Raw genomic sequence first — 57950 nt, 5'->3', positions numbered from 1 at the left:
GTTTCAGAAAGAATATTGTCACCACAATTTTCGAGATACTTACCTCTAGCGTGGTCACCCGAAAGGTTTTAATTCAAAGAGTTCATCCCCGACAGGTAAACCGATGCAAAAGCTCTCAAGATCTATATTATGTTATCTGAGTTTAGTGAAGACGATAACTCCACAAAAAAATATAAGCGCTCCCCCCCCCCCCCCCCCCCCCGCCGTTTTACACCGAGGAACCGCCCCCCCCCCCCCCCCTAAAATGGAGGCCTGGATCCGCCACTGGGAGGAGGTCCAACCGTCGTGTGCCTAGAGGCTAAGTTCAGAACTTTACGTTTGGGGACAAGAACACCATGAATTATTTTAAGAAGCGAAAGTATGGAGGCGAGCTGGTTAGAAAACATAATAATCTAGCGCGACGCGTGCAAGACAAACATTAAAATGGGACACACTCGAGCACCGTCGAGCAAAGCTTCGTTTAAAGCTTTTCCATAGCATATATCATTCACAATCTGGTATTCCATGCGATACCTATATTTCTTCACCACATTATGTATCTGCTCGTGTGGATCATGCCCACAAAGTGCGTGAGCTTAGATGCAAAACTGTAGCATACAGTAGCTCTTTTTTCCCTAAAACGATTTCCCAATGGAATCGGTTGCCTTCACCCATAGCGTCTGTTATAGACAATGATGCTTTTTATGCTGCCCTAGAAACAGTCACGTCATTCGATTAAAAGGGTTCATAGCATGATTCTAATAATGTTTTTGTAAAACTTGTTGCAATCTTCTCCGTGTGTCGCGATAGTTGTGACTGTTGTTTCATATTCGCGAAATCCTTTTTGTTCGAATGGTTGTCTTTTTATGAATATTTCCAATGTAGTACCTGTTACGTCATACTTTATTTTTTTGTGTATAACCCCCCCACTGTAATGCCGAAAGGCGCTGTGGGTATCAAATAAATAAATAAATAAATAACCCTGAGACACTGAGAAATGAAATGACGAAGACGACACAAAATCTCAAACACAGCATAGATTTTTTCGCGAGGAAACAGCGATACATAGCCGTCCACACGAACCAGAAAAAACGACAAAAAAAAAAACAAAAAAAAAAACGTCGTGCTGCAAAGTTTTAGAGAAACTCAGCCAGGCAGACTGATCTCCAACTTCAACACTGCACCAATATGCACCAAAAGCAGACTGCCCAGTGGGCTAGCGCACACCAGCTCGGAGCACGTGAAGCGAAAGCTCGCGCTATAGACCACAGGATCCTGGGTGCAATGGATCTTTTGTAGAAACATCGGTTAGAAAGTAAATGGCTCTAGCATTTGGTTCTAGTACCCTCCTCTCTCTTCCTTCTGGCGGAGCAGAGAGGTTTCTTTGTGTCGATTTCGGGGCAGAAGATAACCCACGATGGGGACAAAGGCGAGCTTCCTTGAATACCAGCTGAACGTAGAGGAAAAGCGAAGGAAAAGAGAAAACAAAGACTCACACTGCTGCACTATCAAACTTTCATTGAAAAGCTTTCTGTCCCTCGACACTATCCGTAGAGGTAACTTCTTCTGTCGGATAGTCCAGCAGTGTGAGATTTTGTTTTGTCCCTTCCTTCGCTTTTCCTCTACGTTCAGTTGGTATTCATGTAAGCTTGTCACACCAACCAGCTCAGCTCCAAGCCGTCACAACAAAGTCGAGTTTGGGGGAGCCGTATCTAGGTCACAGCGGCTCAATGGGCGAACAGGATGTTGTTGACGTTTTGGGTGTCTAATGCCCGTGTCCCACTAGAGCGACAGACATGAACAAAAGACAGCGTCAAGCCTCAAGCCCATCATGCAGCATGCTCGCGATGGTACCTTTGGCAGGCGTTTAGTCGTTCGTTCCTCGTGAAGTAAGCACGAGCGATTGCAAGCCTGCCAAAGATACCCTCGCGCGCATGATGCTCGTGTTTGAGCATAAGAGGCTTTATTCTACAAAGCCTCTCAAATCGCAAAAGACTCTGGTTTGTTTGTTTTTGTCTGTCGCTCTAGTGGGACACGGGCAAAACGGGTGGGAGAGGCCTTGCGCGCACGTTGTTTTCTGTCCTCTTAGTTTCAAACACAGCCGCGTGTCTAGTGGCAGCACATATTCGCCAAAAGTTGAATTCAATCCTCACCCCTGCCTGTTTTTATCTGGATGAGAATCGTACCGGCGTGCGGTTGTGTATCACTACTGCGTGATGCACGTTAAAGACCTCAGGCTAGCGGTTGTACTGTACCGGCTAAATTCCTCATCTACAGCTGGGAGTTTCGTCGCCCATTGAGGCAGACCAAGTTCTAGTCTGTACAAACATACACACAACCCTTTTTTTTTTTCTTCATCGCACACCAGCTTGTCACTGGATTTTAGGAGCACGTGGAGTGAAAGCTCGCGCTGCAGAACCCAGGAACCCTGGGTTCAATTCTCAAACCTTGCCCGCCCTTTTTGATCTGGATGGGCGTCGTACCGGCGTTGGGTCGTGCTTCACTACTGCGTGATGCACGTTAAATACCCAGGCTAGTGGTTGTACTGCACTGGTTAAATTTCTTGTCGACGGCTGAGACACATACGCCCATTGAGTCTAAGTTCCAGATGTATACGCATACACACAGCATTCTAATTATTTTGTGGTTGCGGCCGGTTCTCGAATCTCGCGGTATATCTAAACAGTATTGTTTCTATTAGATATATGTCTAATTAATCTTCTCGAATATAGTGAATTGTATCGCGCCGCATAAACCCTAACTTTTATGAGGGCGAATTTTCGCGCGGACTATTTTTCATGGCGGATGACATTTCTCATTTATCTTGTCAGAACTAGTACGTTTCACCGCGCTATAAAAATCATTACTTCGGCTAACTTTTTCTAGGACAACTTTTTGAGCGGATGCCTTTTCTATTTTATCTTGGCGGAAACTATAAATTTCACTGCGCTGCATAAATTATTGTCCTTATTACAAAAAAGAAAAAAAAGACTTTCAATTACTTTTTTTTTTTCAGAGCGGATGACATTTTTATTTTATTTTGTCGGAAATAGTAAGATTCACTGCGCTGGATAAACTCGTACAATTATGGCAACGAACTCGGACAGGGACTATTTTGCAGAGCGGACGAACCTGTGAGACGGCATGTGACAAATAAGCCCGCAGAGGGGTCATTGAAAGCTTGAAGAAAGCAGAGCGTCGCTCATCACGTTCACGCGCTTCTTGCTCCATGATTGGTTCTTCGGCTTTCTTAAATGGCCCATGCTCCATTCTCACTGGCTGCGGAGCCAAAATGAGATGCTTAAAATACTCGCCACGCCCTGCGTCACTTAAACTGACAGTGACTACAGAAGCGCAGATAAATGATTATGCAGACTGCCATCGTCCGTTTTAAACGACAGATCGTCGAATCGCCACGTTGTACCGTTTGTACCAATGTAGAGTGCATGGTGCGCTCACTGTGCATCTGTACTTGGGGGAGCGTTCGTGTGACGATCATCTTTTCGGTGCACCCTCAGCTGCACTAAACTGCACCAAGTGGAGCCAGGGACACGTGTACATCATGTTTCACCGTAAGTGCGCTCGGGCAGAAGGATATATATATGGCTGGGGCATAGCATCCTGATAATGCCCGCCCCGTCGCCGGTTGCCACATATACCCAATGATAACAATAATAATAATAATAAATATTATTAAGGACGATAATGATAATAATAAGCGTCCTTTTGAGTAAGAACGAGCAGTCAATTGAGACTAAAAAATCAAAAACAAAAAATAAAGCACTAATTCGTTGCGGCTACATGTCCTAACACTGCTCATTGAACATCCCTAACTTCTTTTCACTGAGGTTCCTTCGTGGTTGTCACTCCGAAGCAAAGAGATTAAGAACCATTTTTTTATATTACTGCGAATGATATTTAAACTTCAGCCCTGATGGTCCTAAAATAAGACATGTGATTTTTTTTCCTCGAGCTTTGGGGGTTCTTTTTTTATTTTTGTTATTGCTTGTGCCACTCTTGGTTATCACTAGGCGCCTAAAGCATTTCTCAGAGCCCGTGCTATGCCCCTGACATTGATAGTGCTCGGCGATCTTTGACACCTCGAACGGGAGTGTTCGCCGACAGACAACTCACGACCGAGCATAAGCCGAGCGTTTCCGGTCATTCCGTTAGCCGCAATCGACCGTTAAGGCCCGACCACACTAGCGTCGCGGAGGCTTGCCGCGCGCCGCTGGCCGCCGCAGGCTGCCGGCCAAAACCAGCTTTCTCCATCAACGGCTCGCCGCTCGGCGCCGTCCAGGCAACCACCCCACGCGCGGTTGAGGGCTCGCAGTTTCTTGGTGCAGAAGAAAGAAGCCAGTGAAAAGTGGCGTAGATAGTGACGTTGCGATGCCATAGCAACACGCAAGCCGCTTCTCCGCGCGTCTTTCACGTTGCGAAGGAGCGTAGCGTAATTTCGTTTCGTCTGCAATCCCTATTTCCCCCGATGCTTTTCCGAACAGAGAAGTTCCTCCAAACTGTGCGACTTTTCTCCTTTTTGTATGAAAAGACGATGCCAGACTACCTATAGAGAGGGACGCTAAGAACAACCGCTATGCAGTTATCGGAGGTGAATTCGAGATCACAGGTGAGTTTCTCCGCTACACTTGTCGCATGTCGCCTTCGCTGCGACGGATGTCGTGTTGATTTGGTGACATTCTCGAAAGTAATCTTCATCTCTGGCGCGCAGCCGGGGCAGCAAAGCACTGACCTGTCCCTCGGTGTTTCGGTAGCACCAAATCGGCCGGAACAATAACCTGCGACTCCTTCTCTTCAGAGCGCGGCGACGTCGCAAGACCAACGAGCAGGCTAGGATGATCACATTCACGCTAATCACCAGGTCATCATCGACACTTACGACGTAGGTAGCGGGTGCGGTTTCGATCCGATATATGCAAAAAATGAGAGCCGAAACGCAAGAATCTAACGAAAAGCAGACGACGAAAGCACAGGAAATCTGGCGGAATTGCGAGTGCGATTGCGAGAACGCGAAAGCCAGTGCTGTCATGTGACTATAACGCCCACAAAACGGAGCCCAATGTGGCCTGCTCGCCGCCGGACGGTAGTGCCACCCAGCGGCGCCGACCGGCGGCGCCGTTGCCGCTAGTGTGTTCAGGCCTTTACGTCCACTGGGTCCAACGTTACTAGAACAACTCAATTGGGAAACTGCCATAGAGCCTCCTCTAAAAATGTGGCACCGAGCCGTACTCGAGAACCTAGCTAATGGCGATCCGCCTTTCCTCCCGCAGCGGCCATTCGGGGAACTACACGGCTGCTTCAATAGGCCATTTTGGCGCCGAAACTTTACAGCGTACGGGTTTCAGGGATGCCAACCCCCGTTTCCCCAGCGGACGCGCCGCGAATTACTATCAAAGTTGGCACGCGCCCAGGTTGGGACGCGCTACCTGAAATCAGAGGTGAGACATGGTTGTATAAAAACAATACTAATTGTGCCGGAAAACCTTCTAGACTAAAGATTTTAGAAAACATCACGCGCCTGTTGTTTTGTACTAATCTCCAATGAACGTACTTACAAAAATAATTTTTACGTTTGTTTTTACGCAAAAACATGCTTTCTAAAAGCTCAAGGTGACTACAGTAAAGAAAAAAAGATTGAGCCGCCATCTTGGCACATCGACGCGGAAGTTTGGGTACTCTAAGAATATTTACTGACTCTAGCATTGGCATATAAGGCAAATTTTATGTTTCAACTTGTCGCTAATGGGTGGCGCTCTTATCGTATTTAGCTCGGTCTAGGTGAACGACAGTCGCCCGGGTTTCGAAGGTGAGTTTCCCAACTTAGTGTTTTAGTAACGTTGACGTAAGGTGAAACGAAGTATTCGTTCTTCCTCGCGTGACTTTAAAAGTGGTGGCGCCAGTGGGCAAATGGCCCCGACCACTTCCGCTTCTAATCTAGACGGGGGGTTTTGCAGTATTTGCCAAATAAATATGCACCTATCTTCTGGAAATTGCCACTTATAGCACTGTCAGACTTCATTCACTCTTACAATAAAAAAACGTTGAGTAAAAATTTAGAAAAATTACGTGAATCCGAAGCGTGCCGGTTGCTACTCAATAGATTGCGCCACTGAGTTTATTGCCCAGAAAAAAAGGGCAAATACAAGTTTCCACCATGCTTTTAGCGCCACACTCAACACCGGAGTTGTCGCTGGAAATCGATAATCTTAGTCGTGACGTCACAGATCGGTACTATAAGAAAGATTTACCGAAACATGTCGTGCGCTACTAGGCACCTCCTGGAGCGAAGCGCAGCAAGGCAACACGAGCGCTTGCTAGCGTCTTCTATAACATATTTCAGTGACCTCTAATAGTTCCACAAGTGACAGGATGTATGCACGCCGTCGTCCACCTGTCCGCCCTGTCGCCTAAGCAACGGCCTCTTGTTGGAACGGTGCAGTACATGTAGCCGCCCGCAATCGCAACATTTCCGGCTCAGTGTCAACTGAGTGCGCAACGAGAACTGTATCGCGTAAATCCGAGCGGAAGTTTACGCCATCGGTGAACTCGGTGAGTGTATTTCGTCCCGCGTTCTCTCGGATTACTGCGGATACGTAACGGGTTGTGCCACGATATTAGCAAGTTTTAAAATAGGGGGCCCCACAGCTTTGGGTGCCTCAAACAGCTTGGGGCGTCCCACTGAGCATGCGCAGAACTTCTGCGCATGCCCATTGCGATGCCCCGGGCTGTTTGGGGCACCCAAAGCCTTGTGGCCCCCTATTCTAAAACTTGCTATTAGTTAGTTTTAGTATTACGAATACGTGCAAACGCAAGCACTTGGCCTTTGCGTTAGCGTTGCGTGTTCCGCACTGAGCGTGCGCGGAACTTCAAACTGCGTCTTGGATCGGCGAACAGCGACGACGCGCATGCGCAGGCTAGAGCACGCAACGGTAACGCAAACGCATAGCGCTCTATTGAGTACGAATGTTTCTCACATTAGACAAGCTTACTGGCATTAGTAAGATCCAAGTGTACCCGCACGCAACGCCACTGACCAAGAAGTTTCTTCGTCGCCGCGTAATTTCAAGGATAGTAGCTGACGCTTTCTTTCAGTCTCTCCTTCGCACAACATGAAGACGAAGTTGTGGGTATCGAATTTTTGGCGTTGTCAACACTGCGATCCCGATGGTGTTTGTCATTAAGCTTTGCGATCTCCCGCGGTGGGGATATTTTAAATTCGGCTCGGTCAGTGGACACGAGCCGTGCGTAAGCATTCGATTTGGGCTCGTGACAATTCATGCCTCGACATGCATTCGGCTGGTGTCTCGCGTCTAATCGTTGAAATGACAGGAATAGCTGAAACTTGACAGCGTGTGCGGGGATCGGTGGCCGAGAGGAGGAAGAAGAAGCCGTTCGGAACGGCAGCAAGAAACATGATGTCTGGTGGAAACACCGTATCGGCCACTGGCCGAGTTAATCCCGTATCGTCCGACAACAGTACAAGCGACTACAAGGTAATCCTTCCCCGTTTTCCGACCGGCAACCTGATTTTAAACTCCGTATTCCTGCATGCAGACATAAGCGCTAGGCCTTACTCAGCGCCAGACTTTCGCGACGCCCTGAAAGACGTAATAGATCTCCAAGATGTAAAGGCAACCGGACAATACCAAATGAGTCACATTTGGATGGTCACCTGCACAAACGCGCTCGCGAAAGCGAAACTGTGTCAACAAAGAGAGGTTCTCGTGAAAGGACGAAAATGTCTGGTTATAGACCCAGACACTCGTGACATCAAGATAAAAATCATTTGGCTACCAGACCATCTTGAAGACCGACGCGTCGCTGAGGCCTTGCAGGCCTATGGAACCGTGCGGAGCATAAGCCGGGAAAAATGGAGATGCCCCGGCATGGAACATATGGACACTTTAAACAGAGAAGTGAACATCACACTTCACGACGACATCACGATTGAGAAGGTGCCACATCTCTTGAAGATTTTTGGATGTCAGTGCCTCCTACTCGTGCCAGGACGTCCACCTCTATGCCTAAGGTGTAACAGAGTGGGGCATGTACGACGACAGTGCAAGACCCCCCGCTGCTTCAAATGTGGGAGATACGGACACACGACTGATACTTGCGTCACGACGTATGCAAGTAAGCTCCTTGGACCGAGAACCCAAGAGGCCGAAGAACAAAGTGAGCTGCTGATGGATGTCACGGAGGTCCTCGACGCCTCGGGGCACACACCACCGGCATCAACGATCGAAAAGTTCGTGGAACAGGAACACCAAAGAGCAGCACCTGCCATCAACGAATGCAAGGATGACCCTGGGGGCCTCCCGGAGCCACCACCGCCGGACGAGGACGACACGTCATCCTCATCATCAGAGTCAACGATTGTCGGCGAAGTCGTTACAGAGTGCGACAAAGACCATGACGAGGTGGACGCGGAACCCACATTCATCGCACGGGCCTCTGAGACGTCGAGACCATCTGATGAACCAGAAGGAACCTCAACGCCCCTCCCGACCAAAAGTTCCTCTGCTGACGAGCTCCCTTCCAAGAGGTCCAAGAAAGACCGCCAGCCGGCTGGGATACGGCACAAGCCGTACTCCAAGCTGCTGGGGAACCTCCAGGGTACCGAGAACAACCACTAAAATGTCCTGATGTATCCCGCCCTTCCATTACATATTCTAACGCTAAATGTTAGAGGTTTAGGGTCTAGAAGGAAGCAGTTTCAGCTGTTGCGTCTTTTTGAAAAGGAGAAAGTTGACGTTGCGGCAGTACAGGAGACAAAATTATCTACAGATGAAGGCATTGCTGAAGCGTTAGAACCTTTTCTTAAGGATTACGAAATCTGCATTAGCCAAGCCAAAGGAGTCTCTGCCGGATGTTTTCTTTTTTTCCGTAAACAGCTTGAGCTATCATCAGCTTCCATTCTTAATGACCTGGAAGGGCGTCTTATTTCTTGCGACATTTGTTTTAGGCAGATAGATTGGCGTTTTATTTGCCTGTATGCTCCAAATACGCCTAGAGAAAGAACATCATTCTTTGAACTTGTTTCGCCGCTTTTCAACACAAACAGAACGATAGTTGCAATGGGAGATTTTAACTGCGTTTGTAGTGCAGACGACCGATCGGTGTCACAAACAAGGTATGACGGAAGTGCCGCCGCTCTACGGGGCACGCTTCAAGACCATAACCTTGTTGATGTAGCTTACAAAAAAGGTGAATCGATACGCTACACCCATTTCCAAGGAACGTCTCACGCACGTTTAGACAGAATATACGTCTCAGGTGATATAATCGACTCAATGAGTAATTATCAAGTCAAACCAGTTTTCTTTTCTGATCATTGCCTGGTATCAGTCTGCTTTGGGCCCCGCAGACTCCGAGGTGTTCATCGGCAGTGGGAACACTGGAAGCTCAACCTGAGGCTTCTAAGCGATGAGCAATTTTCAACCAACATCTCCTTACTTTTGTCGAATACACTGCAAAACATTGGCATGCACATCTTTGCAAAATGGGATAGTTTCAAGCAAGAAGTAAAAAACATCGCAATCGAACGCTCTACAATTGCATCATATATGAACAAACAACAGCAGCGAGACCTTTTTAAAGATTTAGTAACCCTGCACGAGCTTGAATGCTTAAATCCAGGCGCGTACAGCGACGATATTAACATAGTACGAGCCCAGCTTCAAAAATATGAAACCGAAAGGTACCGCGGAGCATTAATTCGCTCGCGGAAGAAACGCTTTCTCCTCGGCGAACAACCTACAAAAAGATCTCTGGACGACGAAAGGCGCAACGCACTGTCAAAGGAAATAGTAGAAATCAACAAAGATGGATTGATACTCACCGATGCCACTGATATAGTGAAATCTTTTCACCACTTCTACACAAATATTTTTGGAACAGTAATAGTCACGAAAGAGAAGACTGAGATAGAACAGCTACTAGCACAAATGCCAAAACTTGACGAGGAAGATCGCAATCTAATTGAAGGCCCTATAACATTAAACGAAATTAAGGCCGCAATTAAATCTCTCCCAAATGGGAAAACACCAGGACCGGATGGACTAAGCGGTGAATTTTACAAAAAGTTCCAAGACATTATATCTCCTGCTTTACTGGCTGTATTTCAAGAATCCTACATACAGAAAACTCTTCCCCCTTCATTTTACTGTGGACACACGGTATTGCTGCCAAAAACAAAAGACCCGGAAATGCTTAAAAAGATGGAAAACTACTGACCAATATCACTTTGCAACGTAGATTATAAAATTTACGCTAAAGTGCTCAATGAAAGACTTCAGTGCGTAATAGAAAAACTGGTAGGGGAGCACCAAACTTGTGGGATACGCGGCAGATCTATCCAAACGAACGTACATGTTGCCCGCTCCGTCCTAGAGTCTGCGTCAGACAATAATGACCAGGTTGCACTTGTACAAATAGACCTCACAAAAGCCTTTGACCGTGTGAGTCATTCATTTTTATTTGCCCTTCTTGAGCACGTAAACTTGGGAGAGACACTTCTGGAAGGAATCCGACTTTGCTACATGCATAGTTCGACACGACTGAAAATCAATAACACACTTTCTGATGAAATTAAGATCAAATCTTCCGTAAGGCAGGGTTGCCCTCTCTCTCCTCTCCTTTTTGCATTGTATTTAGAGCCCTTATGCCTTAGCATCCTGAAAACAGAATGTATTCGTGGGTACTCCGTGGCAAATGTTGAGGTAAAAGTCCTCGCGTACGCAGACGATGTTGGATTTTTTTTGCGTTGACAAGACGAGTGTCGAGAAAGCGCTTGATCAAACAGCGCGTTACTGCGCAATCACAGGGGCTTCGGTGAATCCATCAAAATGTAATGGCTTCTGGTACGGTTCCTGGGCCACAAAACCACGGTTTTTTGCGGGGATAGCGTGGAATCAGGGTCCGATCACATACCTCGGAGTACCGCTCTCACAAATTCGTGGTAGCTCGACGTACTGGACCTCCCTTGCGACCACACTGAAAAGGAAGGCTGATGCGTGGAAAGGTAGAGACATTTCCATTTTTACTAGAGCAAGTGTCTGCAATATATTCCTTGCTTCGAAGCTTATGTACGTTCTTCAAGTGCTCCATTGCGCTCGAACAGACATCCAAAAATTTCATCGAATATTTGCCACTTTGATATGGTGCTCAACGTGGGAACGTGTAAAAAGGGACAACCTTTTCCTCCCTCTCGAATCTGGTGGTTTAGGCCTAGGTCATATTTTTGTCCGCCAGTTGGTATCAAGATTCTTTTTCTTTAAAAATGCCAATCACAATTTCCTTAGGGTCATACTTCAATCACGCCTTGCCGAGAGTTTAGGTTATCTCGTTGTTTCAACGGGCGAAACGTCGAAAAATAGGCCCTGGGGATTTTTAAAGGAAGTCGTCGATACCTTCAATTTTCTGAAAACACGGTTTTCATTGGAATATTTGTTTAGTCTGTCGAGGAAGACACTGTCGAGGAACATTACGGAAAGTTTGTTTCCTCTACCACTTTATCGTACCCGTTTCACGTTAGAACCCATCAATGATGTTTTCAAACGAGTAAAAAAAATGGGCGTGCCTCCCTCAACCAAGACATTCTTCTTCAAATTGCATACATCAACCTTACCAGTAAAAACTTACCTCCAGGAAAAAGGAATATTTGTACCGTGGACTGTTAATTGCAGACTCTGTAACAAGCCAGAAACCATAGAGCACTGTTTTATTTACTGCACCGATGCCTTTTTATTCTGGGATGTTCTGCAACGCACGCTAAAAAAAGATCTAATACTTAATGACTACAGTCTCCGCTTCCTCCCGTTCGCTGAAAACGAAACCGTCCCGTACGACATGTTCGCCCTGTTGGGACTTCATAGTCTCTGGAAATGTCGCATGATCGACAGACATGCAGAGAAACCCCGTACAACGAAATCGCTTTTTCTGGAACAGGTAGCGCAAGTGAGGAGCGTATACGCTTCACCTGTCAGTCAACCAGAGTGGTTTGCCTTCTTCGATGCATGTCTTGGTCTCCCAGATTTCTGAAAAGCTCTATTGATGATATATATTTTCGTAACCATTGTATTACACTTGTTGATGATATTTCTGTGTCTAAATTTATAACACCTACTGGCCACATGTTCAAGATGCCAAATATAAGGTGTGTGTGCGACATTGGTATGTAAATATGGTGTGAAAGTGAATGTCTCGTAACTGTATATATCCATAAGTATCAACATGTTATGCCACTTGTAAAAATTCCCATGCAATAAAAAAAAAAAAAAAAAAAAGGGATCGGTGGCCGAGTGGTCTAGCGCACACCAGCTCGGAGCACGTGGAGCGAAAGCTCGCGCTGCAGAACCCAGGGATCCTGGGTTCGAGCCCCACCCCTGCCCGTTTCGATCTGGATGAGCATCGTACCGGCGTGCGGTCGTGTATCACTACTGCGTGATGCACGTTAAAGACCCCAGGCTAGCGGCTGTACCGCACTGGCTAAATTTCTCATCTACAGCTGGGAGACTCGTCGCCCCTGTGAGGCAGACCAAGTTCTAGGCTGTATAAACACAGACACAACCCAATTTTTTGACAGCGTGTGGAACTAGCGCGTGCCCCGTGCTTTGCCAACCTCGAGCACGTGTTAAAAATGAACATCGACGGCGTGTAATTCGCCCCGAAACTGAGTGAGAGGAGAAGAAGCGAGCAAGCTGGGACGTCAGAACGCCGAGCTCCGATTGGAGCGATTAGTGGGTACCGCTAAGGCCTTTGCATCCCCTGCACTCTTCGAACGGGTTAGAACGCGGAACGCCGGCGTCCTTAGTTTGGTTTTCGCATTCGAACGTGTTCGACGAGCGCAGTGTAGACAAAGGCAGCTAGCTTTAGGTCTACCCACTAATCCTTCCAATGAGAGCTCGGCGTTCTGAGGTCCTCTCTCTCTCCTCTCCCTCACTTTCTCGGCGCGTCGTCTTCAGATCACGCGGTAGCTCGTTCTGGCTGCGAGTTGAAGGAATGAAGCCTGCTTGTTCTTCTCGATTTTGTTCCCTGCGACTGTCATTGTGTGGAGCAAAAAAAAAAGTGAAAGCCGTTTACAAATCCCTGTAACGCCGAATTGGAGCGCAGCTCTTGAGGAGGAGGAGTGAAGGGTACTGAGGGGAGGGTAGACCCCTCCTCCTCCCCTCATTCTTTAATATGCTCCGGGGGGGCGGTCACGTGACCTCGGGGGGGGGGGGGTGTCACGTGACTTCGGGGAGGGGGGTCACGTGACCTCAGAGGGGTCACGTGACCTGGGGGTCACGTGGGGGTCACCTTGGGGTCACGTGACCTTGAGATGACCTTAGGAGGGGTCACGTGACCTTGGGGGTCACGTGACCTTGGGGAGGAGACCACGTGACCTCGGGGGTCACGTGACCTCAGAGGGGTCACGTGACGGGGGTCACGTGACCTTCAAAGGGTCACGTGGGGTCGGGGTCACGTGACCTTGAGATGACCTTGGGAGGGGTCACGTGACCTCGAGGGGTCACGTGACCTTGGGAGTCACGTGGGGTCACGTGACCTTGAGATGACCTTGGGAGGGGTCACGTGACCTGGAGGGGTCACGTGACCTTGGGATGACCTTGGTTACGCCGACGGCGACGGCGACGCCGACGGCGACGGCGACGGCGACGCCGTCGCCGTCGCCGTCGCCGTCGCCGTCGGCGTAACCGCAACCCTCGTAACCCTCGTGAGGGTTACGAGGGTTACGAGGGTTAATCTCATGAGGGTTACCCTCGCGAGGATCACGAGGGCCACGAGGGTAACTAACCCTCGTAACCCTCGTAACCCTCACGAGGGTTACGAGGGTTACGAGGGTTACAAGGGTTAGTTACCCTTGTAACCCTCGTGAGGGTTACAAGGGTAACTAACCCTCGCGAGGGTTACTAACCCTCGTAACCCTAATCTCATGAGGGTTACCCTCACGAGGATCACGAGGGCCACGAGGGTAACTAACCCTCGTAACCCTCGTAACCCTCACGAGGGTTACGAGGGTTACGAGGGTTACAAGGGTTAGTTACCCTTGTAACCCTCGTGAGGGTTACAAGGGTAACTAACCCTCGCGAGGGTTACTTACCCTTGTAACCCTCACGAGGGTTACGAGGGTTAGTAACCCTCGTGAGGGTAACCCTCGTGAAGGTAACCCTTTTGAGGCTTTCGAGGGTTAGTAACCCTCGTGAGGGTAACCTTCACGAGGGTTACCCTCACGAGGGTCACGAGGGTTATGAGAGTTACCCTCACGAGGGTTACTCACCCTCGTAACCCTCACGAGGGTTACGAGGGTTAGTTACCCTCACGAGGGTCACGAGGGTTATGAGAGTTACCCTTACGAGGGTCACGAGAGTTACCCTCACGAGGGTCACGAGAGTTGCCCTCACAAGGGTTACTAGGGTTACCCTCACGAGGGTCACGATGGTTACCCAGGTCGTGACCCCCCCCTGGGGTCACGTGACCTGGGGATACCCCCCGAGGTCACGTGACCCCCCGTTGACGTCATAGGCACTGATGACGTCGTCAGTGACGTCACTGATGACGTCACCGGCATCCGCATCGTCATCGTCATCATCACTGATGACGTCATTAGTGACGTCACTGATGACGTCACCGGCATCCGCATCGTCATCATCATCACTGATGGCGTCATCAGTGACGCTACTGATGACGTCATCGGTATCGTCACGTGGCCCCAGGTCACGTGACCCCCGACGTCACGTGACGCCCCAAGGTCACGTGACTCCCACAAGGTCACGTGACCCACAAGGTCACGTGACCCCCAAGGTCACGTGACCCCCCGCCCCCCGAGGTCACTTGACCCACCCCCCAGTACCCTTCCCTCCTCCTCCTCAAGAGCTGCGCTCTAATTCGGCGTTACAGGGAGTTGTAAACGGCTTTCATTTTTTTTTCCTTGGATGACAGTATCTGTCACACTGGTCGTACACAAACAGTCTGCAGACATGTGCGAAGCATACAAATGTATAAAGCGAACGTGCTTCAAGCGTGCTTGAGGCTGCAGATAACTCTTTCATCGTGCATACAGCAAACACGGTGTCTTTTCTTCGATGTACTACCTGTGCGACTGTATAGCTTAAAAAAGTGCGGAAACGAAATGACGTGAGTGCGAGCTCCCTACTCCTCGCTTCAAAGTCGGCCAGTGGGAAGCGAAATGCTCGTCGCGCTCGTGACTCGAATGGCCCATGCCCGGCTAAGGGTACTGTATCTGCGAGCCTTGCCATTTGGTGGCGTCAACGCGTTAAAAATCTTGCCTAGTAGTAATCTCCATCGACTGTACGCCCTATGGAATCTTGACCTCAAGATCGACGTAGAGATGGCGCTGCTGTCGCGCTATCATCATCATCAAAGCGGAGATAGAAGCATGGCCGCCCCGTTGACTCTTCACGTTCGCGCGCGAGATGATGTAGATTCTTGGAGGAGGAGGAGGAATAAACTTTATTATGCCTGTATATGGGTCTCTGGGTGGTTCCCTTAGTCCAGGGCCCCAACGCTGTCGGCTGTCAGTCTCGCCCGCCCGATCAACTTTAGCTGGTCGGCAGCAGTCGAGCTGAGCAGTGCGGTTTCCCAGTTCTCGGGAGTGGGATCAGGGTAGGAGGGGGGGGGGGGGGGATGTTGAGGTGAGCTGTGAAACCATGCGGTGTGTGATAAGGATGCATATTGCCCGCAGTGCGGACATTCGGCTTTGTAGCTTGTAGGGAGAATTTGTGCAAGAGCGCTAGGTTGCGGTGCGCTCCTCTCTGGAGCTGACGCCAAGTGACCGCGACCCCTCTGTTGAGCTTTTCGTGTGGCGGGGGGTATTCACGCCTCTGGCCACGGTGGTAGGCCCTCATATCGGAGTACCTGTTTGGCACCGGAATAAAGTATGAATCTAGCCCTAGTTGCGACGCGGCGGCAGGAGTGGCCCGCAGGGTGCATGCACGGGCCTCGGTGTCAGCACACCGATTGCCTTTCACCTCGTCGTGTACTGGGATCCATATGAGTTTCACTGTGGGGAAGCCCTGTCGGTCTCTCAGGGTGAGGACCTTGAGTGCCTTCGGCGAGACACGGTCTGCTAGGAAGCGACGCAGTGCTGCTTGTGAGTCGCTCATGATGGTGACGTCCTCTTCTCTGAGCCCAATGGCCATGGCGATGACGAATTCTTCTGCAATGGTCGTATTAGAGGTACGCAGCGGCGCCGTGATTCAGGCGCTCCCAGTTCCATCCACGACGCATATTGTCGCTGAATTTCATTGATAGGCATATGTGGCCGCGTCTGTGTGCAGGAACTTAGGCCGTTTGCCATACGCCTTTTGGTAGAATCTTTCCCGAGCCTTGCGGCGCTTCGCGTGGATGGTCGGGTCCATGTTGCGGGCGATCGATTGCCCCTTGATTTGGCTCCAGATGTGTTTCGGGAGGGGCGTCATGGTGACTTCTCTGTCCCATTGGAAGGGAATCTTGAGCGACTCGAGAACCTTTCTGCCCGCAGGGGTTTGGGCGAGTTGGTCTCGTTGCGTGGCAAGATGACTGTCCACCGGCTCCCTAAAAGTGTTGTAAAAGCCGAGCTTGAGTAGCTTCTCTGTGGAGGTGTACGGGGGGAGTCCGAGGGCCGTCTTGTGCGCTTTGCGTATGAAGACATCTAGCTTGGCCTCGTCTCTTCAGATAGGGTATGGCGTATATGATGCGCGACACCACCAGGGCGGTAATCAGTTTGATCGTGTCGTCTTCCCTGAGGCCATACCGCCGGCTGGCGACCCGGTGCATGATGCGTAGAATCTGGGTGACTTGGTTCTGGAGGACTGTGAGGGTATGGGTCGCCTTTCCGTCCTCCTGGAGGTGGAGCCCCAGGATTCTGGCACGCGGCACCACGGGGATTTGGGAGCGGTCGTCCAGGAAGACTTGTATCTCACCTCTAAGCTCCGACTTGCGGCGGGACCTTGGAGTCTTGCAGACTAGGATGAATTCCGATTTGGCTGCCGAGATGTGTAGGTGACCCTGGCGTAGGTACCGTTGAACATCGTCGACTGCCGCCTGAAGCGCGTCCTGCTTCTCTCCGTCAGACACGGACACGGTCCAGTTTGTGAGATCGTCCGCGTGCAGAGAGTGTTTAATGTGCGGGATGCGCTCCAGAATCGGGGGCAGCCCGCTCATTGCCAGGTTGAACAAGGTTGGCGAGAGCACCGCCCCCTGCGGCGTGCCCCTATTGGCGATGTTGATGACGTCCGTGCGGAGGTCACCTGCACCAATCGTGGCTTTCCTGTTTCGTAGAAAGTCCCACAGGTAGTTGTACATTCTGGAACAGCAGTCGGTGACTGTCAGGTTTCGGAGGATTAGCTGGTGGCCCACATTATCAAGAGCCTTCTTGACATCCAGGGCGAGCACCGCTTGGATCGTCGTCCTGGAGATGGGACCAAGGATGTCCTCTTTTAGCTGCAGCATGACGTCCTGGGTTGAGAAGTGCTCCCTAAAACCAAACATGGTGAGCGAGAACACGCCCGTTTCCTCCATGTGCGGCTGCAGCCGTTTGAGGACGACCCGTTCCGTCAGCTTTCCCACGCAGGACGTGAGGGCGATTGGTCGCAGGTTGTCGAGGCAGGGCTCCTTCCCAGGTTTGGGGATGAGGATAATTTCCGAGTGTTTCCACTCCCTGGGGAGCTCGTCGTTCTCCCATACCTGGTTGATATCTTTCAAGAGGGCCTGAACCGAGCCCGCGTCCAGGTCACGGAGCAGCGTGTTTTAAAAGCGGTCCTAGCCAGATGCCGTATCACGGCCCAGGTGTTGGAGCGCGCTTTATACCTCTTCGAAGCTGAAGGGGACGTCGAGTTCGGGGTTTGGCTCGCCTTCGTAGTCATGATACTCCCCGTCCGGGGACGAGCCGATGTAGCCTAATTTGAGCTGTTCGAGGAGGTCCTGGTTGGTGCCGGGGAAGTCGCGCACAATTTTCTGGAGGCTCTGACTGGTAGTGCGTTTACTTTTGCAACGGTCCAGAAGGTGTCGCAAGAACTGCCACGCCTCCTTAATCCCCGGTTTTCCCTGGAGATCGGTGCACCTCTTGTTCCTGTTGAAACGCGCCAGTTGGTTGCGTACTCGAGCGCTTCTGCCGTGATTGCTGCGGTCCGTTTCTTGAGCTTGCGGTTTAGCTTCTGGCGCTTCCAGCGCTTGATCAGACCGTGCTTCGCCTCCCCCTTACAAAAATGGTCAATGAGTTTCAATTGAGTTTCTATACAATTGAATGACTTTCAATAGACCCTTTCCGAAATTCAGTGCCATCTGGCGGTTTGTAAAGCAGTTTAGGTTTTGCCATATCAATGGCGGAAATGAACTTGTATCGGCACCGTCACTTTCGCAAGTCAACAGCACGCGAGGAATTGTTCAGTGAGTTCTTTCTCGATCACTTACAGTTCGACGGTGACCAAGAACCTGCATCCAGAACAAAGCTCCAACACACTCAGATTCCCCGAGAAAATTCTATACACCAAAGTGATTTAAAGCTGATTGTGTGCCGCACACAGATTGACTGAATCTGAGTTATTAGAAATAAACGCTTACGTAGCTCTTGCGTTCCATTTCTACGTCGCGTCGTACTGATTCCCCAAATGTACAGGCCTCGCAAGATCCGCCTAGGAGCATCTTCAACGTCTTCTTTTATCATTCACTAGAAGGCCGCCATTGGTATGGCACAGATGCCGTTCCACTGATGATGATAGTAATCAAAGTGGCCAGACTGAATTTCGGAAAGGGTCTATTGAAACTCGTTTCATATTTTTGTAAGGGCCCACAAGTGGAACAGGTGTCTATCCACCCCGGGGGTCTCTGTTGTCAGGTTGATAGTTTCCGTATAGGTGTTCTTGTCGCACACCAGGCGCTCGGTCCAGCTGGCAAGGAAAGCACCATCGTGCTCTCGCTCGCTGTGTGTGGTCGCGCGTGCTGCGCGAAACCTGTCCCAGTCTGTCAGGGCTTGTTTTCGGAGGAACTTTTTTCCTGGTGAGACGGCGATGTCCACTTGGGCTATGGCGTGGTCGCTTCCCAGGTTCGCCTTGAGGTTTGACCATTCCGACCCCCGTCCGCATCTCGTCAGCGCGAGGTCCGACCACGTGTCGCGGGTAACACTATTGCCCGTTCTCGGGGGCTGCTCCGGGTCACTCAGGACGGAGAGGCGTTGTTGGCAGATGGAGTGGTAAAGTCGGGTGCCCTTGGCCAGGGAGCGAGTGTACCCCCAGGCCGAGTGCGGCGCATTAAAGTCGCCTACTATGAGGAGTTGGTTTTGTGCAGGTTTAAGCGCGCGCGCAGTTTGCTAAAACCCTCGTACCTGTTTCGTGGCGGACTGTATACGTTGAGAATAAAGCACGAGGGCCAGTGGCACTTCCCGGGAATGATTTCTATAAGCACGTGGTCTATGCTCTCGTCGCTGAGGTCGTGCATGCGGGCATTTACGTGGTCTGCTGCTAGGACTGCCACGCGCTGGCATATGTGAGGGACCAGCGCCTTGTAGCCCAAAAGTGAGGCTGTCTCGGTTTCAGTGTTTTGAAGTGCTATTATGTCGGGAGGTTTGTCGAGTCCGGCAATGTATTGCGCTAGGGTCCCACGTTTGTTGCGGTACCCTCGGCAGTTCCACTGCCAGACTCTAGTTATGGCCGCCCGGCGTTCCTCTGCGATAAGTAGACTCTGCCACTTCTACTGAGGTTGTCTGCCCGACTGGGCGTGTCGGGTGTGGTAGCTTTTGTGGACACCACCGAGGTTGTTCTGGTGGTAAAACCCTTAGTTTGAGTAGAAGGTGTCCCTAGCATCCCTCAAGGAGAGAGAGCACTGCTTGGATTATGGTAGTAATTGTCTTCGCCCAGGTTGATTCGTTTCTTTTAAGTATGCTGAGAGCGATCTTGACTGCGGCCCTGACAAAAAAAAAAAACATCCATTCAGGTGAACTGTCTCCGAATCAAGTAGTTGGTTTCGCATTTGTGTCCTTCAGATGGCAGGGTTGCGGCCGAGCGGTGGGAGCAGAAAAGGTCTGGGGTGCCTGAAGTGTTGATTCAGCCGGCATACTGCTTTTTTGTTTGTTGTGTGGACTTAAACCCTGGCAATCTTTTTGAGTTGCGTGGCTCTTAGGTTTGTTTGTTTGACGACCGTCGTATATAGCGATGATGTAGTCACATCTTTTGAAGTTTCTTCCATATCTTGCTCTCCCGAATTCTTGAGATCAGTGACAGTCGGTTCTTTCGCGGCATTGCTGCGTGCTCGAGTAGATTTCATCTCGGGGAAGTGCTTATCGTACTCCAAGGCTGATTTGGCGACATGAAAACCCACCGAGTTGGATTTTGAGTACGCCTGGATTTCCCCTAGTTTCTTTTATTTCGAGCAGAAGCGTGTTGTAGCTTCGTGTTCTTGGTCGCAGTTGACACATTTCACAGGCATTGATTCGCATGTGATGTCCTTTGATTCATGTGGTTTTCCACAATGTTCAAACTTTTTGGGGCGTTTGCAGGTCACTCGCTTGTGTCCGAACCCAAAGCAGTTAAGGCACTGGATGGGCCTTTCTTGAAAAGGATGGACGGGATGGCGTACATAACCCGGAAGAACATGCGTTGGCAGAATCTTGCCCCAGAAAGTGACTTTGACTGTGCTGGACTTCCCTAAGCGTTGGACGGCACCAACCTTAATATTGGACATGAGAAGCGAGGTGATCTCCTCATTAGGAAGCTCTGTGTCGACGTCTTGAATAATTTCGTTCACCGCTGTTCCAGCCAGTGGAGAGTATGACATCACCGGAATTTCACAGAGAGCCTTCAAGTTGAGCAATGTTTTTGTAGCTTCACTATGTCTGGTGTCGATCAACTGCGATGACATTTAATCTGCTGTTGAAACGAACCTCGTGAATGCCCACAGGACAGGAGTTTTCTAGAGCTCTTGAGCGCTTCACGCTACTGAGGGATGCTATTAACGTCTCAGTATCCGCAGGGAGGAACACAACAGTGAGCCTTCCTTCGATGGCTTTTGATTGGATTATTGTCTCCGAGATGAAGTTGGAGTTGTTGCACCGAGTTCTCTTTCGTGATCTAACTTCTTGATACGGACCTCCGGTATCGTTGCCTTGTTCTATATAGCTGATGTCTGTAGTCAACGATGCAATGGAACCATCGGAACAAATAGAGTGCCCATCATCTGGTTGCGATGTTGCGGGTGCTTCGTTCCTTTGACGTTGCTCAGGAGTTATGCTCAGTGCTGTATTAGCAGCGTCAGGGACGCCCGCTTGGTTCGCTTCCATGTTCGTTCACATGGAACGATAGCAGCGGCAAAGGCTGCAGTTTTCTCTAAAAGAGAACTCGGCGGTCCGCTTGATTGCTTTGTCAAGTACACTGAATTTAGAAATACTGCCCGTTAATATTTGATCGAGATTTTCGCAATAGAAGGTAAAAAACACGAAAAATGACCAGGAGTGGAAGATTTGACCTCCTTTCTTTAAAGCGCTTCGTCGTCCTCTCTAGATTCTTGGGTTTATTTTGTCGCATAGCATCGGTGGGAAAACATCTTTAGCGGAATATGGTGCGGTACTGTTCGGTGCGTCAGTGACGATCGAATCATGTTACCAAGATGCGGCTTCAATTTAAAATAATCGCTCGTGTTGACGAGCCGTTTGCTCTTGGCAGACGTTCTGAAGCATGGAACACCCCGGTGAAAAGCTCGTTTTCAGGTTAACCGCACTATTTATGTTAAATATCTATTTCGTTTAAAATAAAAGTATCGGTTCACCAGCGTGGGAATTCAACAAAACAATGAATTCCAACCCGGAGAACATAATACTGGTACTGTAGGCTATGAAGTCTCAGGTGCTATGGATTTTTCCGTAACGTTTAGCTTTTGGAGTAATATAAATATTTTGCATGAAGAAGAGTTAGTGCTGTGTTGGAAATTACCGTGCTATTGAGTTTCGCTGCAGCCAATACGTTTCCCTTTACAGTGCCACGGTCTCCGTAAGCTTTCCGGAGTCGAAACAATTTTACTGCGTTGCGATGCGGAGAGGGTGTCTCTTCTAGTTACGATCCGGAAACTGTTCGTTTGCAGGAGCTTTCCCTGCACTATAAACCTGACACTGACTATAGTTCGTCCGTAAAAATCACCAAATTAGGACTGTTAGGAATGCCGCGAGCGCAGCTGACCAAGTAGGCAGCGCGCTCATGGCAATATTGCTTAAACTTTGTGCAGTAGCTATCCTCAGAACCTGAATAATAGCATGGCCAGTAATTAACAATCATTAACGAAGTCGTACTAAAATTAATATGATAATTTAATGCTGTGAGCGAATTTTATGCTTGACACTTGTTTTGTAATGTATTAAGCGTGAGACTCAGCACCATACAGTCCTAATCTGGATTTCACAAACTCAACATCTAAACATTAAAGAAATATATTTTTCCCAGTCTCGTGATTTTGGTTAATATAAACACCCCAGTGACTCAAATGAAGAACCTGGGCCCATTAGGGAGCCTTCATACACTTTCACTGGGCCCCTTTGCTCAAAGCGCTAACCGCGGCTAATGTTAGCCGCAGTACCTAAGAGAGGGATTTTGAAATCACGTGACTAGCTCGGTAGGGATGCGGGGAAACATGTCGGTGCCCCGGTGAGTGAGCGCCGCTCGCTTCGGAAGTAATATGTCGTTGTAGCTTCAATATCGGGCGCGTTAGTCAGCAACGAATGGTGCAGGAGGCCTTCGCTTTGCCTTACCTCCCTTAAATCGCAAAGCATGAGCAATGACATCGCGCATTTTTTAGATAGTATTTCGATTCTGGCCATTCCTAAGCCTAAATGAACGCGATTATTGTCGGCATAACGTCTTTGGAAAGTGGATTGCCTAGGGTGCCTCAATGTCCTTCTGTTTAGGGTGATGCCACCCTTTGTTGTACCCGATGCCGACAGCACGCGCTCACGGGGAAAATACAAAGAAATCAACGAAAACAAAATGTCGCCATAATACAGTCAACGCCACAAACGCGTGGAGGGCCACGCTCTTTCACGCGCTTCTGAACAAAAAATAAAAATAAACGTGTGGGACAAAATGGCGAGATGCCACCACCCTAAGCAAAGCGCACATGAAGGCACCCTAGGATTGCCTTGAATCGATCGGCCGGGTTTTGATAGCACACAAAAGCAGACAGCGTCCCAATAGATTTTTTTCCTAAATTACCCAAGCGTCGAGGAGAACGCTGGAAGCGTAATTTTGTGGTCCGCGCGCACTGGCCTTCCTCTTATAAAAGATTCGAAGTAAATAATTATAAGGCTTTGACGAACGCGCGTGCAGGGCAAAGTTTGTTTTTGACTTTTTTCTTTACGACAATTACTACTGCTGACGCCAGCACGTGCCGCGCGTGTAACTACACCCGTAGCATGCACCTCGGTGCTTGGGAAATTTAGAAAAAGGTCTATAGACCATTTGCCTATTACCCAAGCATCAAGGAGAAAGCAGGGTTTGGTGTTCCACGTGCCACACGCGCACACCTTCCCCGTATAAAATATTCGAAGTAAATAACCAAAATAAAGATGCCATTTGTTTTAGGTGTTTGCTTTAGAAAAGTTACTACTGCTGAGGCCAGCACGTGCGGCGCGTGGAACACCAGTCCCTGTATTCTCCTCGATGCTTGGTTAATATAGCAATAGGTCTATAGGGGGTATTCACTGGACGCCATATTTGAGGGCGATGTTTAGAGCGCATGCCCAGAACGAGCTCACATTAATGGGCTGGTAAGACCGGCAATCTTCATGGTGCGGAACGCACGTTGCGAAAGAACTGCGGAAGCTGGCCGTCAGCACGCACTCAGCAGCCGTGCACACAGACATGGCCGCCAGAGAATGCTCCCTATTCGGAGGCTGTCTGCTTTTGTGTGCTATCAATACCCGGCCAATTGAGTCAAGGCAATTCACTTTCCAAAGACGTTACGCTGACAATAATCGCGTTAATTTAGGCGTAGGAATGGCCAGAACCGAAAGACTATCTAAACAATGAGGCGAGGTCATTGCTCATGCTTTGCGATTTAAGTGAGGTAAGGCAAAGCGAAAGCCTCCTGCACCAATCGTTGCTGACGAACGCGCCCGATATTACAGCTACAACGACATATTAGTTTTAAAGCGAGCGGTGCTCACTGACCGGAGCACCGCCATGTCTCCCCGCATCCCTACAGAGCCAGTCACATGATTTTAAAATCCCTCTCCTAGGTACGGCGGCTAACTTTAGCCGCGGTTAGCGCTTCGAGCAAAAGGTTTGCTAAAACGTGAGCATAAAGCTCTACAAGCTCATCCTTTTGCACGGGAGCTCGTGCAGGAGAGGCGCGTTTGACAGAAAGCTCGCGCAGCGAAAAGCAAGCGAAAGTCCAAAGATGTCAATTTCAAGGTATAGAAAAATACCACACTTTATACAGGTGCCACCACACACGATTTATTGCCTTGATGTACAGTCCTGGAAGGCGATCCCATCGCCATCTGTTGGTTGCGAATCACACTAGTCAAAGCTGGGGTTGCACCTTGAGCTGAGACTGCAGCCAGTGTCACACGCATGAGAGCTCTTGGTCGCTGCTTCGAAGCGTTCTTCCGCAGAGCGAGCACTCGCGCTAGAAATGCACGTCTCAAAACCAGGATCGCGGCTAACTCGCGCTCGTAGCTTTGGCTGCAGTCTCAGCTTAAGCATGAACAGAGTATAGTAGCAGAAGACGGAACAGCGACCCTCACGGTACCCATAATACCTCACTCTCGTCGCTTGAGTGCGTGCGCTACTTTTCAGAAATAAAAATCCCCTTGATAAAATTAACGCTTTCAAGTACCGCCAACCATTGTTGTGGAAACGCGCGAGACACGGGCCACGAGCGGGTGCTCCGCCGCCATTCGCTTCCAAGGGCCGCTCGTGACACGGGCCTCTTGCTCTAGCGCATTTGACGCTACTTGCACGACAAACGCAAAGAGATGGAGTGGCTTTATCCAGAAAGGTTCATTTGAGCACGGTATTCACAGCGCCTCCCAAGAAAGGGGAGGGGGGGGGGGGTGAGGGTGGTGGTATGGTTGTTTTGCAGACGTCCCTGCATCCTCAGATTAAGCTCCTACCTAACGTCTGCTGAGGACGGCGATCTTGATGGTGTGGAAGGGGGATCGGTGGTCGAGTGGGCTAGCGCACACTAGATCCACTCGATATGGCAGCGCACTCCCGCTCGGAGCACGTGGAGAAAAAGCTCACGCTGCACAACCCAGCGATCCTGGTTCCAATCCCCGCCCTTGCCCGTTTCGATCTGGATGAGCATCGTACCGGCGTGCGGTCGTGTATCACTACTGCGCGGTGCACGTTAAAGACCCCAGGCTAGCGGTTGCACTGCACTGGCTAAATTGCTCATCTACGACTCATAGACAACTCGCCCTTTGAGGCAGACTATCCGCTCATTCACACAGGAAGCGGATCCGCGTTCGCAAAGCGGTTGCGAAAGCGGGTGTATAAAGATCCAGTGCAATTGCTCGATGACATCGAGTGCACGTGCAATTGTGCAGGATCTTTATCAAACCGCGTTCGCAACCGCTTTGCGAACGCGGATCCGCTTCCAGTGTGAATGAGCGGTAAGTTCAGGATATAAACATACCCACAGCCCTATTTGATAATATGGAGTGGAATGGACGTTGCGGAAGCACTGTGGAAATTTTAAGATATACAACGTCGTAAACGTGCTAGCGCTTAAGACGTTGCCGTAAACGCTAGCAGGTTCTCCGCCTAGTCACATTCAGGACTAAGTAACTCCACGATTGTGCCGTACATGCCACGAATTGGCGCTGCATCTTAGAAGCTTATGAAGTGCGGCATCCCAACGAAGCTTCACAGAGCGCCACCAGACGCAATTTGGAAATCCGTTATTTTATTTGAAAATTAATTGTTCTTGTTGTTGTTGTTTGTTTTCACTTCTCTGCCGACAGCCAAGAAACGCTAGTGTTTCTGGGATGCCGGCACAACATAGCCCCCATCCAAACAATAAAAAAGTGCAAATATTTTGTTTCCGTACCCCTTTAAGAGGGCACTACCGAATTATTTCGGCACTGATACGTAAATCTGTTAGAAACAAAAAGCGCTTTACTAGAGAAAATGTATATTTCTTCCGAGTGTCCCCCCAGCAGGCGGTTTTGGCGGGCAAACACGCGCAGGACGTACGCAAAGAACAGACGAACTTTGCACGCCTTATGGATAGACCTCGGAAAGTCCGGAGGGCGTCCGAAAGACGACTTTGAGACTCAGCCGGCTGCTGTGACATCAAAGATCGTTTCGCGATAGCGGAAATCATTCAATTTTTTGTTATATTTTTTTTCCAGTGCTGACGCAAGACAGCAGCTGGATGGGGCAACTATATAGTGACTAAAATATTTTACGGTGATATATGCTATTCAGCTTTCGTACCGAGTCAGAAAGTGAAAACAAGTTGTCAGTGACGTTTCGAGCACCACTTTATGGTTTAGTTAGACATGTGCGCATCTAAGTTGATGCGTCGATGCTCATTGTTCGCCTTCGTGTATTTGTTCGCCATCGGGAGCCTGGCCCTGCTCGGAAGTCTCCGGTACACCGAGACGCCTGGTAATGGAGACCGGTGCGTTAACGGGAAAACACCGACCGCATCACTTCGGGTCAATAGCTCCACACAGAACAGGTAGGTGTGCAGCCGCAAGAAAACAGCAACTTTTAAACGTTCACAAGAGGGTCTTGGTTTATCAAAACGCATTTATTTATTTAATTACTGTACCTTCCGGTCTAGAAGTCGCACCGTATCAGTTGCACTGTTAGGACTGAAGTCAAACGAATGTAATTTTAGAAAAAGCAGCAAGAGGTGCACTAATAGGGTTTGTGCAGGTGAGTTATACGGAAACGGGGACCTAATTTAGTGTTGTAATCGTTACGATAATCAGCTAATTAAAAAATGCTTTACTAATTCACTTTTTAATTACTAACTTAAATCTATGGCTGCAATCAGGAACTTGCTGAGCGTTATTGAAAGCCATTAAATCAGTCATTCTAGGGAATACTTGAAGCCCATGGGAAGCGCGGAGATGCATTAAAGTTACCACACGTCCAACCGGCGCAAGGCTGGCGAAAAAACACGCCGATGTTAATCCTGCCGTAAATGTTTTCGCAACCCAGCGTGAACTTTTAATTAATTCAGAACTATTCTATTCTACGTAAAAAAGAAAGTCATACATATTTTTAATATTTTGTTGTATCGATATTTATGCAACGGTCAGCCTAGCAGTGGCAATGATTTTGGAAAAAAAAAGTAATTACGATTTCTCCGAAAATGTACAGGGAAATTCTAGAATTATTTTTGCTGGTGATTTTAATCTGACTAATATATATTGGGAAAGCACATGGTCAGCCTGTCATATTTCGCAGGCTTTACTAGAAATGGTCTTCTTTTATGATCTGAATTAAATTGCACGCGCTTCCACAAGATTATCCGAAGAAAAAGACTCGCGATACTCGATTTAAGTTTCCTTACCCAAAATTTACATGAAAGAGTAGAAAGCATTAAGGTGATAGAGGGAATTTCAGATCATCAAATGGTATTGCTTATTTTTTTCCACAAATAATACGCCCTGCGACGCACGAAGTCTCAAAGATAATGTCAACTTCTCCAAGGCCGATAACATCGCTTTTATTGACGCTCTAGCGTTCTCTTTTTGTTACTTTTTCAGTGCTTCCAATACACATAAGTGTTCGCGGCATTTTTTTGAAAATATTATTCTTGACTTCATTTCACACTTTCTGCCAAAAAAGGTGAAGTTGACGAATAAAAACATTCGTTAATAAATAGGGAAATAATTCAAATGCGCCGTAGGCTCTTTAAACATTGCAAACGATCGAAAGGTGCAAACCTCGTTGCCCAATTAAACCGCAAGCTTCAGGATACAATTAGAGAAGCAAAACATCGATTCTTTAAATTAACAATGCCCTCCTTTCTTAAGTCCTCGCCTGGGAAGTTTTGGCGCTTTATATTGACCTCTAGGTCAAAAGCAAACGAGTTCAATTTTGATAATGAAATTCTGGATGACCCCTATTTATAGTGCTAATGTTTCAATAAATATTTCACTTCCGTTTTCAGTTTAGACAATGGTCACAGTTCGGTATTTGATGCAACTTGATAAGACCGCGAAGGCGCTCAAAACTGTTTGCCAGATATAACAATTTCGGAGGAAGGCATTCTTAAATGTATTTTGTATATTGACGTTAAAAACGGAGTTGAGCCAGACGAGATTCCCAATGCCTTTTGAAAAGGTATGCGAAATAGACCGCTAAGTACTTGACTGCAATATTCGGAACATCGTCTGAAATTTGCATTGTACCTTCAAAATAGAAAACAGCAGAAGTGATTTCCATTTTAAAATCCTGTGACTCAAGGGTTGTTTTCAATCATTTACCTATTTCTTTGCTTACTATTTGGGGTAAAGTTTTTTTTTTTTTTTCGAGGCCTACGGATCCCCATGTGGCGGGTTCGAATCCCGGCCCAGGTGCCCGCAATCTGATGGAGGCTTATTGCGGAGAAGGCGTCGTGCAATCGAGCTTTCAGTTGCACGTCAAAAGATCCCCAGGTGGTCGAAATTAATCCTCAGTCCTCCGCTGGGGCGTGCCAGATGCCCGTCGTTGGTTTGGCACGTTAAACCCCCAAATTTGACTTGGGGGTAAAGTTTTGGAACATGTTGTATTTAAACACATATCGGCATATCTTAAGCAAAATAGTTTTTTTTTTCTTGCTAAAGCTGAACATGGTTTCCGTAAAAAAAAAAGTGTCTACCATCACCCAACTAACCGGAACAGTGTATGAGTTCGCGCCGGTAATTAATGCTGGTACTCGAGGGCAAACTGTCGTTGTATACTTGGACTTTTCAAAAGCGTTCGACCGCGTTCCACATGAGAAACTACTAACAAAATTGGCGGTTGTCCTAAATATTACTAAAATTTTGAAGTGGCTAGAAAGTTATTTGACTATGAGACAGCAATTTGTAGAATTCGATGGCGCGTGTTCCGGTACTACACACGTGATGTTTGATGTCCCGCAGGGATCAGTTCTCGGGCCTCTATTGTCCTTGATATTCGTTAATAATATTGTTTGTGCAGTCCCAGTCAAGATAAGATTGCTGGAGATGATAGTGTTGGTTTTAATAAAATCAAAAGTCTCGGAGACTGTGAAGTATCAAACTCCTCGCTAGAAAAATCGTCTAGACGGTGTGCTAACTAGCAAATGTCACTGGATTTATCAAATACTGTTTGTATGTCTATTACTAGCAAGAAAAGTCCTTTACTTTTTGATTATTTTATTGGTAGCTGCAGCCTTCTTAGAGTTTGCTCATATAAGTATCTGGGTTTGACTATAACATCCTACTTAAGGTAGAACACACATGTTAGTAACATATCTAGTAGAGCAATGAGTAAGTTGGGTTTCCTTCGCAGGTAAATGAAGCATGGCTCCCGTGAGACAAAGTTATAATAATATAAAACTCTCGTTAGGCCAATGCTAGAATATGCAAATGTGATCTGAAAGCCCCGCACATCATGTTGTATTTCAGAACTCGAGAGAATTCAGAGATTAACGGTGCGTTTTGTGTACAATATCTATTCCTCTTATGTATCCTCGAGAAAACCTTGTACTGAGGCGGCCGTAAAAACCCTATAGAAGAGAAGGAGAATGAATTGTCTAAAATTTCTCCATCTTATCGTTCTTTGAATCGACAGAGATGATCATATTACATTTTTCTGCCCCAGGTCTTCTAGACATTTTCACAGCAGAACAATAAATCTAGATAGTTATAAAAATGACGCCATTTAAATACTCCTTCTTTCCTCGAACAATTATTGATTGGAATAGTTTGCCACCTGATGTTGTAAATACTATCTTTTTAGATTTTTTCTTCCAAGTTATTTCAGCAAGTGCAACCCGTGTGATATTATGCTTGATCCACTCTTGTAACAATCTCGAAAGGGATTAAAAGTATTAATACAGAAAGAAAGTATGAAGTGAGCCTCGAAATCGTTTCTGCAGATCCCCTCTACAAATGGGCAATTCCAATGACAAAAATAATCCCTGGAGAAGGGGAAAAAGAGGACAAAGGACAAACACAGATCTCCAAATACCCTCTTGTTCCCCTTCTCCAGGGATTATTTTCGTCATTCTTGTCCAGTTCGCTTGCACCTTTGCATTCAATTACATTATAATCGGAATGCCAATACAAGTTTAATGCACTCGCGGCGGTCGCCACTCCAGGCGTGCGGGCGGTAAGGAACGGCGGAGCCCGTGCTTTAATCTAAATTTGCATCACGCCGTTGCGATCACACGACCGCATGCCCGTACGATGTTGATTCAGATGAAAACGGACAAGGGGCCGAGATTAAACGCTTCATTATAACCCATGCACGCAATTTGGGAAGATCGCGGCACAGAAAGAAATTGAGGGAGACGAAAGGACGAAAGAGTGCGTGGACGTCAAAGAGCCGCGAGCTCTGATTGGGAGGACAGCGGGTGGACACAAAGGTTGCGACCCAATGGTGTCGATCAAGAAGGGCCAAAAGAAACTCCCGTCACGGCACCATTTGTCCTTTTTGCGTTTGTTATGCGCAGCTCAAGTTCGTCTGCTTCTTTAGTGGGGGGTTTTGGTGACGTCAGAAGACCGAGAGCTGGTTGGATCTGATGGAAGGATAGTGGGTAGACCTCAAAGCTGGCTGCCTTGAGGTCTACCCACCATCCTTCCTTCAGAGCCAATCAGAGCTCGGCGTTCCGACATCTCCACCATCATCATCATCATAACATTTACAAAAGAAGCAGACGAACTTACGCTCCGCGTTGCAAGCTGAACCGATCGCGCGCAAGAGAAAGCGCAGGATCAAGGCGTATTCATTGTGCGCGATTTATTCAGCCCGTGAGATCAATTGAACAAAGTGAACGAGAGCCGTGACGATGCGTTTTTGGAGCCGCATGATTGGCCCCATCTGATCGCGTGCGTCGGCCATGGACGGACGTATACTGTCCAAAGAAGTGTAGCTGCCTTTGTCTCTGTCCGCTGTCTAAATCCAGCCGGAGCGAACAAGACGCGTCTGCTGCTTCTCACGCATGCAGTGTCCGGCGTTTGAACTTAGGACGGCGGCGTTCGGCTTTTGAGCGCGTTAAAATAGTGGGTAGAGGTATAGGAAATCTATACGCCTCGCAAGTGGGCTCATTTTCGTCTTCTGCGCATGAGAAAGGAAGTAGCGGTGACGTCAGAACGCCGAACCCTGATTGGCTGATCGCGACCCCCTATCTCAGCGTCGTCTGCTCCTTTGCAACGTCGTCTGCTCGCAACATCGCCTGCGTCTGTCTTACCTTTCCCGCGACTTTCGGAGCGAACTCGACTTCGCCTTTAAGAGAGGGCAGACGAAATAACTCGAGCGGTACGTTGTTTTGTCTCACAACTAGCAGACGCGCATCAAGGAGGGAAGTCAAAGGACTCACTGGCGAGGTGTCCCGAGGCGCCGAGGTTTGTTTGCTTAGAACCGACAGTGAGCCTGTTAGTGTCCGCAAGTTCCCTCCCAAATACTTTTTTCCTTCATTCGTGTGCGGCGAGACCCCTCACTCTTTAACGGCGTCGGCGGGTTGGCGCAGTTAACGTCGTCTGCTTTACGTCTGCTAGTCAAAGCGATGGCTGCTTTACCTTTCCTGCGTCTGTCGGAGATTCACCGCTTTTTCACCGGCGAGAGTCACCGTTGCCTCGGGAAACAAGGAGATAACAAGAGGAAGAAATTTACCTATTAATCTAAAATAGAGGTCAGCGATCAAAGTATAATACGGGAAGGGTTCACAAGGGTCGCGCGGGCATATTCCATTCAGCACACCAGCCGCTCGTGGGCAGACGGTCGCCGAGTCGCGGAGTGCCTGCTAGGCCTAACTGCCCAGCTCGTTTGGTCGCGTTCGGTGGAATCGTGGCCGTTGGAGCTTTTCCCGGGTGTTTGTGGATCCAGCGTTTTTGTTTGTCGTGGTCTGTTTCAAGTACTTTTTACTTTTTTCTTGCTGCTTGAAGTCGGGACGCGTCAGAAGCGCACGTAGAAAAATAAACGTCCTTGAACTGCGCAAGACAGCTTCGAAGCTGTCGTAGGATTTTGCCGTAACCTGCGCAAAACGTACGAAAATTTCGTTTCGTGAATACGAATTTGTTCTTAAATTTTGTCTTACGCACACTTTGGCGTAAGATCGTTTCGTGAATCTGGCCTCTGCACTTCCGAAAGTCGCAGAAAAGGTAAGACAGACGCAGACGACGTTGCGAGCAGACGACGTTGCAAAGGAGCAGGCGACGCTCAGATAGGGGGTTCTGACGGCGTTCTGACGTCACCGCTACCCCCTGCGAAGAAGCAAACAAACTTGCCTTCCGCATAGCCTTTCCGTGTATACCCAGCAACCTTGTAACCAAAGCTTTGCGCTCTGACAACCCTCCGCCCCCCCCCCCCCCCCCCCCAGCTTTCTCATTTCTTGTTCTCCCCCGGTGTCTCCACGTATAGATTTATTTATACAGCTATACAGCGTATAAAACAAATGACACACGCTTCAAAATTGACGCAGGGAACCCGTGACGTTGGTGCTAGTTACGTGTGCGGGCGGCATGGAGATGACCATGGCCAGTCTCAAGTCGGCCATCGCATTCTCAAGAGCTCCCCTGAGGCTCATCCTATACGCCGATGTAGAGAACATCAAGAGTCTTCAAGACAGGGTAACTGCGTCTCGGGATTGTTTAGAAAGGGAAGAAAACCGTACGTTTTTGTTGTGGCCAATGGGAGTCCTTCTAGACTAGTCACGAGATTAACGAGTCACCAGGCCTGAGTAACCCTTGAGCAGCGGCCACGCTGCTCGTACATTATTTAATAGACGCGGTATTCGCTGCAGACAATAATATCATTATCTGCAAAAACGCCTCACGTATGTGCGAAACATGTTTGCTTCATGAATGTGTATGTTCGGAAGTGGTATAAAAAGTGTTTTCGTCTGACCAATGTGAGAGGACCGTCATACAGCGAAGAACCACGCCCCAGACAATGCCTTCAGACCAGTCTTGTACACATTACTAAAAAAAAGTATTAGATTACAATTACTATTACTCTTGGCTAAAAAGTATTCGATTAGATTACTTAATTACTCGATGGCAAAAATATTTGGACATTACTTAAAAAAGGAATCGTTACTTTTCCGATTACTTTATTGTGTGAAGACACATCTTTAGCGCTCATAACAATGAACTACTTCCAACCTATATTTCACATTTGCACAAGTATTGAAGAAGAAAAACTGGCTCCCTCTTCGTGGTCGTTGCACCTTCACAATGCGGACAAAAGCATAGAATTCGTTTGAAGACGTTTAATGATTTGGGCGTTCGCCAGTGTGTGTGTATGTGGGGGGGAGGGGGGGGGGAGCGGAGGGGGTTCTACATCTTGTTAAGCTTGAGCAAGTGTTGTCACTCAAAGTTTGCGTCGCTCATTTTATTATTCACATGTGGATGAGCTCGCATGTTATACAAAAGAGCAGCCGTTCCAGGATTTGAAACTGATCATGTGTAGTATCCATTAGCGGAAGAGATTGTCCCGACCACTTCTCAACTCGAAACATTGCCCTTGTGACAAAGACCACATAGGGGAAATGGGGAAATATTTCAACTGGCTTTGTTATATTTTGCATCCGCTTTAGGCATTCTTCGGTTCTGGTTCTCCTATGGGCTGCGAGTAGGTACCCTAAGCAGGATTTTTTTATTTTTTATCTATGTGTGTGTGTGCGTGAGGGGGCTAGTTTGACCGAATTACTCGCAAAGCTACATTCTGCTTCCTCAAACTTTGCCCTGAATGGCCTTTGTCACGCACAGTGGCTTCCCTGGGGCCTCCCACTCCCAGTCCCAGCTCGAAAAAAAAAAAACGGACATTCCACAGAAACTGTACATAGAAAGAGATTGACCTCGTTTCCTACAGCTCCGCAAAAATCTTTCTTTTTTCCGTTCAAAAAAAAAAAAGCAAATTTTATTTTTGTCATTTCATAAAAAAAAGGCGTGTGCCGGGGGGGGGGGGGGGTGTAACGTGAACAAATTGTAACGGTTACAAGTAATTTTATTACTTCAAGAAGTAATCGGGTTACTCTTGTGATTACTGCCTAATAAAAGTAATCAACTGATTACAAATTACTCGAAAAAGTAATCGAGTACAAGTAATTTGATTACTTGTAATGCGTACGGTACAAGTCTGCTTCAGACTGTCTTTTGCATGGTGCATTAGCGGTGCGACGACTTTTTAATCTGCAAGCATTAACTCTCCCATGAAGCGAACCGACGTCATCAGCTTATGAAGCCGCGCCAAACGGCCCTTAAACTCCCCTGTCCCAATGGAGGGAATGCGTGTCGTTTGTAGCAGCGATCTCATGGATAAACTCCGATTGGCTGGCGCGCGGCACAGTTCCCAGCGACGCCACCCCACAGACAAGCCCTCTCCTCCGCCGATAAGAGGGAGAGGGTGGCCGGGCTCTGCAGAACGGCCGGCCGTAGAGCCCGCCCCGGCAGCCTACTTAGAGGTCACCCGGCCGGGCTCAGCGCGGCATGCAGCTTGTAGGAATACGCTGCGTATACGAATGCTTTCGCATTCCGGTACGTTAGCAGTCTTAAATGTGTTATGACATGAAAACTAAATGAATAGATTATTCTTGAAATGAATATTTTATGCTATTAAGTAAATACACCAAGTTACGTGATTTTTAGAGCTCTGGTAATTGCAATAATCACTTTACGAATTTTTTATAATTTTCATTTGCGACCAGGCGAAACTGCCCAAGTTAGTCACACCATGGTGTCCATAAACCACGTGATCATGAACGCTCTCTCATTCTAGGCGCCCCCACGATCGCCCAAGCTTACCTTGCTGAGGTACGATAAAACAGCTCACGCAACTCGGCAACCCAAACGTTATTATCGCACTCGCCCCCGGCCCGTTCACCTTGCACCCTGCATGCGCCTGCGAGATATTCCCGAACGACTGTGACCACGGCGAGTTCGTCCGTAACTCGCCGTCGTTGGAGCTGGTCGCCAGCGGGTCGCAATCAAAATGAACAGTTTCGAACATCTCTTCATAGCGATCACTCTCATCGCTGCTGCGATCAACGTCGAACACTTTGGCAAAGCGATCGATGCCGTAGACGTAATCGTCACGGAGCGCATGCTCTAAACGCGGAAGGTAAACGACGAAGCTGAAGCTCGAAACGCCAAGAGAGCCAAGTCTGTGAGTGCGTGCAAGGGGACGCCGCGCGGGAGGCTGGTGACAGCACCAGCCTCCCAGCCATGGGGGCCTTTCCGAATGGGGCGGATCCAAGACACACGCATATAAATCGATTTATGCACGAAACTATCGCGCCATTTTCAAAACAAATTTAACAGGGTTATAGGAACATACAACGGGTCCTAGCGGTATAGTTATCTCATATTTTATATTTCGCGTGTCATACCCCCCTTTAGGTGTCTTTGTAGTATTTTTTACGGGCACGTGTGTGCCGCAAGTTTGCATATACATTGCGATTTGTACAGTCTGCACACACAGAGATTTCGAAAGTGCATACGCTGACATTTTGTTAATGTGGCCACCCAGATCATGCAGTGGCCAGCCAGCGTCTTTACTCGGATTACCTACGACCTTCGCTTGGTCACGTTTCCGAAAGAAGACTTCAAAAAGTGGAAGCAACTCTTCAGGCCCTGCTCTACACAACGACTCTTTCTCCCAGTGGGTACATGACTTGTGTCAGAACACAGTCGAATGATGAAGTTAAGGTGTGATGCACCATAAAGAAAGGGCTCCACATGACAAAATACTCCCATAAAGATTTTTTTCTTAGTATCATTGTTCAAAAGACATCGTCGTCATCATGATGTTTTACCTTTCTTTGTGGCAACAATGGAGGTAATGACCTTTGTGACGCAGCTGCGTTTCTTAATTTTTCAAAAAGGTCGCACGTTGCAAAACTGTTTTCACGCTTCTGAAAGTTTAGTGCTGGTAATTCCCTAAACATCCATAATCATAATGCACATAATGCATTGGAACCACGACAAGTGATCACCTGCCAATTTATATGCTTGTCGACTCGAAAATCAGGATACAGAAGGACAGAGATGACTACCTAGTTTATTATCGAAATATCAGTGCAAAATACCTAGATGCATTTGAAGCTGAGATTTGCTGTACCGATAGGACCACGGTGTTGTCCAGAGTTTCAGCTGACGAGGCATATGATAACTTTATTGGCATTTTTACAAATATATGTAAACAGTGTTTCCCATACAAAAAGAAAATTGCCCCCAGGAAGGCTCAAAAGCCCGGGGTGACCGAGGAGATAATCAAAATGATCGGTAAAAAAGACGCTGTCTGCAACATGTTCATGAAATCCAGAAAACCAGATGTGCTGGCGTTATATAGAAAGCAGCGAAATGCTGTCACAAGCACTTCACGTAAGGCTAAGCGTACATATTTTAATACTGCGTTTGAAAATGAGCGACGAATACATATTAAATGGAAAAGCTTAACTAATTTTTGAGACGTGGCCCTTTCAAGTCTACAGCCACCAAGCTTAACATCGAGGGGGAGGCGAGAGGTGGTTTGGCGTTACCTGAAATATTTAATGACTATTTTCTTAACATTGTATATAATGGTAACGCTGCCGTTGAATTTCAATTTGTGAAAGGGGTCTCTGATACACTTATTTTATGCCCCACTGACGCAGAGAATATAGCAGCGGTTTTCAGGAACCTTGGAAACAGGAAAAGTACTGACATAGATGGTGTTCAAATCAAATCTCTGAAACATGTAATTAAATCGATTGCTCCTCCTTAACATATATTTTCATTTTGGCACTTTAAAATGGTCATTTTAAAACAAAAAAAAAATAATGCAAGTCGCTAAGATTATGGTTATTTTCAAGTCTGGGGATAAAAACAACCTAGAAAATTATAGAGCCGTTTCTGTGCCCCCAATGTTTTCAAAGGTGCCAGAGAAAAATAATAGACGCCAAATTATAACCTTCTGTAAAAACCACTCTGTCCTAACATCTTTCCAGTTTGGGTTTAGGAAATGGCATTCGAGGGAACTCGTGTTAATATTTTTTAAACAATATCAAAACAAATTGGTTACCTTGAGGACCCTCATTGATTTTTCAAAATATTTCGACCGCCTGAATCTTAAAAATTTACTTCTAAACTTAAATACATACGGGGTACGAGGAGTGGCTTAAACGATGATGAAGAGTTTTTTTTTTTTTTTTTTTTTTTCAATACCGGTATTAGTGTGACATGGTAGATAGTCAGTGATCTAGCTTAAAGAAACTGACGTCGGGGGTGCCGCAGGGGAGCATCTCTAAACCCCCAGTTCTGTACATTTTGTATATAAATGATATAGAAAATATTCACAACAGTGCAGATTTTATCATTTACGCAGACGACACCAGCTTATTATTTCGGGTGAGGTTGTCCACCAGGTTTTATGTGCGGCAAATTGCGTTGTGCAAAAGATAAGTGTCTGGATAATCTCAAGCTCTGTAGTAATTAATGCACATAAGAATAAAGCAATACTTTTACGATTCCAAAATACAGTGTTTTCATATACTCAAAGGCTCTCCCCTCAAGGGCAAAATATTGAATTTGTATGAAATGTGAAGGTTCTCGGTTTAATATTTTATGAGAACATGAGCTGGGTTGTTGAAGTACAATGTATAACTTGCAGACTTTCAAAAGTTGTGGGCATTATTCATAAATGACGACTTATATTACCCGGTCTTAGTCCTTCTTTACAACTCCTTCCTTTACTCTTACTATAATTACTGCTTCCTTGGTTGGGATAGCACAACGGCTACAAATATGCATCACTCGCATGTTCTTCGGAAGAAAGTCATCCGAATTAAGTGCACTATGGAATTCAACGCTCACAGATTAGAACTTTTCATAAACCCTCACATAGTTCCATTTACAGAGGATTACAATTATAAACTTCTAGCATACCAAACGTCTGTAAGGCAAAATCAACCTGTTTTTTCTGTCAATCGCCGATATGAAGCGGAGGGTGCCTGCATACGCAAGCCGTTGTGTTGACGCACATGGTCAACGCCTCGCTTGAAAACAGGCTACGGACTCCAGATGTTGCAGTTTTGGTTGCCTAACGTAATGAATAGTACACTTTGATTTCGCATGGAGTTGATGAGTTTGAGTAGAAAGGATGTTCGTACTTTGTTTATCTAGTTTTATTTGTGCCTATTTTTGATGAGACCTTCAACCTCTAAGAAATGTTCGCATTGTATCTTAGACCTCTTTTGGTTTAATATTGTGTGTTTTGCTTCTTTTCTTTACTTTGTTGTACGGATCACTGGTCTGTAAAATAGTTTCTCTTGTTGCTGTTGGGGAGGAAAAACTCGGTCATGCGACATCAGCCTGATTTTTCACCTTCCTCCTCTTTCCTGGAGAGAAACCAAAAAATTGAAGTTGAAGTTGAACATCATTTCATACTAAACGTTGAAACTATTTGTCATTTTCACATGAATTAACCGACGGACATCTAGTATTCACTGGGCCTACACTATGCGTAGCTCGGATTTTGTTTTCACGAGTATCGTACTGAAAACCCATAACTATACAGAAACTCATGCTCGCACAATTGAGTTTATTGTTCGATGCCCCCAATTTCAGCACGGCATTTCTTGCAGGACATCCTACCGAATGAGGATGTGGTTTTGTACGTGGACGCTGACACCCTCTTTCTGCACCCTGTTGAGGATCTCTTGGAAGCCTTCGAGAAAATGAACGAGAGACACCTCATGGCCCTTGTTCATGAGATTGAAGACGAAGCCACCAACTGGTACCACCAGCACGGCAAGACCCCTTACATTCCACCTTTTGGTACGTACGGACAGGCTCCATTTCTTTAAAAAATCTACATATATAGGGTGTCCCAAGTCACCAGGTGCGATATAAAATAGACCGTAAAAATCGACGCCTGCACGTAGCAATTTAAACGTTTCGTCAAAGGTGCAATTCGCAGGTCGGTTTTTTTCTTGTAAAATTATTAAGCGTAGCTCTTTTTGTGTAAAAAATATGGCCAAGAAACTTACCAGGGTCAACGGTGGGCAGCGACGCAGACAACCAAGTTGAGTAGCGGGGTGAGTTAGGCGCTCGTATTGATAGAAGGCGCTACCTCCTTAACGAGACTAAGGCCCAACGAGACTGCTCGTGACCACTATGGTTTATTCAAATGAACATAATCTTTTTGCAATGTACCTTGGGTAATGCGGACAATAAAAGCAATACTGAAAACGAAATAAAACGCGTTTGCATGACGAAGGCGCTTTTCCTGCCAACGGATTTAGTCTGCGTGTCGTCTGGTTTCTTTCGCTGGTAGGCAACACCTTCGGACGAATTCGGCAGTGTTCTAGGAACGGCGTTCAAAGGAACGGCATTCCTGGAACGCGTTCCTTTTCGGAGGAACGAAGGAACGCCGCCGTTCCATTTTGCATCAGTGGAACTGGAACGGGAACGCGTTACTTTTTTACTGGAACGTAAGAAAGAACGGCGTTACTTTTTTCTTTCGTCCAGTGGGGTAATTTTTAATTTATTTCTAAAAGGGAAATTCTAAAATGTATAAAACAATATTACGAAGAGCAGGGTCTCGTTAACTTTTTTGTTACTTATCTTAAGGCACATTTGTGCAACCGCGTACCATAGAGTTATTATAATGTACGCTAGAGGTTCAACTGGCGCTAGTGTCTATGCGACTTCCGTGACGCAAATTGAAGCAGACAGCAACCAGTCTACTTTTCCAGTCTTCCTGTGTATTCCTATGGGAAAGCGCGCGTGCATTTTGTCTCTTCGCCGGAAAATAACACGGAACACTTTGGTTATTTGGGTCGTACCGAATAGTATGTACCTTGATTAACACTGTAAAAGTGTAATTGCTTTAGTTAGCGCATTTTTCTTCATCAGTGACCGATGTTTAACTTCGCTACATTTCAGTCCCAAGCGTGTGTTCCGCAGCAGGTGTGTAGAAACAAGCGACGATTCGAAACAAAATTACAATCGAAAGGAATGTAGAGTGTGTTCAAGGCTCGCCAGCAATCCGGTGACGCTTATATATTGATAATATGCCAGTCCTGTCACTATATAAAAATGACCCCGTCGTGCATGAGCGGATAAAAACATTCAAAACGTAGAGAATAAAGTCCGTGGGCTATAAAAGTTGTCTCTTCGCATTGCTTTCTCTGCCGGGCAGCTTTTATCTGGCACTTGTTCTCAAAGATTTCGAGCGTGCGAGTGATATTTTGAACGTAGAACAAGCACCTTCGCTCAGAGCAGAAAGAATAAAACGGTACTTATTTAAAATAGGAATAGATTACGTGGCCTTCAATTAATTTTGATCGTATATGCACGTGTAGTTACTGATCCGGTGTTACTGCGTAGTTCTTGCCGTCTTTCTTAATTTCCAGATGTTTTTCGTTCGTTTGGCACGCATATCCCCCACGCTGAAAAGCTCCGACGTCGTGTTCGCGCTAGCAGTGTCCGACAGTGCACATAAATACATGTGCGAAGCTGTTTTAGCACCGTTTTTAATGCGATGAATTTGAAAGAAAAACACCGTAACTGACCAATTATTTCGTCGGCCTGACTGAGAAATGTTCCAAGCTACCTAGTACGTATGAATTTTTCGGGATATTTGCTCTTATGATCGAGCGCAGAGAGAAAATGCACTCACTTTTTCCCATAGAAATGCATTACCGGAAGTCAATTTTCGACTGGTTGCTGTCTGCTTCAATTTGCGTCAGCACACTAGCGCCACTTGAACCTCTAGCGTACATTATAATAACTCTATGCCGCGTACGACTGTGAGAGACAAGACCTGTTTTTAAGCAACTTATGACGGCGAAGGACGTGCTCCGCAGCAGCGCGTCTGGTTCTATACGCCGTCGTAAGAAGCTTAAAAACCGGTAATGTCTCGCTGAGTCGTACTCGGTTGCAAGTATGTGAATGGCACTTTAAGGCCAGTTCACACACTTGCAACCGAGTCCGACCGACCGAGGCAAGACCGGTTTTTTAGCTTGTTGCGACAACTTAGGACCGAATGTGCTGCTGTGGAGCTGGTCCTAGACGTCGCAAGAGGCTTAAAACCCGGTATTGTCTCTCTCAGTCGTGCTTGGTTGCAAGTGTGTGAATGGCGCTTTAGAGTTTATTTTGTGAGGTTTTCTCTCGGTAACAGTTGGGTGCAGAAAAGCTAATGGACATCGATACATTTTTTTTCAGTGGCCGAGACTGCAGTACAAAAAACCAAAACTTTCAGTCGAAAGAAATGACACAGAAAGAGGGACGTCTCAAACTCAGTTACTTTCTTTGAGGAATCCATATACACCAGACATCCAACGCCGACTACAGCCATCAGTAATTTTTAGAAAGAGACCTACAGTGAGAACAGAACAACAGGTGACCAGACATCAAACGCAACCTTGTATCCTGAACATTGGTCACTTAAAGTATACACAAAAATTAACCTTTATTCATTCTCCCGTTGTCCCCCACTTTAAAACAGATCAACGAATCTAACCTTCACGAAGGACTGACAGCTTTCAAGACTGGCCTTCCAAAAACCCTACCCTCTTCTCCACTTGTTTGTCTTGCGGACAGAAACATCCAGAAGCAAGTGTTGTGAAGTTTGAACAAGGGACTTTGTTAGATTGAAACGTGTGAGATTGTTGTAAAACACCCGTGTAACAGTACCATTTGGCTCGTCTGAATAGCCCACCACAAAGATGAATATGGAACAAAGCTGAGATTTTTAAACGTGAATATATCAACAAATGAAATCTTGCTTCCGCTTGTCTTCTTCTCCTGTCCTTCCATCACGGTATTCAAATTCGTATGTTGCCATTTAATGGGATAGATTAAAAAACAACAATTAAAACTCTGTTTGTTGCAACTGAATATGGTAATAACCAAAATACAAATCTAACGTATATGTAACGGTACGTTCCATTTTTTAAGCTGTAACGGGAACGAGTTCCTTTTTCACAAATGGAACTTGTAACGGGAACGCGTTCCAAAAATAAGAAGAAACTAGGAACGAGCTTCCGTTCCTTTTTTTGAGGAACGTGTTCAAGACTGGCATTCGGACGCTGCTCTCGACGCCATTTAACAATATGCGCGCCAAACGCACCCCGCAACTCGACTTGGTCGTCTGCGTCGCCACCCGCCGTTGAGCCCGGCAAGTTTCTTGGCCCTATTTCATACACAAAGAGAGCTACGCTCAGTAATTTCATAAGAAAAAAAAAATACCTGTGAGATACACATTTGACAAAATGTTTAGATTACTACGTGCAAGCGTCGATTTCTACGGCCCATTTTAGATCGAGCCTGGTGACCTGGGACCCCCTTTATAGCTGTCGTTTTAATGGGATTCTTAATCGGTATCAATCGAAGTCCAAGATAATATGGCTTTCGAAACGGACAAAAAGAGAACAGACGAAACAACTAAGGTAGAATATGACACGGGACCCCTATCTGCCCCACATTGGTTATGTTGGTTGGGTTAAATAACGTCTCACAAACACAGATACACACAGTAGCATGTTCACAGAGTACTCGCATCGAAGTTTACGTGTCTGAGTTTATCACATACGATGAAGACGCGCCTCATTCTTGTCTTCCACAGGAGTCAACGCCGGCGTGATGCTCATAAACCTCACGCGCATGCGCAGCTTCGGCTGGGTGTCGCGCATGGGGTCCTTGCTGGATGAGTACGAGGACCGGCTCATCTTGGGCGACCAGGACCTGGTGAACATCCTCTTCAGCGTTCACCCGGACAGGCTGTTCCGGATGACGTGCCGATGGAACTACCGCCAGGCCACCTGCACCTTCCACGCGTCGTGCTCGGGCCAAACGCCCGCGCTGCTGCACGCGAACCGGGGACGCTTCATGGCCCCCGACTGGGCGCCCGCCTTCTCTGCCATCCACTCGGTCATGCGGAAGGTATGCAAAGTCATATACATTTCCTACGGGAATAGTAAAGCCCCAGTCATATTGCACACACTTGATACAAGAGACACTGAGTTCACTGGAGACATGACCACAGAGTTATCTCCTGGCATGCCTCAAGCTTCTTTGAAGGGCTTCATGCATACGCATTTTTTGGGAAATGTTTGAAGACATTTTTTTCTGTAACAGATATGACAGAACCGCCGTAGAAAATAGAAACACGCTTCACACCGTGTCTTTAGACTGTATTTTGTATTATGCATTAGCAATGTGGCCTGTTCATAAACATACAACATAGCGCTAACACAGCATGGACAAAGCACTAACTTTGCACTATATATCCAGGACTGTATCAGCACTGGGTGCATGTGGCCCCGCCTTTTCTTGCCTAGACCCATAATGCAGCGTTGACAGCCCCCTTGATAAGAGGTATATGCTTCGCCCTTCTTCCAAGTACCGACAACCATCGTTGTGTGAACGGGCCGAACACGTACCTCAAGCGAGTGTTATGTTACATTTAGATTATATTGAAAACGATCTCGACAAAAGGCCAGGTTTCTTCTCTCGGATGCAGTATATAGACTAGTATACTGCAGTAAAGTACCCTAATCTTGGCAATATATAAAATAAAAAAAATACCACATCCAAATTCCAACGTGATAAATTATCCTATATTTTACTAATCTCGAACACGGTAACACAAATTCGTGGCCTAACTTTTATTTTCGAACTCAAGACAAAAACCTTGTTGAAACACACCAGAAAATTTAAGTTCAAATTTCACATTGCTGGACATATTATTCCAACTTAAGATCTCGTTAAACTCATTTATAATTTGTCCATAGGTATTGTGACATGGCGGCCAATAAAATACGCCTCGTTGTAGCCCTCGTATGTCCTGTTAAAGATTTAAACGAACTTAGGGCAAATCGGTCGCTGGATTCTTTTATTATGTAAACTTTTTTGACAATTTTTGATATGTATACAGCAGTAAGGGGTAAGACGCGAACGGGTCGCAAAAAAAAAGGTCGGTTTGAGTATGTAAAAATTCTTAGAGTTCGTTTTTGTAAGACAAAAATCGCTTCTATTTATTTGGAATATGTACTGCCCCGGTTTCATAATTCATATGAAATATTTAGAAACCGGTATCTTTGTGGCTGTTCTAGTATCATTGGACACGTTGGAACGACTGAGTAGCATAGGAACAAATCATAAGACGAGGTTAGAGATATTTCATGAAGAATATCAATCGAAACCTTTATCCTTTATAATGAAGATTTTTATACTTTACGCATGGTTCGGAGGCATATGGATAAATATTATCGTTTTAACCACGATATTAGAGCGATAGCTGTTAGTGGGACACTTAGCGGTTTTGCTCCCCATTGACCGCACTCTCAAGAAAAAAGGGTGTAAAAGGGTGTGTCGTTACACTCTTTGTTCCAAATAATACACCCCAAATTTTCAATTCGACATAGAGCGCCCTACAGTCGAACAGACGGCCCGAAATTTTACGAGGGGCTTGATAACGGTGCGATATAATTTATTAAATGGCTAAAGTACATATGAAAGACCACATAAAGAAAACACCGGGTTTTCACAGTAGGGCCAAAAAAAGCCCGATTATTATTTTTTTTTTGTGGTCAGTAAAACGTACATCAGCTATTTCAATAAGTTTTACCGCACGGCTATCAAGCCCCTCGTACAATTTCGGGCCGTCTGTTCGACTGTAGGGCGCTGTACGTCGAATTGAAGTTTGGGGGTGTATTATATAAGACAAAGGGTGTAAGCATACACCTTTTGACACCCTTTTTTCTTGAGAGTGCGCCCTCTTCGCCACAACATTCCTAGGGCCGCTGATGACAAGATAACAAGCAAAAAAAGATAACATGCATGGTCCGCAAAACAGTTCCGCCGGGAAATCTGGCAGTGCAGTGGGATACGTGCCCATGTGACCCAGAATTAGCACAAACAACTATTCTCGGGAGATACGCAGATAAAACTGACTTAGAATTTTACAATGCATTCTGTATCAAAAGCAAGGGAAAAGCAAGTACATAAGTGCTTCATCAATGCGCCTCACAGGTACAGAGTTTTATTCTCTGAACGAATAGCCGTACAGATGGTATTAATACTGTGTGTTTGTTTCAATAAACCTTCATTTGAGACATGACTAAAATAGTGCGAACTGGACAGAGACAAAAAAAAAAGCACAGGGATTATAGCACTGGCGCGGACTTCCAACTAAGTTAATTGCATCATCAACCAAGCAATATATGCCATCGCCTGCGGACATAAAAAAACACAAAAATTGTTATACATTAAGGTTGTATGCCTACCACGCGCCTATCTTGAGATAAAACCATAAACAAATTATAATTATTTGTCAATTAGACACGCTGAAGGCATGCTGACGCACTTGTATCTCACTTTTTTTTATATAAAAAAGGCCCCTATAATTTCTCTCTCTCTCTCTTGTCCTTTGCTCTCTTCAGGAACTTGGTCACTTTCAAAAGCGGTTCACACCCAAATCTTTTAACGTGCTCAGCAAGATGACCACCCAAATTGCTTCGTACCTGAAACATTACACAGACCCGTTTCTCCAATGCAAATGCGGCCACAGCTAAAAGGATTGTCGGAATTCCCTATTGAAAATTCTCATATGTATGAGAAATTTCCGTGTCCAATAAACACATATGAATCATACAAGATATATAAGAACATATAAGAACCATATAACAACCACATAAGAACTAAATAAGAACTATACAAGATATATAAGAACCTACATGCAACATGTAAGAAACCTGAAAGAAGTTTCTTATAAGTTTCTTATATGGTTCTTATATATCTTATATGGTTCTTACATAGTTGTTATATAGTTCTTATTCGGTTGTTATATGTTCTTATATATCTTGCATGATTCATATGTGTTTATTGGACACAAGAAATTGGGGAGGATGTTCCACCCCCGTGGAACGTCCTCCCCAATATCCAGGTAGAGCCTATCCCAAGAAACATGGACCCCGACAAAAACAAAAAGCGCCGAGAACTCAGAGCACGAGCTCTTACAGAACGAGTATTCACACTAAAACAAGAAGAAGCTCGCGTCTACTTCACAGATGCGAGCCTTCGAACCGACACCAACACTGGAACGATTGCCTACCACTCCGAACACCACGAACATGCTTTGCAATACACTAACCCACCCGTCATCGATGACTTAGCAATTGAGCATGCTTGCACCGAACCCTACACACACCACCCAACCTTAATATTTTCACACTCACAAGATGCACTCCGCAGCTACGTTCAAAACAAAGTCAATGTTTACACTTGAAACTGCCTCGCCCCAATATTGCATCAACACCCCCATCATTTTCGTTTAGTGTGGGTGCCAGGCCATGTTTCAATGGAGGGCAATGCAAAAGCCAATGCGCTGACCCGAGTTCCCGTTCCCGGACCCTCCATTGGCTGGTCTAGCCCATACTCTCCCAAAATACAGAGAGCTCTCGATAAACACAACCGCCGCACACTGTTGCAGGAGTACCGTAGGAACCGACAAACGCTGCCCCCTCCTCTCGCCCATTTCAGCCGCGCAGACGCCGCACTTATCCGGCAGGCGCAGACGCATTCACTGCCATCACATCACGTCCTACATAGAATTTACCGGCGACCCAGCCACCCCATTGTCAATGTTGTGACACCTACCCCTGGCCGCGTCACACATATAGGGCGTGCCCCCTTTACCCCCCGCATCCCCCATTTCCCCCTGAAATCACCACCTCGGAGGAGTGGCTGGCGTCACCCTTAGACATCGCCGAGCAGACTCTTCAAGCCCTCGCGGCTCATGCCAAGACTGTCTCGGCACAAGTGCCTCAGGAGTACGAGGTCCTGACCACATCACCCCACCCCTAGGAGACCCGGACCAGGGTTTTCTGAGTACAAATAAAGTTCATTCTCTCTCTCCTCTCTTCCTAAATTGAAGATCGAAGCCGGTTGACATTTCGTGCTCGCCACTTTTGGTGAGGGCCGCCAGAAAGCAGTTGTAAGCTAATTCTCTGACTGCACCAGGGTGCACGGATGGATTTTAAGATAATAAACGTCAACGCTAGGAGTATTCTGAATAAAGCTACTATGGTTGAATATGTTGTGCTAGAACATGAGCCTGACGTTGTAGTGATTACCGAGACATGGCTGCACAAAGATGTTTTGGACTCTGAAGTTACGCCTCCAAATCGCACTACAGTGCGAAAAGATAGAGCTAGGCGTGGAGGGGGAGTAGCACTGCTCATTAAAAATATTATAATATTCACGGTGCTAGAAGATGTCGATGAACTTGAAATGATATGGGTGAAATCTAAGCTGAATGGTCTCCCGGTAGTTATCGGAGCCCCTTTTACAGACCCCTAGCTCATCTATAGACACTATCTTGAAGTTGCGCAACCACATGGCCTTAAAACTGCATCGTGAAAAGAATGACATATTCTTGGGGGCTTTAATCTACTTGGCATTGATTGGCAGACACTTACTTCTGGACTGGCTGACGTTTCCATTTGTGACCAATTGCTGGAACTTGCATTTTGCTACGGTCTGACGCAGGTGTAACGGACTATACAAGAGTAACCTTAATGACGTCGACGGTACTGGATCTAATCTTTATTCCTACCAACATGATTTCAAACATGTCTAACTGGGAAACTTTCGAAGGTTTATCTGACCACAAGATGGTAATGATGACTTTGAACATGAAAGCCGCCGTTGATGCTAATCTCTCGCGAAAAATGTTTCTCTATTTTAAAGCCGCGGATGACGTGAGCATTTTGGATTGTTTGGAAGGTTCGTTTTATGACTTTCAGATGCTTTATCGGTCATGTGCTGGCACTCCGGTGCTGTGGAATCACTTCTCGGGTGTGACGGAACTTTGTATTCGGTAGTTTATTTCCAGGTATGCCAAAAATACTAAAAAGAAAAACCCTTGGATTACATGGAAGCTCCTAGCATGCAAAGAGAAGACTACGCCGCGCCAGAAAGGCATATTCGCGGAACGCGTATCCTAGTAAAAAGAAAAATATCCAGAACATGAGCAGGAACTTAAAACAACTCATATGGTCTTTAAAGGCGAACTTTTTCAACGTCACCTTGATACACTTCCTTAGGGAGGCACCGGGCAACTTTTGGCGCTCTGTAAATCATCAGGCAAACGCCAAAAATGATTACAGGTATGAAAATTATCTCAGGCGAGCTGATGACTTCAACTCCTTATTTTTCGTCGGTGTTCACTCTGTATAATGGACTTCTGCCGAGGAATGATGACATAACTAATTACCCCCCCCCCCCCGATAAACAATATTGAAGTAAATGAACAGGGAGTCCTGAACCCACTACTTAATATACACATAAAGAAAAGTCCCGGGCCTGACGGAATCCCCAATGCATCTTTAAGAAGGTGCTGTGAATGGGTTGCCAAATATTTAACCATTATTTTCCAATCATCACTCTCCGATGGTTTGTTACCAACTGCCTGGAAATGTGCTAAAGTTATTCCTATACACAAAAGTGGTACTACTTTTGATCTAAGAAATTATCGCCCCATGTCTCTTACCAGCACGTGCTCCAAACTTCTCGAGCATATTGTATCGAAGCACCTTTTCAATTATCTAGATAGCAATGATTTCTGTTATCAATCGCAGCACGGGTTTAGAAAGGGCCTTTCTATTTCGACCCAGCTGATAGAAACTGTTCACGAACTAGCCCAAAAAAATAATCGTCGCGGTTAGACTGGCATAGTATTCTTAGGCTTCGCTAAGGCTTTTGATAAAGTGTCTCATCAGAAGCTATTAATAAAACTTTAAAAAAATATTTAAAAACTCAAGCATAACACATTGGTTTTGTTCTTATCCATCTTCTTCAGTGCAGTTTGTTGAGACCGGTGGTCGTACATCACGTTTTGTTCCAGTCCTCTCTGGGGTGCCTCAGGGAAGTGTTTTTGGGTCCGGTTTTATTTCTATTCTTTATAAATGACCTCCACAATATAATTAAAGTGGCAATACGATTGTGCGCAGATGACTGCGTGATAGATAATGAAATTAGAACACCAGATGATCAGGCCGAATTAAATAGAAATCTACAAAACATTAACAAATGGTGTCAAGACTGGCAAATGATCTTAAATCCAGGGAATTCAGTCTTTATGACAGTTAGGGGAAACAACAATTTCTGAGGTACGACTACTGCATCAACGAGCATGAAATCACAAGGGTAACGTTGAGCAGCCCCCCCCCCCCCCCTCCAAGTACTTAGGCTTAACATTCACTTCAGATTTACTTTGGAATGCTAATATAGACAGAGTGTCTGCAAAAGCCAATAGATCGCAATGGTACCTAAGAAGAAACTTGTCGTATGCCTCACCGGACATAAAAAGCCTCACCTATAAGACCCTTGTTAGACCAGTCATAGAGTACGCCAAAATAGTATAAGATCCACATACCATCACCAAATGCATTTAAATTAGAAAAGGTTCAGCGCTTAGCTGCTAGGTTTATTCATAACAAATATCGGCGCGTTCATGCTCCTACTGAGCTCTGTCAAATGGCTAATTGCTATTGATTATCCAAAGGTAAACATAGATAATTATTTCCAAGTCCTTGAAGACGAAAAATTAAGGCACCGGCATAGTTTATACATAAGAAAATATTCTGTGAAAAACGATTGCTTTAAATTTAGTTGTTTTTTTTTCCAAGAGCCGTCAGGGAATAGAATAGAGTGCCTAATGAAACAGTGACATCAGCATCAATTGCGGCCTTCCTTTACTGCATTGAAAACGTTTTGATATGTGCGAGTAACTGAGGAATATCGTATTATCGTCTTGTTTACGTGCCAGCAGGGGCAGGGCGTCTTGTTTAAGTGCCAGCAGGGGCAGTGTCAGCACTTTTTATGACACAAAAGCGAAACGCGAGAACTGTGTATTCACATCTTGTATTTTTTTTTTTTTTGGCTTTTTATCGGTTGTACTTTCCACTCCGGTACTGGCCCTGCGATAGGGCTAACAGTATCAATAAATAAAAATAAATAAATAAATAAGCTGGGTTTACAAACTTAGAAGCCAGCGCCAGTCTTGTCGAACGGGTGCCTTTCATCGTCACTGTCCTGTTCTCGCTATTTTAATAATGTCTAATACTAACTAACTAGCCCAATAAAAGTAGTTTTACTTCATTTGAGGGTGCATTTCGTCTTGTATTTTTCCTCGTCCTTGTTTATTGGGCGCTTTTCGTTTAGCACGTGCGACTATTTGTATAGAAGTGATCCTTAAAAACACGCTCCCTTCTTACGCAGACAGCTGAAATGCACTCTACTTAATACACCATTGGTTCGACAACGCTATGGACGTTTCGTTCGTTGTGCCCCTCGGTTTTAAACGAGACGTGTAAGCGGACTGTACGGTGCGCTCTCGTCCAATTACCGTTCATTCAGTTCATCTGCTCCGAGAAGACACCTTAGCGGCTCCAATTTTACACCTCAGCTGTCGCTGCGTTTCACCCTTAATTGTTTAGCTCCTAATTTCTTATCTACTTCAATCACAAAAACAAAACTCGAAAATTAAACAAAATTGAATAAACATCTTATGAAAACTATAGCCTTTTTCTGTGTGATGTTGAACATCAAGCCTCCGCGTATTTTGAACACGTGAAACGACCAGCAGATACCAGTAATGTCACCACGAGTTCTTTAGTCTCCTGCGAGGATGGGCAAAAGGGTTAGAAAGATTGCCAACAAGGCGCGCCTGTCGCATCTTTCCGAGAAACGTTTACCGAGTCTTTGGGGACTTTTAGCAAGCCGTTACCGTGTCCTCCGTACCGCACTCGGAGCCTTTGAAGCATGCTTTTAAGGGCGCGACCCGCGATCACAGCACCACCCGGGCGCGCGCTTAGAAGCATCTACTTCAAATGCTCACGTAGTGCCGTACGCGGAACACAGTAACGGTTTGCTGAAAAACCCCTTTGTACAGGGGGACCCGTAGGGGTGATGGACCACAGACAGCAGGGACATAGTTTTCCTTGGCTTTCCTCGCAGTACGAGCTCGGCACGAGCCTGGAGCGGAACTTCATTGATCCACTGGAACACGAGCTGCACCGAGTTCAGCGAAACGAGTGCGTCGTCCAATTTCTGCTCCACTCGAAGCAGTGGCGGACTATGGCTCGACAGTTGGACAACGAAAGAGGCTTTAATGGCAACGCCACTAATGCAGCGAGATCTTCAGTAACATCTACTTGACAGCTACGCATGCATGATTACACTTGGTGTTACCGTATCTTAATTTGCAAAATGGTGACTAGATTGCTGACCCAAATCGAACGAAGGATAAAGCGTATTCCTTGCAACGGACACCGGCGTCTTAAGAAACGCAGGATATTGCAACTTTCTGCGGCATCTTATTAATACTCCGCAGCCAAAAAGCTTGCCGCATAAGCCAATAAGAACAACTAAGAGGGAATCACAAAGTGTGGAATTAAATAACACACGTATTCAAGAGTACATCTCACTCGGGCCATCTGCATTAAACAGCGCACCTACAGCGCCATGTCCTCCCCTAGCAGTGCGCCCAAAGTTCACCCTATTCCCGTCTTCGCAGCGACTGCGCACAAGCCCAAATGGAATGCCTCACTCATACTTCCTTCCACCCTAAGTCCAGACACAGCCAACGCTACGAGCGAACGGGTCCGATCAGACAACGTCATAAGGGCACCATTATGATATTCGTCATATTTATGTACGGGGTCTATCATCGCTGCACCAATAGTCATAAACAACAAAAGGCTTAGTGACTTGCGCTTTTAACGCTGCTCGATTCGTCCTTTTAGCTCGTAGCGTCGTCTGCGTCTGGACTTAAGCTAAAACGAAAAATAGTGATAACGTTCGCTGTATATGAACCGTATTTAAATATCATCACCGCGAGGATCCCGAACCATGGTGACGAAGCCCAGAGGATCGCATTGTTTACGACGGTAAAAACGAAATCCCCACAGCTTTTTTTGTCAAGGTTTGCGAAAAAGATAGAAAGAAAATGACCGCTTTTATTCTTAAAATTGCGCAACAGGAAAAAAAAAAAAAGAAGAAAAAAAAGCCCCTTCGACAGTGATGTTGCGTGCGAGTATACTTGGGTCCCACTACGGTCAATAAACTTGTGTAAACTGAGAAACATTCCTACTGAATACCGTTGCATGGCCACTCTGATCGGTAAACTTTACTTTATTGTTCTGCTGACAAGTGTGCTTCTTTTGTTTTTATCCCTGATGTTCGCCGTGGCTGCCCAGTGTGTTTAAAAAAAAAACAAAAAAAAAACTTCTTTTTTTTTTTTCCTCAAACATGGAAATTTCAGAAATTTTTCAATATAATCGGAGAAATATTTGTTATATTAAAATGCGAACCCGATATGGCTTCACGGTCTCTTCAGCCCTGTACTGTGAAACATCATTTATAGGTTTCCGCAGAAGCGGTCGGTCGTTTTGTACAACACTGTTCTTAACAATTTTCCTCGCGTGTTTTCGACCCTACTTTCACGGTTTGGTTTTTTGACCGCGAGGAGCAGTGAGCAGCTGATTCGCTCAAGAAGGCCGCAGGGCGAACCCACCGCCGGAGCTTTCTGTTCTAGCCGCTGGGTGCCGTTGAATTCACTGGAGTCTCCGATAAGGTCTCGTGTTTCCTGTTTACCACTGTATCCACGCGCAATACTTGACGATGCATTCAAAAAGAAGAATGTCAGCTACCTTCCAAAGCGAAGTACATAGCTAGTTCTGCATCCGAGGTGAGTCACCTTGCGCTGCTTTTCATGGGGCATGACAGGTGTGCGCTGTTTCCCACCTGTATCCTCCAGCGTGCAAGCAAGAACATTTCGTTGGTAAATGGCGGTACAGGCATAACCATCCTCTTCCGGAGTATTTCGAATTCAGACTCGGCTGTGTGAAGCCAACTGTTTCCTTTAGATCCGGACGGAGTTCTCGATATCGGTGGTCTGGGTAAGTAGAGTCCCACGTACCCTAAGGTTATCGCGCGGGTACTAACGAATTATCTTCATACATATGAGAATTACGTTCACGTAATTTAAGTTTAAACGAGAATCATCCGCAGCTACCCGAGGAGTATGGGAGATCTTAATGACATAGCGTTGAGGATCTCGTGTAGCATAAAAGCCGGTATCGGTGGCGTGGGTTACAAGCCAGGATTGGTCGATAGGGTCATGACGTCAGAGCCACGTGACCTCGCGCAGGAATTTCAAACAACCCTCAACGCTCACGTGAAACGTGACCTCACGCGTGAAAGGAAAGTGATTAGAACATCGCGTGTAATTGAAATAAAAACCGACGCATGTCTCGAATGATTTCACTTTATGAAGCAATTCATAAAATTCGAAGAATTTCAGGCGGGATTCGAACCCACAACCCTTCGGGTGCAAGTCAGAAACGCTTGCATGTCTTGGGAACGAGTGTGAGTTTATATGTTTATATGTTTCGCTATCGCATTCAACTCCTAAAGGCGAAGCTTAAGCGTTCTCCAAATTACTTACTTAACTTACTTAAATATGGGCGGAGTTCACGTGTGAACCTGGAGAGCAGAGTCCCATGTTCTGTCGGATTATCCTGGCACTTAAGAATTATCCGCATACATCTTAGGATTATCTATACATAACCGAGGATTAACCGAGAATTATTCGTGGATACAGGACGGGTATACGAAGATTATCTCCGGCCAACATAAGGCTATCTCTCTTAAATACGAGCGTATTTCTCGCCATGGGTGGGCCTGTTGAGCAGCCTCCCGCGTACTCCCAGAACACTGCCGTCGGACTTATAGGGGATTCACCCGCAATTTGTTTGTAGCCTTTTCCTCGTAGATGACGCAGACTTTTTCCGGAACAAACGAGTTGCATGCTCGCAGCTGCGCGTGCAGGTGGGCGCTCGGGGTGGGCTAGGGCCACGGGCTGTTCGCCGCCGATCTAGGCGAGATAGATTTTGCTCGCCCGACGTCCGCCACTACCGCCAGGTGCCAAGGGCGGGCGAGGGGGACCAGCAATATAGTCAAAGAAATGGCTTTGATTTCTGACTGTGTTCGAAGTTGGAACAACGTTCGAACCATTCAAACGTATTTTGTGAACACCCTATTTGCTGATATTGTCGTGCGTTGGTAGAGCACTCGGATATTCAGCGTTTGCCAGTGCGTCGTTTGTGTGCACGCAGGTGAAGTCGCTCACTGAGCTGACGCCTTGCCATCGTGTGTATTGGCTTTGGCAGCGTTCATCGCTTGTTTCTCGCGTAAAGTTTAGTTTCCAGTGAATACGCGGCGGCGGCTTGTAATCATTTTCTTGCAGCGCGAATTTTGCTGTTTATTTTTTGTTTCCTCCACTGAGTTCAGCCTTTAGATGCGAGCCCGCAATGAGTGGCATCAGATTACGTACGAGTTATGGCCGTAGGTAGAAAAGAGCTTCTGACCATGATCCATTTTGAGCGCTTGTACGTACGACGCTTATTTAGCTCGCTTCCCAAATCGACGAAATAATTCATGCAGAGCTGTGAAGATCGCCAACTTAGGAGTGCGATCTTCACAGCCCAGCATTTTCTAAGCAAAAAGCTTCTGGCCGGTTCGATCCTCGGCGTTCGTGCGCATGGCGAGTGCTTTGCTCACTTTTCCAAACGACGAAAAATTATAGCAGACTGGGCTGTGATTTTGTTAACATAGAAACGGTTTATAAGCATCTTTCAACATCTGCTCATCAGCGCTAATAAAGCGTAAAAAAAAAGAAGAAAGAAACATAGTGAACCACATTCATGGCGCTGTCACACTGGAAGCGGATCCGCGTTCGCAATGCCGTTGCGAACGCGGTTGTCTAAAGATCCAGTACAATTTCACGCGCGTTTGGTGTCATCGAATGCGCGTGATATTGTACTGGATCTTTAGACAACCGGCATTCGCAACCGCTTTGCGAACGCGGATCCACTTCCAGTGTCAATGCGCCACCAGCGTTTTATCTAAACTCTAACAGCGGTTTCCTTTCGTTTTTTTTTTTTAATTCTTATTTTTATTTTATATTTATTTCTCGCGTGCAACGTGAGCGAGCATGCTGAGGCGCGGGGCATTTCTGAAGAAGTGAAAGCGCGCATGTACAGTTTCGAGCGGCGTTCAAAGCTACGCGACTGCACCGGCGCCTGTAGCGTTGGCTTCATATCCACTGAAAGTTGTGCCATATTTGTGCCATGCCGTAGCCTCCTCGATACTCACAAAGCATGGCAGTTCGGCGACAGAGCCATAGAGTGCCCGCGGTCGCAAATTTGAAGCGCCAGGATCTGGTAGCACAGAGCATTTCTGGGAACCTGGACGTCAGCGCAGAGCTTTTGCAGCGGCGAGGACGCGAAACATGGTTTTCAAACCCGACGAGAAAAGAAGCGGTACCCCGAGGAACGCGAGGGGCACGAGCGGACATTCCATCGCTCGGGAGAAGTGTGCTTCGGCGTCTCGCCGCAGCGGGGCGTCCGTCACGTGACTCTCATCTCGTCCTTTGTCTGCCGCTGTACCTTTTCAATTGCGTTGGCCACGTCTCGTGGCGATCTGCCGGGCTTTGTCAGTATAGAGGAGGCTATTGCCATGCAAAACGGTGCACGCGACACGCGCCCACCGTGCACGCGCCGTACCTTGACGCCGGGCGCGGGCGAGGTCGGTTTTGCAGGATGACTGTAAGATGTAAGATTTTCGTCCCGGTTAGAGAATGGGTGTGAATCAAGCCACCTAAAATAATCGAAGCCTACGCATTAGAATTTTGATATCATCACAGTCAGATCGAGCGCACACACACAAATCACACTCAAGCTCAGCGTCAGTGTTCGGCTGGAATCCGCGCCAAGTCAACGCGTCAAAGGACGCTCAGTGTCGTGCCCAATGAGGAGAGACAGTCGTCTACTTTCTGCGCAGGAGTTGCGGTGACTTCAGAACGACACCGAGCTCTGTTTGGATTTGATTAAGAGATAGCGGGTAGACATCAATGCTAGATGCCTTGAGGTCTACCCACTATTCTTTTTTTTAATTAGCCAATAAGGGCTCGGCATTTTGACATCATTGCAACCCCTGTGCGAGAAGCAGACAAACCTGCCCTCCGCATATACTTGTTCCAAAACTCGAAGCATTTCATCACGGCATAATACAACGTTCCGCATTGTGAGAATGAGTGGGAAGCAAAATCCATACTCGCGCCGCTTGTGGCCCACAGGTTCCCAGAATGCAACCCGTGGATTGACGAATTTATGGAAGTAGCCTATTAGCGAGTTGGCGCTATTCGAGTGTGATGACGTACCGTTGAAGAAGACGAAGTTGTTTACAGCCTTGCCTGAGACGATGAGACGACGTAGTGAAGCCGTGAAAACGCGCAGTGCCTCAACGCCGCCGGGCCTCCCTTTCACTTTCAAAACCGATGCAGCGAGCACCGGCGGCGAGCTATCCGAGCAGAGTGGCCGAGTGCTCCAAAAAGAATTGGGTTGTGTGTATGTTTATACAGCCTGGAACTTGGTCTGCCTCAACGGGCGACGAGTCTTCCAGCTGTAGATGAGGAATTCAGCCAGTGCAGAACAACCGCGAGCCTGGGGTCTTTAACGTGCATCCCGCAGTAGTGATACACGACCACACGCCGGTACGATTCTCATCCAGATCGAAACGGGCACGGGTGGGGATTGAGCCCAGGGTCCTGGGCTCTGCAGCGCGAGCTTTTGCTCCGTGCACATGCTCCAAGATGGTGTGCGCTAGCCCACTCGGCAACCGATCATGGCATCTTATATGAGACTATGCATTGTCTTCATAGCCACATAAAGTGGTGTCACCAACGTTGTCACAGCCGGACTGGGCACGCGCTCGCTGTCCTATGGCCTCTCCAGTAAGGCATGACCTATGTTTCCGAAGCGGCACTCGCACGTTGTTAAAGCCCCTTTATGTTTTTAAAGAAGCGCAAGGTGCGTCGATGTACGAGGCACCTGCAACGTGCAGCCCTTAGGAAGATCATAGCGGCACAGCGCAGCACTACAGTGTACTAGAATCCTGAGGAAAAAGTAAAAAAAAGAAAAAAGCTTAACTCGTACGGAAACGCAGCCAAGTCACCTGTCCTCAAACAATAGAGCACCCTGTTGATTGAAGACTTATGGCTTCGCTGGTTTTTCCATGGGAGTTAAGCTTTTTCTTTAATTTTTTTCTTAGATAAGCTCGCTCTTAGCGAATTTTATAGAAAAAGTGTACCACCTGTGGGCAACGCTGGCAAAAATTGTGACGCGCTAGGTTAAGAAATTAAATTGTGCGGTCGATTTAAAGAGCCTGGCCGCTATTTGAGACACCCCATAATGTAACGCTTCGGAGCCGGTAAGAATTTAGGTTCCTTTTTCACTAGACAGACAACGCCGGCTTCACTCCGTGGGACAGTTTATGCTTTCGCATTAAAAGTTTCGTAGCCCTGAAATGGAGGAAGAGGTACCGGAGTTACCCAGTAACGCTTACCTTGATATATATGAAGATTATCATTGCGTAATTACATTATCCGGTACTTATCCGCAGATATACAAGAAGAACATACAGTGATCAGCTGAAGACAAAGCAAAAATTATCTTTGCATACACTGTGATTTTTGACATCGTATAATCTTTCGTATGCACCAGAGGATTACACGCGTGACCGAGATGATGATCCAGGGAAACCACAATAATATACGGCGCTAACCAAAAGTAACCGATAGGTATGTGCAGGCAGCTGGAGATTATTTGCGAATGCAAGGCAACTATTGGCGGAAACACTCTAGGACCTATTCCCGGATATCCGCAACAAAATGGGTGGGCGAGTGTTAAATCGCACCCGGTTTGCGAGGCACATAGGCGGGGAACGATTTCTT

At 46.7% G+C, this 57950-nt stretch overlaps 3 protein-coding genes and 1 pseudogene across 3 annotated transcripts; 3 read left to right on the top strand and 1 right to left on the bottom strand.

Moving 5' to 3' along the window:
- The first annotated feature begins 7409 nt into the window (after nucleotides 1-7409).
- LOC121046296 lies at nucleotides 7410-8633 on the top strand. The gene has a single exon (XM_042289187.1). The coding sequence runs from the start codon at nucleotides 7410-7412 to the stop codon at nucleotides 8631-8633; it is 1224 nt and encodes a 407-aa protein (XP_042145121.1).
- A 2188-nt stretch (nucleotides 8634-10821) lies between these two features.
- Nucleotides 10822-12039, top strand: LOC120838651 (the record flags this gene model as incomplete). Its single annotated transcript, XM_040208659.3, has 1 exon — nucleotides 10822-12039. A coding segment is annotated over one exon (1218 nt), but the record flags the coding sequence as incomplete, so codon positions are not given.
- Nucleotides 12040-19789: 7750 nt separating this feature from the next.
- On the bottom strand, nucleotides 19790-21268 carry LOC120847488 (annotated as a pseudogene).
- A 5214-nt stretch (nucleotides 21269-26482) lies between these two features.
- LOC115321089 (glucoside xylosyltransferase 1) lies at nucleotides 26483-51513 on the top strand. The gene is made up of 6 exons (XM_029981334.4): nucleotides 26483-26664; nucleotides 32590-32737; nucleotides 35637-35768; nucleotides 38731-38923; nucleotides 42717-43033; nucleotides 51113-51513. The coding sequence occupies exons 1-6, from the start codon at nucleotides 26483-26485 to the stop codon at nucleotides 51311-51313; spliced, it is 1173 nt and encodes a 390-aa protein (XP_029837194.3). The 3' UTR covers nucleotides 51314-51513.
- The last annotated feature ends 6437 nt before the right edge of the window (nucleotides 51514-57950 follow it).

Source organism: Ixodes scapularis, unplaced genomic scaffold (genome assembly GCF_016920785.2).
Source record: "Ixodes scapularis isolate PalLabHiFi unplaced genomic scaffold, ASM1692078v2 PGA_scaffold12__126_contigs__length_90152505, whole genome shotgun sequence".
Lineage (NCBI taxonomy): Eukaryota > Metazoa > Arthropoda > Arachnida > Ixodida > Ixodidae > Ixodes > Ixodes scapularis.
The sequence above is the reverse complement of the archived record's forward strand: the minus strand, read 5'-3'. Positions and strand labels throughout refer to the sequence as shown.

Bases quoted from the DNA above. Each gene is read 5' to 3' on its own strand.
- LOC121046296 (XM_042289187.1), top strand. From the start codon at position 7,410: ATGATGTCTGGTGGAAACACCGTATCGGCCACTGGCCGAGTTAATCCC.
- LOC115321089 (XM_029981334.4), top strand. From the start codon at position 26,483: ATGTGCGCATCTAAGTTGATGCGTCGATGCTCATTGTTCGCCTTCGTG. The intron at 35,769-38,730 runs GTGGGTACATGA...CATTTCTTGCAG, and splicing joins CACAACGACTCTTTCTCCCA to GACATCCTACCGAATGAGGA. The intron at 43,034-51,112 runs GTATGCAAAGTC...CTTTCCTCGCAG, and splicing joins TCCACTCGGTCATGCGGAAG to TACGAGCTCGGCACGAGCCT.